At 49.8% G+C, this 72089-nt stretch overlaps 1 protein-coding gene across 1 annotated transcript; it reads left to right on the forward strand.

Annotated features, from left to right (window-relative positions):
* The first annotated feature begins 12729 nt into the window (after positions 1 to 12729).
* Positions 12730 to 53740, forward strand: LOC119973213 (E3 ubiquitin-protein ligase Hakai-like). Its single transcript, XM_038810872.1, is given in 5 exon segments — positions 12730 to 12823; positions 12913 to 12996; positions 31909 to 31982; positions 51990 to 52711; positions 52714 to 53740. Coding segments are annotated over 4 exon segments (957 nt in total). The 5' UTR covers positions 12730 to 12823; positions 12913 to 12993; the 3' UTR covers positions 52872 to 53740.
* The last annotated feature ends 18349 nt before the right edge of the window (positions 53741 to 72089 follow it).

The following is a 72089-nucleotide window of genomic DNA, read 5'->3' on the forward strand; positions in this document are numbered from 1 at the left end:
CGGGCAGGCACTGGTGTGCCTTCACATCAATGTGGCGACCTTCCGCCTGCAGCGAAAGCTCTACATTGAGTCCCCTCCACAATGGTGTTTCTTGGTAATGCATTTCTTCTGCCAGGCGCACGGCCTGAATTTTGACGTGCAGCTCATGTTCATCGATCTGCAGGGCCTTTGTCACCCTCTGTAGGCGCTGCCCATCTTTACCAGGGACTGCTCAAAGTCTGGAGCGTGGTCGCCCCATGCCGCAGCTCCACACCGGGTCAGGAGCTGGAAGACACTCCACCAGTTATCAAAACACGCAGTAGTAGCGTCTGGCTGGCGGCCAATGCCATCCGAGACCTCAAACCGGTCGTGCTCTGACCTGACGGCACTCGTGGTTTGGAGCATGCGCAGATGTGCGGTGGTATCCTGTCTGGGTGAAACCACATTGACCTGAAGCCCTGAAAACTCCCTCGGGGGCTGGTGCCCGACAGTCCTAGCCGCCCTGCGGAAATGCCCTCTGTGCCCTTTCGTACTGTACATTTCCTGTACAGGTTGCTGCTGCACACCCTTCACCTCCTTGCCCTCGCCTGTTGCCAGGACACGCCATGGCATGCCTTGCTGTCGTCCAGCGGCGGCGTCCTCTCCCTCAATCTTGGGGGCCTGGGGTGGAGGGGGTTGCACGCAGCGGTGCTGTACAATCACCGATTGCACTGGTTCATGGACTCCCAAGAAGCCTGCCATTTTTGCGGTCTTGTGGAGTCTATGGACCACGTCTATGTTATGTGTTGTAGGCTGCACTCCCATGTTAGTTTTCTGACAAATCTTTTGTTTTGTTTGCACTTCAGCCCCAAGCACCTGATCTATGGGCATCCGGTGCGCAAAGTGGCAGGGAAGGCGGAGGACCTCCTTGTGAACACCCCTGGGCCTGGCGAAGCGTGCCATTTATAGGTCCAGGTAGCGGGCGACATTGGCCGCCGGGTGTCCCTGGAAAGGGAGGATGCGGTGTCCACGGGCACCATTGAAGCCTTCCGTGCCTGGTGGGCACCGCAGGAGTTGGGGTGCTTTATTGACCCTTTAATTGCACTTTCAATTGTAGTTTTTAAGTTTCCGCTGATTTTTGTTATGTTCGGGCAGTGCCCCTAACAGGAGTGTGGCCCCTTTTTGCTTTATCCCTAAGTTTATTTCCTTTCTTCCAGTTTGTTGGTGGACCTCAAAAGAGTGGCCAATTCCCCCAACCTGCATATTATTGGACTGAGAGGAAACTGGAGCACCCGGAGGAAATCCACACACACATGGGAAGAAAGTGCAAACTCCACCCAAGGCTGGAATGTACCCGGGTCCATAGTGCTGAGAGGCAGCATTGCTAACCACTGTGCCGCCATACAATTCCTACAGATATTTTCCCATTGGCTATTTAGCCAATACCATTTGAAAACCAGAATTGAATTATTACCATTGTCCATCAAGAAGTGTATTCAAGGGCCTAACCATGCCCCCATTCCAAAGAAGTGCAGGTTAGGTGGATTGACCATGTTAATGCCAATTGACACTGGTAACACGACATAGGTAGGAAAAGGGGTGTGGATGTAATAAACGAGTTTAGGGAGTTAGACTGGAATTTAAAAGCCAGGACAGACAGGGTTGTCATCTCTGGTTTATTGCCGGTGCCACGTGATAGCGAGGCTAGGATTAGGGAGAGAGTGCAGTTGAACACGTGGCTGCAGGAATGGTGTAGAAGGGAGGGCTTCAGCTATTTGGATAATTGGAGCGCATTCTGGGAAAGGTGGGACCTGTACAAGCAGAACGGGTTGCATCCGAACCAGAGGGGCACCAATATCCTGGGAGGGAAATTTTCTAGTACTCTTCGGGAGGGTTTAAACTAATTTGGCACGGGAATGGGAACCGGATTTGTAGTCCAGCAACTAAGGTAGCCGATGTTCAGGACGTCAAAACGTGTGATGAGGCAGTGGGGAAGGTAACACTGACAAAGGAGAGTACTTGCAGGCACGGAGATGGGTTGAAGTGTGTATACTTCAACGCAAGAAGCATCAGGAATAAGGTGGGTGAACGTAAGGCATGGATCGGTACTTGGGACAACGTTGTGGTGGCCATCACAAAAACATGGATGGAAGAGGGGCAGAAATGGTTGTTGGAAATAGTTTGGATGGGGTGGTGTTTGTGCAGTGTGTCCAGGAAGCTTTTCTAACACAGTATGTAGATTGGCCTACCAGAGGGGAGGCCATATTGGATTTGGTACTTGGTAATGAACCAGGGCAAGTGATAGATTTGTTAGTGGGGGAGCATTTTGGAGATAGTGACCACAATTCTGTGACTTTCACTTTAGAAATGGAGAGGGAAAAGGTGCGTGCAACAGGGCAAGGTTTACAATTGGGGGAAGGGTAAATACGATGCTGTCAGACAAGATGCATAAGTTCGGAAAATAGGCTGTCAGGGAAGGACACAATTGAAATGTGGAACTTGTTCAAGGAACAGATACTACGTGTCCTTGATATGTACGTCCCTGTCAGGCAGGGAAGAGATGGTTGAGTGAGAGAACCATGGTTGACAAGAGAGGTTGAATGTCTTGTTAAGAGAAAGAAGGATACTTATGTAAGGTTGAGGAAACAAGGTTCAGACAGGGCGCTGGAGGGATGCAAGATAGCCAGGAGGGAACTGAAGAAAGGGATTCGGAGAGCTATGAAAGCGCATGTAAAATCTTTGGCGGGTAGGCTCAAGGAAAACCCCAAACCTTTTACACCTATGTGTGAAATATGAGAATGACTAGAGTGAGGGTAGGTCCGATCACGGACAGTAGTGGGAGATTGTGTATTGAGTCTGAAGAGTTGGAGAGGTCATGAACGAGTACTTTTCTTCAGTATTTATGAATGAGAGGGGCCATATTGTTGTAGAGCACAGTGTGAAACAGACTGGTAAGCTTGAGGCGACACTTGTTAGGAAGGAAGATGTGTTGGGCATTTTGAAAAACTTGAGGATGGACAAGTCCCCCGGGCCTGGCGGGATATATCCAGGATTCTATGAGAAGCAAGAGATGAAATTGCAGAGCCGTTGGCAATGATCTTTTCGGCCTCACTGTCAACAGGGGTGGTACCAGGGGATTGGAGAATGGTGAATGTCGTGCCCCTGTTCAAATAAGGGAATAGGGATAACCCTGGGAATTACAAGCCAGTTAGTCTTACTTCGGTGGTAGGCAAAGTAATGCAAAGGGTACGGAGGGGTAGGATTTCTGAGCGTCTGGAAAGACACTGCTTGATTAGGGATAGTCAGCACAGATTTGTGAGGGGTAGGTCTTGCCTTACAAGTCTTATTGAATTCTTTGAGGAGGTGACCAAGCACGTGGATGAAGGTAAAGCAGTGGATATAGTGTACATGTATTTTAGTAAGGCAATTTGATAAGGTTCCCCATGGTAGGCTTATGCAGAAAGTAAGGAGGCATGGGATAGTGGGAAATTTGGCCAGTTGGATAACGAACTGGCTAACCGATAGAAGTTAGAGAGTGGTGGTGGATGGCAAATATTCAGCCTGGAGCCCAGTTACCAGTCGCGTTACGCAGGGATCAGTTATGGGTCCTCTGCTGTTTGTGATTTTCATTAATGACTTGGATGAGGGAGTTGAGGGTGGGTCAGTAAATTTGCAGACGATACGAAGATTGGTGGTGTTGTGGATAGTGAGGAGGGCTGTTGTCGACTGCAAAGAGACATAGATAGGATGCAGAGCTGGGCTGAGAAGTGGCAGATGGAGTTTAACCCTGAAAAGTGAGAGGTTGTCCATTTTGGAAGGACTATATGAATGCGGAATACAGTGTTAACCGTAAGGTTCTGGGCAATGTGGAGGAGCAGAGAGATTTGGGGTCTATGTTCATAGATCTTTGAAAGTTGCCACTCAAGTGGATAGAGCTGTGAAGAAGGCCTATGCGGTGCTAGCGTTCATTAGCAGAGGGGTTGAATTTAAGAGCCGTGAGGTGATGATGCAGCTGTACAAAACCTTGGTACAGCCACATTTGGAGTACTGTGTGCAGTTCTGGTCACCTCATTTTAGGAAGGATGTGGAAGCTTTGGAAAAGGTGCAAAGGAGATTTACCAGGATGTTGCCTGGACGAGGACCCGTGGGCACAGCCTTAGAATTAGAGGGGGTAAATTCAGAACAGAAATGCGGAGACATTTCTTCAGCCAGAGAGTGGTGGGCCTGTGGAATTCATTGCCGCGGAGTGCAGTGGAGGCCGGGACGCTAAATGACTTCAAGGCAGAGATAGATAAATTCTTGATGTCGCGAGGAATTAAGGGCTACGGGGAGAATGCTGGTAGGTGGAGTTGAAATGCCCATCAGCCATGATTGAATGGCGGAGTGGACTCGATGGGCCGAATGGCCTTACTTCCACTCCTATGTCTTATGGTCTTATGGAATGGAGAGTAGATCTTGAGAGGAAAGGTTGAGGATGTATGGTGAATGTATTCACCATAGTATAAACTGCCTGTTTAGTACTGTGGCCTATAACCAGGAAATGGTAATACGATCTATCACCATGTATTGATGTATTGTACAGGAGCCCTGGTGCCCCCCCCCCCCCCCCCCCCCCCAAGGGCGTTACATAGACCTGGCCGCCTGAGGGTGGCACTCATTGTTACTGAACTCACAGGCAGGCAAGTTCTTGGTTAATAAAGCCTCTGTTCACTCGTTCTCATCGTCTTGCAATGAATTTATGGTACTACAATTTGTTAACCAAAGACATCACAATGGAAGCTGCTCTAAAGCCTGATAAACTCGGCCTCGATGCACAAGCAACAGAAGCTAAGGAGATCTTCTCCCATTGGCTCCGCTGTTTCGAGGCCTACTTCGACTCCTCTGAAACGCCTCCCTCTGATGCCCTCCAGCTGTGCCTCCTCCACGCCCGGGTGAGCCATCGAATCTCCGTGATGATTGAGAAAACCGACACGTACGATGCGGCTGTCGTGACTCTGAACGAGCGTTTCGTGAAGCCCGTAAACGAGGTGTTCGCACGGTACCTTCTCACTACCCGCTGCCAACGCGCCGGGGAATCGCTGGACGAGTACCTGGAGAACCTGACCCTACTCGCCAGAAACTGCAACTGGATGTGAAGGCCGAGGAGCACATGAAGCTGCAGATCCAGGACACCTACGTGGCTAGGGTCTGGTCTAACTACGTCAGGCAGCGACTGCTGGGAAACGGGGCTCTGACCTGCAGGACACTGTAAAACTAGCCACCAAATTAGAGGTGACCTACCAGAGCCTCACACGTTCCCCGCAGACCCAGCGAACCCCTCGTGGGCACCACTGCCGTAGCCCTCACCAGGTCCAACTAGGTCACAGGCCTGTGCCGCGTGGCTGCCCGTCCAGACCGGGGGTCCGCCGTGCTACTTCTGCGATCAGGGCCAACGGGGTGTTGCCCAGCCCGCGCCGCGACATGCAGCGACTGCAGCAAAAAGGGACATTTTGCCAGAGTCTGTCTGGCCCGATCCAAAGCCCTGAAGTCTAAAGTGTACCAGGCCCGATCCACGGACTCACAGTCCCACAGACCCCGCAATGTGGCTGCGTGCCGGTACCCGCCCCCTTCAGACACGTCATCCGCCTCGTGCAACTCGTGGGGGGTTGCCATCTTTAACTCAGCCTGACACGTGCGACTCATGGGGGCGGCCATCTTGGTCGCCATATTCAACTCAGCCCGACACGTGCGGCTCGTGGGGTCCGCCATCTTGTGACTCTGATACCTCCGACGACGCAGACTACCCGCAGCTCGGCGCAGTCACCCTCGACCAGTCGCAGCCAAAGCACCTGAAAAATTCAATGATGGTCGTCCGGGTCAACGGGCACGAGACACCCTTTTCGACTCCTCCAGGAGCACAGAGAGCTTCGTCCACCCTGACACGGTAAGGCGCTGCTCCCTCCACATCTACCCCGCGTCCCAGACAATCTCCCGTTCGGAACAGATCCGGGGATACTGTGTCGCGAACCTCACGATACAGGGCTCAGAGTACGCCCACTTTAAACTGTATGTACTCCCTTACCTCTGCGTCCCCCTATTGCTTGGACTAGACTTCCAATGCAGTCACCGAAGTCTGACCCTAAAGTTCGGCATACCCTTACCCCCCCCCCCCCCCCTTCACGGTATGTAGCCTCGCGACCTTTAAGGTCGCTCCCCCCCCCCCCCCCCGGCTCTTTGCGAACCTCACCTCCGACTGTAAACCCGTCCCCACCAGGAGCAGACAGTACGGTGCACAAGACATGACTTTTATCAAGTCAGAGGTCCAGTGTCTCTTGAGGGAAGGGGCCATCGAGGCCAGCAACAGCCCCTGGAGGGCTCAAGTGGTAGTTGTCAGGACCGGGGAAAAGAATCAGGTGGTTGTGGAAAACAGCCAAACCATAAACTAGTTCACGCAACTGGATGCGTACCCCCTCCCCTGCATTGCGGAGATGGTCAACCAAATCGCGCAATACCGGGTTTTCTCCACGGTAGATCTGAAGTCCGCCTACCACCAGCTTCCGATCCGCCCGGAAGATCACCACTGCACGGCTTTTGAAGCAGCCGCGGCCGACTCTTCCACTTCCTCAGGGTCCCTTTCGGCGTCACTAATGGGGTCTCGGTCTTCCAGAGAACAATGGACATAATGGTGGACCGGTACGGGCTGCAGGCTAAATACCCGTACTTGGACAATGTCACCATCTGCGGCCATGATCAGCATGACCACGACACCAACCTTCAGAGGTTCCTCCAAACCGCCCAATCCCTCAACCTCACATATAACAAGGGTAAGTGCGTTTTCCGCACAATCCGGCTAGCTGTGTCGTGGAAAACAGAGTCCTAGGGCCTGACCCCGACCGCATGTGCCCCTCATGGAACTTCCCCTTCCCCACAGCCTCAAGGCCCTCAAAAGATCCCTGGGGCTATTCTCGTACTATGCCCAGTGGGTCCCCAACTATGCGGACAAAGCCCGCCCACTTATTAAAGCCACGATATTCCCCCTGGCGGCTGAGGCCCGTTCGGCCTTCAGCTGCATCAAGGCCGATATCACTAAGGCCTCAAGGCCGATATCACTAAGGCCGCAATGCAAGCGGTGGACGGGTCCGTCCTCTTTCCGGTAGAAAGTGATGCGTCAGAAGTCGCCCTGGCCACCATCCTCAATCAGGCGGGCAGGCCAGTTGCTTTCTTTTCTCGAACCCTCAACACCTCCGAGATCCGACACTCCTCTGTCGAAAAGGAAGCTCAAGCCATCGTGGAAGCTGTGCGGCATTGGAGGCACTACCGAGCCGGTAGGAGGTTCACCCTCATCACCGACCAACGATCGGTAGCCTTTATGTTTGACAACGCACAACGGGTAAAAATTACAAAATCTTGAGGTGGAGTATCGAGCTCTCCACCTACAATTACGACATTGAGTATCGTCCTGGGGAGCTCAACGAGCCCTCAGATGCCCTGCACATGCGCCAGCGCGCCAGATGACCGACTTCAGGCTATCCACGATGACCTCTGTCACCCGGCTTATCCACTTTATTAAGGCCCGCAACCTGCCCTACTCCACCAAGGAGGTCAAGGCCATGACCAGGGACTGCCGCGTCTGCGCAGAGTGCAAACCGCACTTCTATCGGCCAGACAAGGCTCATCTGGTGAACGCCTCCGGGCCTTTTGAGCGCTTCAGTATTGACTTCAAAGGGCCCCTCCCATCTACCAACCGCAATACATACTTCCTGACCGTCATTGACGAGTACTCCCGCTTCCCCTTTGCTGTCCCTTGTCCCGACATGACCTCGGCCACTGTTATAAAGGCACTGCACAGCATCTTCACCCTGTTCAGTTTCCCTGCATACATCCACAGTAGTTGATGAGCGATGGGCTGCGTCAGTACCTGCTCAGTAAGGGCATCGCCTCGAGCAGGACTACGAGCTATACCCTCCAGGGAAACTGGCAGGTAGCGAGGGAGAACGCGACGGTATGGAAGGCCGTTCTTCTTGCCCTCCGGTCTAGAGGTCTCCTGATTTCCCCGCTGGCAGGAGGTCCTCCCCGACGCGCTTCACTCCATTGAGTCGCTCCTCTGCACAGCCACAAGTGAGACCCCTCACAACCGTGTGTTTGTCTTCCCTAGGAAGTCCATCTCTGGGGTCTCGCTTCCATCCTGGCTGACAACTCCGGGGCCCGACCTTCTCCGGAAGCATACAAGGAGCCATAAGACCTGGTCGAGAGGGTCCAGCTGCTGCACGCCAATCCCCGATACGCCTACGTCGCGCACCAAGACGGACGGCAAGATACGGTCTCCCTACGGGACCTGGCGCCCGCTGGTTCCCGGGCCAACGCGTCCCCCACGTCACCTACCGCCACTCCCCACGCTCCTGTACTGTCCCGCGCCAACACTGCCGCCATCCACCACCCCCTGCCTACCCTCAACCGACGCCGACACGCCGGACTGAAGCTCCAGACAACACGCTCTTGGAGTTATCAACTACAGCGCCCGTACCTGCCGCACCGCCAGAGCTGAGGAGGTCCATAGACATAGAACATAGAAAAATACAGCACAGAACAGGCCCTTCGGCCCACGATGTTGTGTCGAACTTTTGTCCGGGATTAAGAACAAATTAATCTACACCCCATCATTCTACCGTAATCAATGTACCTATCCAATCGCCGCTTGAAGCCAAAAGAACAATCCGGCCTCCAGACAGACTGAATATATGATGACCCCACTTCACCTCCACCGGACTTAATTTTTTTTTAACAGGGGGTGAATGTGGTGAATGTATTCACCATAGTATAAACTGCCTGTTTAGTACTGTGGCCGATGGCCAGGAAATGGTAATACGATCTACCACCATGTATTGTACAGGAGCCCCGGTGGGCCCCGCCTCTGGCTCTGCACCCCCCCCTCCGGTGCGGTATATAGACCTGACGACCTGTGGGCGGCACTCATTGTTACTGAACTTGCAGGCAGGCAAGTTCATGGTTAATAATGCCTCTGTTCACTCGTTCTCATCGCCTTGCAGTGAATTGATTGTACTACAGGGTGCTAGGCCTTTTCTCATTAGAACGGAGAAGGATGAGGGGTGACTTGATAGAGGTTTATAAGATGAGCAGGGGAATAGATAGACAGTCAGAGACTTTTTCCCGGGTGGAACAAACCATTACAAGGGGACATAAATTCAAGTTGAATGGTGGAAGATATAGGGGGGATGTCAGAGGGTAGGTTCTTTACCCAGAGGGTGGTGGGGGCATGGAATGCACTGCCTGTGGAAGTAGTTGAGTCGGAAATATTAGGGACCTTCAAGCGGCGATTGGATAGGTACATGCATTACGGTAGAATGATGGGGTGTAGATTAATTTGTTCTTAATCCCGGACAAACGTTCGACACAACATCGTGGGCCGAAGGGCCTGTTCTGTGCTGTATTTTTCTATGTTTATGTTTTCCATGTTTATGTTTTCTATGTTCTAAAATTGCCCCTTAGTGTCCAAAAGTTCAGGTGAGTTGACTGGGTTACGGGGTGGGGCTGGAGCAGACTCGATGGGCCGAATGGCCTCCTTCTGCACTGTAAATTTTACCATTCTATCTTTGTGCTGATCTTTTATGATTACGCACCAGGATGCCCAGGTTTCTTCGTACCACAGTATTTTGCAGGCTCCATTTAAATAGTACTCTACTTTTCTATACTTCCTGCAAAGTGGACAACCTCCAATGTTTCTATAGTAAACGCTCTACTGAATTTATGCTCACTCACTGACCTATCTCAACCCATTCGCAAACTGTTTTGTGGCCACCTCCCCACTTGCTTTTCTATATGTCTTTGTACAATCAGCAAATTTGGCTAAAATATAGTCAGTGTCTCGGCTTAGTCATTGTTAAATATTTGAGGTCCCAGCACTGTTTTACAATTTGCCAATCTGAAAATTGACCCATTTATCCTGGTTCTCTCTCCTTTTCGTTAACCAATCCTCTATCCTTGCTAATATATTGTCTCTAATACCATGAGCTCTTGTGCAGTAACCTTTTCTGTGGCTCCTTATTAGGTTGTTTTCAGAAATCCAAATGCACTACATCTACTGGTTTCCTTTCATGTACCCAGCTTGTTTTATCCTAAAAACCATCAACTTTGTCAACCAGAATTTTCTCCCCTACTTTTTCCTGAATGCCTTAGGCAAAATTTTACGTGTATTGGGCAGGTGAGTTCAGTAATGTGTCAGTGGGTGTTATCCCGGCGTCGTCACACGCTCTAAAGGTGGTGGTAAGGGGGGAGGTGATCTTGTTGAAAGCAAAGGTGGATAAGGAGGAGAGGGTGGAGCGTCTAAGAGTACTAGATGAGATGTTGGAGGTAGACAGGAGTTATGCAGAAGACGGGGATCCAGCGAAGTTGCAGGAAGTTCCAGGAAGGGGTTGCAGGCGAGTTTTGTCCGGCTGTCCACAAGGAAGGCAGTGCATCAATTGAGCCAGGCAAGGGGACCGGTTTACGAATATGGAGAGAAGGCGCATGTTGGCAGGCCAGCTTCGGAGGGAGGCAGCAGCGAGGGAAATTGTTCATGTGCGGGATAGGGCAGAGAAGTTGGTGATGGCTCCAGATCAGATTAATAGAGAGTTTGAGGAGTTATAAGAGAGATTGTATGGGTCAGAGCCACCTGGGGGGGATCGGGAGATGCAGGAATTCCTGGATGGTTTGGAATACCCGAGGTTGGGGAATGGGATCGAGACATATTGGATGTGGCATTAGCAGAGTAGGAGATAAAAGATCCGATTGGGAGGATGCAGTCGGGGAAGGTAGCAGGGCCAGTGGAGTCCGACACGAAATTTAAAGACAAGTTCGTGCAGGTGATGGTGGGGATGTTTGAGGAGGCAATAGGGGAGGGGCTGTTGCCACAGACTTTGAACAAAGAACAATACAGCACAGGAATATGCCCTTTGGCCCTCGAAGCCTGTACCGGACATGATACTAACCTTTGCCAAAACCCTGAGCACTTCCTTGTGCCGTATCCCTCTATACCAATCCTATCCATATGTGTGTCAAGATGTCTTTTGAACGCCGTTAATGTATCTACTTCCACAACCTTCCCTGGCAACGTGTTCCAGGCACTCGCCATCCTCTGCATAAAAAATCTGCCTTGCACATCTCCTCTAAACATTACCCCACGGACCTTAAACCTATGCCCCCTGGTGACTGACCCTCCATCCTGGGAAAGAGTGCCAGGCATCGATCTCCCTGTTGCTCAAGAAGGATAGGATTCAACAGAATGTGGGTCATATAAGCCCATATCACCTTTGAATGTGGACGCAAAGGTGTTGCTGAAGGTATTGGCAGGTAGGTTGAAGGAATGCCTTAAGAAGGTGATAGGAGAAGATCAGATGGGGTTTGTGAAAGGGAGGCAGCTCTTTTAGAACATTAGGAGGGTATTGAATGTGGTTACGGTACCAGTGGAGGGGAGGGAGACAGGTGGTTCTGGCATTGGACGCCGAGAAGGCGTTTGACCGAGTAGGGTGGGGGTATTTGATGGCAGTGAGCAGTTTGGGATTGGGCCACAATTTGTAGTAGATTGGGTAAGGCTGCTGTACAAGGAGCCGAGGGCGAGTGTCCGCACGAATAACCTGAATTCGGGATATTTTGGTCTGCATTGTGGAACCAGGCAAGGATGTCCTATGTCGCCTCTCCCCCCTCCCGATTCGTGCTTGTGATTGAGCAATTGGCCATTGCGTTGAGGCGTTCGGAGGTGTAGAAAAGGATAATAGGTACAGCATAGGGCATCTTTGCATGCAGACGATTTGCTCTTGTATGTATTGGCACCGAGTGGGCCGATAGGGGCCATATTGGAGTTGCTTAGAGTATTTGCGTCTTTTTTGTGTTAGAAACTTAATGTAGAGCAAAGGGAATATTTTGTGGTGTCTTGGCCAGGGTTGGGGGGGGCTACTATTCCGTAGGGCGGTGACTCACTTTAGATTATATCAGGTGCAGGTGGCACGGGATTGCGGGGGGCTCCATAGGTATAACATTACTAGTTTGGTGGGGAGGATGAAAGCAGATCTGACAAGGTGAGAATCGACCCATCGAGTCTGCACCAACTTTTGAAAGGCCACCCTTTCGCCCTATAACTTCATACTGAGGGGCAATTTAGCATGTCCAATCCACCTAATCTTCACATCTTTGCCTGTGGGAGGAAGTAACCCACGCAGACACTGGGAAAGTGCAAACTCCACGCAGTCACCCAAGGTGGGAAACGAGCCCAGGTATTTGGCTCTATGAGACAGCAATGCTAACCACTGCGCCGTCGTGCCACCCCACCATGCGTGTTGCATATGAAAGGAGCATTCTTGTCCTGGTACCAGGGATGTATGTAGAGTCCACTTGAGCCACCAACTGCTAACCCGATCAGTTTAACTTTCCATTCCTTTCTTCCTCATGGGCTAAACGGCTGGTTTGTAATGAAGAACAAGGGCAGCAGCAAGAGTTCAATTCCTGTACCAGCTTACCCGAATAGGCGCCGGAATGTGGCAACTAGGGGCTTTTCGCAGTAGCTTCATACTTGTGATAATAAAAAGGATATTAAAATGATATTATTACGTTTGCCCAACTTCCTCTGAAAAGCAGATTGAAAATTGGTGAATCAGATGGATAACTATTTAGATTTGACAACTCTCTTTAAATAATAACTTGTAGTTATTTATTTACTTGGTTATTCCAAAATGTACTTTTTAATAAATTGAAAATGTTCTATTGTGAAGCGTTTCATTACTTATATCTTATAGAAGGATTTGACTATAATGAAGATGAAAACTATGAATTGAAAGGCGGAGAGGTGTTTGGAAGCCAGCGCCGACTCCCCCTGCAGTTTTTCTGGGATTTTAAGGTAATTATGTTTACATAAATATAAATAAACTTATACTTGGATATTGAAGTACTTTTACTTTTGAAGTGCTTTTCAAACATGTTTTACAGATAAATTTGTTGGGTGAGAAAGATGACACTCCTGTTCATTTCTGTGATAAATGTGGATTGCCAATCAAGATATATGGACGCATGGTGAGTGACATCATCTTAATATTTTGGTAAATTTTTACAATGGCAGGTACGTGACTTTGTCGCTTGCCTTCTCTTTCCTTTTTGATTTTAGGTAGTTAAACTATGAACAGATATTGCTTTTTTTTAAAAATTGTGTACTCTGATTGTTTAGTTTTCCTCTGACAGACTTGCTCAGCTATTGGTTTCAATGCAGCTAGCTAGTTTTTAAGCATTTATAACACTTGCACTTACTTCCACACACAATCTAGTTTCTTGACTGGGAGATGAACCTGTAGACATTTTAATACTTGTGCCATTAAGTCTGTATTCCAACTCCCTATTGTTTCTGCCAAAATACATTATCTCACACTTCCTCACAGCGCCAGGGACCCAGGTTCAATTTGAGTCTTTGGTGATTGTGTAGAATTTGTACTTTCTCTCCATGTCTGCGTGTCCAGGGATCCAGTTTCCTCAAAGATGTGCAGGTTAGTGGGGTTACAGGGATAGGGCGGGGGAGTGGGCCTAGATAGGGTGCTCTTTCAGAGGGCCAATGCAGACTCGATGGGCCAAATGACCGCCTTTGGCACTGTCGGGATTCTATGATATTCTGTGATATTCTGCTACTTATCTTCCCATTCGCCTAGCCTATCATTGTCCTGTTGCAGTCAATTGGTAACATTCTCACCGTCCCACCTTCAGTTGTGACATTGCTAAATATTGAAATTTTGCTTGTGTGTCTATTATCCAAATCAATTAACTATTTCATAAAACAGTGGTCCTGGTACAGAACTTAAGGGAAAGCAAATAACATCATGCAATCTGAAAAGTAGCCAATAGCCAAAACTTGCTATTTCCAGTCCTTAAGCCAAATTTTTATCCTTACTCCATGACTCATTTTTTTAGCCAGTCTTTTATGTGGTTCTTTGTCAAGTACTTTCCTAAAATCTATGCGGCCGTGGTATTCAAAATACTTGCCACATCCCACAATTTTTCCATTTGTAAACTGGAGAAAGGATACATCGCTCCAGGAGTGATTCCACTGGCAATGACCGATCTTTTGTATTAAAACAAATAAGGGGGAGGTGAGAGTATACGCTTCGTGCGAGGGGCAGAGCAAGAGTGTGAGGGCGAGGCAAAAGTGTGTGCAAGAGGAGGGGCGAGGCGGGAGTGTGTGGCGAGAGGACGGGAGGGGACGAGAGTGTGTGCGCTCACGCACATACGGGAGGGGAGCCACGAGAGTGTGAGAGGGGAGGTGAGAGTATGCATGTGGAGAGAGTGGGGAGGGGCGAGAGTTGTCATGCCAGGGAGTGGGTGCTGACAGTGCGCATGCCGGGGGGGGGGGGAGGAGGAGAGGAGAAGAGTGTGCAAGAATGGGGGTGGGCGGGGCGAGAGTGTGCAGGAATGGGAGTGGGCGGGGCAAGAGTGTGCACGAATGGGGGTGGGCGGGGTGAGAGGGCACACGAATGGGGGTGGGTGGGGCAAGAGTGTGCAGGAATGGGAGTGGGCGGGGTGAGAGTGTGCACGAATGGGAGTGGGTGGGGCGAGAGTGTGCACGAATGGGGATGGGCGGGGTGAGTGCGCACGAATGGGGGTGGGTGGGGCGAGAGTGCGCACGAATGGGGGTGGGCGGGGTGAGAGGGCACACGAATGGGGGTGGGTGGGGCAAGAGTGTGCAGGAATGGGAGTGGGCGGGGTGAGAGTGTGCCCGAATGGGAGTGGGTGGGGCGAGAGTGTGCACGAATGGGGATGGGCGGGGTGAGTGCGCACAAATGGGGGTGGGTGGGGCGAGAGTGCGCACGAATGGGGGTGGGTGGGGCGAGTGCGCGCACGAATGGGGGTGGGTGGGGCGAGAGTGCGCACGAATGGGGGTGGGTGGGGCGAGTGCGCGCACGAATGGGGGTGGGTGGGGCGAGAGTGCACGAATGGGAGTGGGCGGGGCGAGAGTGCACAAATGGGGATCGGTGGGGCGAGTGTGTGTAGGAATGGGGCCGGGTGGGGCGAGAGTGTGCAGGAATGGGGGTGGGCGGGGCGAGAGTGTGCACGAATGGGGATAGGTGGGGTGAGAGTGCACGAATGGGGGTTGGGGGGGGGAAGAGTTTGCACGCGGGGGGGGGGAGGGGAAAGGGTGTGCACGGGGAGGGAGGTGAAAGAGTGTGCACGGGGGGGGAGGGGAAAGAGTGTGCACGGGGGGGAGGGGAAAGAGAGTGTGCACGGGGGGGAGGGGAAAGAGAGTGTGCACGGGGGGGGAGGGGAAAGAGAGTGTGCACGGGGGGGGGGAGGGGAAAGAGAGTGTGCACGGGGGGGGAGGGGAAAGAGAGTGTGCACGGGGGGGAGGGGAAAGAGAGTGTGCACGGGGGGGAGGGGAAAGAGAGTGTGCACGGGGGGAGGGGAAAGAGAGTGTGCACGGGGGGGAGGGGAAAGAGAGTGTGCACGGGGGGAGGGGAAAGAGAGTGTGCACGGGGGGAGGGGAAAGAGAGTGTGCACGGGGGGAGGGGAAAGAGAGTGTGCACGGGGGGGAGGGGAAAGAGAGTGTGCACGGGGGGAGGGGAAAGAGAGTGTGCACGGGGGGGAGGGGAAAGAGAGTGTGCACGGGGGGGAGGGGAAAGAGAGTGTGCACGGGGGGGAGGGGAAAGAGTGTGTGCACGGGGGGGAGGGGAAAGAGTGTGTGCACGGGGGGGAGGGGAAAGAGTGTGTGCACGGGGGGGAGGGGAAAGAGTGTGTGCACGGGGGGGGGGGGAAGAGAGTGTGCACGGGGGGGGGGGAAGAGAGTGTGCACGGGGGCGGGGGGAAAGAGAGTGTGCACGGGGGCGGGGAAGGAAAGAGAGTGGGGGCGGGGGGGAAAGTGTGTGCACGGGGGTGGGGGGGGAAGAGTGTGCACGGGGGGAGGGGAAAGAGTATGCACGGGGGGAGGGGAAAGAGTGTGCACGGGGGGAGGGGAAAGAGTGTGCACGGGGGGAGGGGAAAGAGTGTGCACGGGGGGAGGGGAAAGTGTGTGCACGGGGGGAGGGGAAAGTGTGTGCACGGGGGGAAGGGGAAAGAGTGTGCACGGGGGGGAGGGGAAAGAGTGTGCACGGGGGGAAGGGGAAAGAGTGTGCACGGGGGGAAGGGGAAAGAGTGTGCACGGGGGGGGGGGAGAAAGAGTGTGCACGGGGGGGAGGGGAAAGAGAGTGTGCACGGGGGGGAGGGGAAAGAGAGTGTGCACGGGGGAGGGGAAAGAGAGTGTGCACGGGGGGGAGGGGAAAGAGAGTGTGCACGGGGGGGAGGGGAAAGAGAGTGGGCACGGGGGCGGGGGGGGAAAGAGTGGGGGCGGGGGGGGGAAAGAGTGGGGGCGGGGGGGGAAAGAGGAAAGAGTGTACACGGGGGGGAGAGGAAAGAGTGTACACGGGGGGGAGGGGAAAGAGTGTACACGGGGGGGAGGGGAAAGAGTGCACGGGGGGAGGGGAAAGAGTGCACGGGGGAGGGGAAAGAGTGCACGGGGGGGGAGGGGAAAGAGAGTGTGCACGGGGGGGGAGGGGAAAGAGTGCACGGGGGGGAGGGGAAAGAGTGCACGGGGGGGAGGGGAAAGAGAGTGTGCACGGGGGGGGGAGGGGAAAGAGTGCACGGGGGGGGAGGGGAAAGAGAGTGGGTACGGGGGCGGGGGGGAAAGAGTGGGGGCGGGGGGGAAAGAGTGTGGGCGGGGGGAGAGAGGAAAGAGTGTACACGGGGGGGAGGGGAAAGAGTGCACGGGGGGGAGGGGAAAGAGAGTGCACGGGGGGGAGGGGAAAGAGTGCACGGGGGGGAGGGGAAAGAGAGTGTGCACGGGGGCAGGGGGGGAAAGAGTGTGTGCACGGGGGCAGGGGGGGAAAGAGTGTGTGCACGGGGGCAGGGGGGGAGAGAGTGTGTGCACGGGGGCAGGGGGGAAGAGTGTGTGCACGGGGGCAGGGGGGGAAAGAGTGTGTGCACGGGGGCAGGGGGGGAAAGAGTGTGTGCACGGGGGCAGGGGGGGAAAGAGTGTGTGCACGGGGGCAGGGGGGGAAAGAGTGTGTGCACGGGGGCAGGGGGGGAAAGAGTGTGTGCACGGGGGCAGGGGGGGAAAGAGTGTGTGCACGGGGGCAGGGGGGGAAAGAGTGTGTGCACGGGGGCAGGGGGGGAAAGAGTGTGTGCACGGGGGCAGGGGGGGAAAGAGTGTGTGCACGGGGGCAGGGGGGGAAAGAGTGTGTGCACGGGGGCAGGGGGGGAAAGAGTGTGTGCACGGGGGCAGGGGGGGAAAGAGTGTGTGCACGGGGGCAGGGGGGGAAAGAGTGTGTGCACGGGGGCAGGGGGGGAAAGAGTGTGTGCACGGGGGCAGGGGGGGAAAGAGTGTGTGCACGGGGGCAGGGGGGGAAAGAGTGTGTGCACGGGGGCAGGGGGGGAAAGAGTGTGTGCACGGGGGCAGGGGGGGAAAGAGTGTGTGCACGGGGGCAGGGGGGGAAAGAGTGTGTGCACGGGGGCAGGGGGGGAAAGAGTGTGTGCACGGGGGCAGGGGGGAAAGAGTGTGTGCACGGGGGCAGGGGGGGAAAGAGTGTGTGCACGGGGGCAGGGGGGGAAAGAGTGTGTGCACGGGGGCAGGGGGGGAAAGAGTGTGCACGGGGGCAGGGGGGGGAAAGAGTGTGCACGGGGGGGGGAAGAGGAGGAGAGAGCGTACATGCTGGGGGCGGGGGGAAAGAGTGTGCATGTGGGGGGCGGGGGGAGAAGAGAAAGAGAATGTGCACGCTGGGGGGGGGAAGAGAGAGAGTGTGCACGCTGGGGGGGAAGAGAGAGAGTGTGCACGCTGGGGGGGGAAGAGAGAGAGTGTGCACGCTGGGGGGGGGAAGAGAGAGAGTGTGCACGCTGGGGGGGGGGAAGAGAGAGAGTGGGCACGCTGGGGGGGGGGGAAGAGAGAGAGTGGGCACGCTGGGGGGGGAAGAGAGAGTGTGCACGCTGGGGGGGGAAGAGAGAGTGTGCACGCTGGGGGGGGAAGAGAGAGTGTGCACGCTGGGGGGGGGAAACAGAGAGTGTGCACGCTGGGGGGGGAGAGAGAGAGAGAGTGTGCACGTGGAGGGGGAGAGAGTGCACGCCGGGGGAGGGGGGGGAAAGAGTGTGCACGCCGGGGGGGGAAAGAGTGTGCACGCGGGGGGGGGGGGAAGAGTGTGCACGCCGGGGGGGGGGGGGAGAGAGTGTGCACGCGGGGGGGGGAGGGGGGAGAGTGTGCACGCGGGGGGGGGAGGGGGGGAGAGTGTGCACGCGGGGGGGGGAGGGGGGGAGAGTGTGCACGCGGGGGGGGGAGGGGGGGGAGAGTGTGCACGCGGGGGGGGGAGGGGGGGAGAGTGTGCACGCGGGGGGGGGGAGGGGGGGGAGAGTGTGCACGCGGGGGGGGGAGGGGGGGAGAGTGCACGCCCGGGGGGGGGGGGAGGGGGGTAGAGTGTGCACGCCCGGGGGGGGGGGAAAGAGTGTGCACGCCCGGGGGGGGGGGGGGGGGAAGAGTGTGCACGCCGGGGGGGGAGGAAAAGAGTGTGCACGCCGGGGGGGGGGGGGAAAGAGTGTGCACGCCGGGGGGGGGGGGGAGAGTGTGCACGCCGTGGGGGGGGGGGGGGGGAAGAGTGTGCACGCCCGGGGGGGGGGGGAAGGGGGGGGAGAGTGTGCACGCCGGGGGGGGGGGGGGGAGAAGAGTGTGCACGCGGGGGGGTGGGGGGAGAAGAGTGTGCACGCCGGGGGGGGGGGGGGGGGGGGGGGAAGGAAGAGTGTGCACGCCGGGGGGGGGGGGGGGGGGGAAGGAAGAGTGTGCACGCCGGGGGGGGGGGGGGGAAAGAGTGTGCACGCCGGGGGGGGGGGGGGGAAAGAGTGTGCACGCGGGGGGGGGGGGGAAAGAGTGTGCACGCCGGGGGGGGGGCGGGGAGAGAGTGTGCACGCCGGGGGGGGGGGGGGGGGAAGAGTGTGCACGCCGGGGGGGGGGGGAGGAAGAGTGTGCACGCCGGGGGGGGGGGGGGAAGAGTGTGCACGCCCGGGGGGGGGGGGGGGGAGGGGGCGGATGAGTGTGCACGCCGGGGGGGGGGGGGGGGAAGAGTGTGCACGCCGGGGGGGGGGGGGGGGGGGAGAGTGTGCACGCCGGGGGGGGGGTGGGGGGGAGAGTGTGCACGCGGGGGGGGGGGGAGGGAAAGAGTGTGCACGCCGGGGGGGGGGGGGGGGGGGGGGGGAAGAGTGTGCACGCCGGGGGGGGGGGGGGGAGAGGGAAAGAGTGTGCACGCCGGGGGGGGGGGGGAGGGAAAGAGTGTGCACGCCGGGGGGGGGGGGGGGGGTGGAGGGAAAGAGTGTGCACGCCGGGGGGGGGGGGGGGGAGAGTGTGCACGCCGGGGGGGGTGGGGGGGAGAGTGTGCACGGGGGGGGGGGGAGGGAAAGAGTGTGCACGCCGGGGGGGGGGGGGGGTGGAGGGAAAGAGTGTGCACGCCGGGGGGGGGGGGGGAAGAGAGTGTGCACGCCAGGGGGGGGGGGGGGAGAGAAGATTGTGCACGCCGGGGGGGGGGGGGGGAGAGAGAAGAGTGTGCACGCGGGGGGGAGAGAGTGTGCATGCCGGGGGGGGGGGTGTGGCTGTGACTATGTGCGCACTTGCGCGTCTGGGGGAGCCGCGAGTGTGTGCGCGTTCCCGCCGCGGGAAGGGTGAGTCGAGAGTGCACGTGCGCGCGAGAGGGTGGGCGGTAATCCGATAGTGTGTGCGTGCGTGAGAGGGGCGGGGTCGAGAGTGTGTGCTCGCGCGCGGAAACCGAACGTTACCAAACTATGTATTTGTAACGAGGTATGAGTAATTTGAGGATCTTCGCTGCTGGCGTTCGGCCTTTGTAGGCAGTGTTTCCTTCACAACGCGAGGTGTTGAATTGTCAGTTGGTTTGGATCTTCAACCTGGACCACACGGAACGAACTCTCCTCTGTGAACGCATTCTAATTTGTGTTTGGCCGAGCCTTACCCAGGGAAGATGCATTTCAGGTCAGCTGAGTTCCAGCAGACTTCATGAGCTTCAGCAGACTAACCAATAGCTTGTTTCCATTAAACAGAATATCAAAGCAGCAGTTTTCGCGAGGCCTTTGATCTATCTGGTACCTTTAAAGGGAGAGGAATCCAGAAAGGTTCCCCAAACAGAAGAGAGTCACCAGCAGGGCATTCTAGAATAATCCGGACCAATCTGCATCGCAAATCTGTCACGTCCCGGGAAATAAATGTAGCCAACTGGTTGTCAGCTAAGTCTGTCAAGACTTACCACCACTGATATCAGCATATCCTGATACTGCTTTTAAAAAAAAATTAACAGGTGCAGAAAAAACGGGAATTAAAAGGGAAACAAGTGCCTAACGTGGATTCACAAGAGGGTTCCTTACAGAAGCACTAAAAGTAAGACCCTAAATGTACAAAGTAAACATGTCCCTTCCAAAAGTAAGAGTGGCACTGCCAAATCTAGACCTTCCTGGTTGTCTGGAGGAAGACAGGGGAAGATCAAACAGAAAAAGAAAGCAGACAATAGGCACAAAGGACGAAGCAGCGCAGGTAGCCTAGATGAACATCGTAATTGCAGGGACAAAATCAAAAAGGAAATGAGGAAACAGAGAGAGGACATGAAAAAGCATTAACAAATACATAGTTAAAGAAAACCCAAAGATGTTTTACCCGTATATTAATGGCAAAGCTGAGTTAAGGAAAAATTGGGACCTGTCAGATGAAAGGAACTTGTGCGTAGATGTAGAGGCTGTGGGAAGGGTTTTAAATTAATATTTTGTCTCCATGTTTACAAAGGATATGGATGATGCAGATATAGTAATCCAGGAGAAAGACTGAGATATTGGATGGGATAATCATAGAGAGTAAGTGCTCGAAGGATTGAAGTCCTTGAAAGTTGATAAGCTGCCAGGGCCAGATGGATTGTTTCCAAGGCTACTGAAGGAGGTCAGAGAGGTAATAGCAGATGCTCTGAGGATAATTTTACAATTATCAGAGAACAGGAGAAATGCAAACATGGTAGCATTGTTTAAAAATGGATCGAAAGAAATGCCAAATGATTATAGACCAGTTTGTCTAATGTCAACAGTGGGCAAGTTCATAGTAGAATCAATCCTGAGAGATAGGATTAACTGTCACATAGAAAGGCATGGGGTGGGATTCTCCGTTTCTGAGACAAGTGCTGACGCTGACGAGGGATTTGTGGACTTTCATGACAGCAAAACTCGTGCCGAACCTGGATCGATTCAGAAACTGAAGGGGCTAACATCGGGAGACACCTATACAACTTGTGGCCTTAAGTTCACAGTGGACTGTCAGCAGCTGCGCTGCTGCCTTTGCGGTTACAGCAATGGTGTTCCGTGCGCCACCCTAACCCCACAGCCCACCTTCTGGCCATCCCACCTTCTGGCCATCCCCCACAACTCCCCACGGTCCTGGCAGAAGCCCCCCAGCCACCGGCACAACTGTCAGTGAAGTATGGCGATGTTGGACACTTTCCCAACCTCGTCTCTCCATGAGCAGCCACAATTTTAAAATTTTTTTTTAAAAATAATAATTTTTATTCAAATTTTCACATTTTCACAAAAAAGAAAACTATAACAGAACATTCTAAGAACAAAAAAAACAGAACCTCCCCCCCCCCCCCCCCCCCACCCCCCCCCCCCCCCCCCCCCCCCCCCCCCCCCCCCCCCCCCCCCCCACCCGCCGTAAATACAAAAGAGAAACAATAAATTACCGCCCGTCATTGGCAAAAAACAGATATTCAACCCAAAACAAAAACAAAGAGACCCCTCGGGTTGCTGCTGCTGCTGACGTTTTGTTTTTACCGTTCTGCCAGGAGATCTAGGAATGGTTGCCATCTCCTGAAAAACCCCTGCACTGACCCCCTTCGGGCAAATTTCACCCTCTCCAATTTAATATACCCCGCCATATCGTTGACCCAGGCCTCCACGCTTGGGGACCTCGCATCCTTCCACTGAAGAAGAATCCTCCGCCAGGCTAACAGGGACACAAAGGCCAGAACACCGGCCTCTTTCGCCTCCTGCACTCCCGGCTCCACTGCAACCCCAAATATTGCGAGTCCCCAGCCTGGATTGACCCTGGATCCTACCACCCTCGATACCGTCCTTGCTACACCCTTCCAAAATTCCCCCAGCGCTGGGCATGCCCAGAACATGTGGACATGGTTTGCTGGGCTCCCTGAGCACCTAATACACCTGTCCTCGGTCCCAAAAAACCGGCTCATCCTTGTCCCGGTCATATGAGCCCTATGCTGTACCTTAAACTGTATGAGGCACACGAAGAGGAGCAGTTCACCCTTTCTGGGGCATCCGCCCACGTCCCCTCCTCAATCTCCTCACGCAGCTCCTCCTTCCATTTATCTTTCAGCTCCTCCACCGAGGCCTCGTCTACCTCCTGCATCACCTGGTACACTTCCGAGATCCTCCCCTCTCCAACCCATACCCCCGACAGCACCCTGTCTTGGACCCCACTCGGCGGCAGCAGGGGGAACCCTGCCGCCTGACAAACCCCCTTGCATGTACCTAAAGGTGTTCCCCGGAGGGAGCCTGAACTTCCCTTCCAGCTTACCCAGGCTCGCAAACTTCCCATCTATGAACAGGACCCCCAGCCTCCTGACACCTGCCCTGTGCCAACTCAGGAACCCGCCATCAATTCTCCCCGGAACAAGCCGGTGGTTCCCCCGTATCGGGGGCGCCTCCATTGCCCCCAAATCTTGAGGGTAGCTGCCACCACCGGGCTCGTGGTATACCTCGTTGGAGGGCGCGGCAGCGGCGCCGTTGCAAGTGCTTCCAGGCTCGTACCCACACAGGATGCCATCTCCAGCCTCTTCCATGCTGCCCCCTCTCCGTCCATTACCCACTTACGCACCATCGCTGCGTTGGCAGCCCAATACGTTACGTTAGTGATGGAAAGGGATAAGTATACCCCGCAGGGCAAGAGTTATAGCTGGGGGAAGGGCAATTATGATGCCATTAGACATGACTTAGGATGTGTAGGTTGGAGAAGTAGGCTGCAAGGGTTGGGCACACTGGATATGTGGAGCTTGTTCAAGGAACAGCTATTGCATGTTCTTGATAAGTACGTACCAGTCAGGCAGGGAGGAAGGGATCGAGCGAGGGAACCGTGATTTACCAAAGAAGTGGAATCTCTTGTTAAGAGGAAGAAGGCGGCCTATGTGAAGATGAGGCATGAAGTTTCAGTTGGGGCGCTTGATAGTTACAAAGAAGCGAGGAAGGATCTAAAGAGAGAGCTAAGACGAGCAAGGAGGGGACATGAGAAGTCTTTGGCAGGTAGGATCAAGGAAAACCCAAAAGCTTTCTATAGGTATGTCAGGTATAAAAGAATGACTAGGGTAAGAGTAGGGCCAGTCAAGGACAGTGGTGGGAAGTTGTGTGTGGAGGCTGAGGAGATAAGCGAGATACTAAATGAATACTTTTCGTCAGTATTCACTCAGGAAAAAGATAATATTGTGGAGGAGAATGCTGAGACCCAGGCTATTAGAATAGATGGCATTGAGGTGCGTAGGGAAAAAGTGTTGGCAATTCTGGACAAGGTGAAAATAGATAAGTCCCCGGGGCCTGATGGGATTTATCCTAGGATTCGCTGGGAAGCCAGGGAAGAGATTGCTGAGCCTTTGGCTACATTGGCTACAGGAATAGTGCCAGAGGACTGGAGGATAGCAAATGTGGTCCCTTTGTTTAAGATGGGGAGTAGAGATAACCCCGGTAACTATAGGCCGGTGAGCCTAACGTCTGTGGTGGGTAAAGTCTTGCAGAGGATTATAAAAGATACGATTTATAATCATCTAGATAGGAATAATATGATTAGGGATAGTCAGCATGGTTTTGTGAAGGGTAGGTCATGCCTCACAAACCTTATCGAGTTCTTTGAGAAGGTGACTGAACAGGTAGACGAGGGTAGGGCAGTTGATGTGGTGTATATGGATTTCAGTAAAGCGTTTGATAAGGTTCCCCACGGTCGGCTATTGCAGAAAATACAGAGGCTGGGGATTGAGGGTGATTTAGAGATGTGGATCAGAAATTGGCTAGTTGAAAGAAGACAGAGAGTGGTAGTTGATGGGAAATGTTCAGAATGGCGTTCAGTTACGAGTGGCGTACCACAAGGATCTGTTCTGGGGCCGTTGCTGTTTGTCATTTTTATAAATGACCTAGAAGAGGGCGCAGAAGGATGGGTGAGTAAATTTGCAGACGACACTAAAGTCGGTGGAGTTGTAGACAGTGCGGAAGGATGTTGCAGGTTACAGAGGGACATAGATAAGCTGCAGAGCTGGGCTGAGAGGTGGCAAATGGAGTTTAATGTGGAGAAGTGTGAGGTGATTCACTTTGGAAAGAATAACAGGAATGCGGAATATTTGGCTAATGGTAAAATTCTTGGTAGTGTGGATGCACAGAGGGATCTCGGTGTCCATGTACATAGATCCCTGAAAGTTGCCACCCAGGTTGATAGGGTTGTGAAGAAGGCCTATGGTGTGTTGGCCTTTATTGGTAGAGGGATTGAGTTCCGGAGCCATGAGGTCATGTTGCAGTTGTACAAAACTCTAGTACGGCCGCATTTGGAGTATTGCGTACAGTTCTGGTCGCCTCATTATAGGAAGGATGTGGAAGCTTTGCAACGGGTGCAGAGGAGATTTACCAGGATGTTGCCTGGTATGGAGGGAAAATCTCATGAGGAAAGGCTGATGGACTTGAGGTTGTTTTCGTTAGAGAGAAGAAGGTTAAGAGGTGACTTAATAGAGGCATACAAAATGATCAGAAGGTTAGATAGGGTGGACAGCGAGAGCCTTCTCCCGCGGATGGAGGTGGCTAGCACGAGGGGACATAGCCTTAAATTGAGGGGTAATAGATATAGGACAGAGGTCAGAGGTGGGTTTTTTACGCAAAGAGTGGTGAGGCCGTGGAATGCCCTACCTGCAACAGTAGTGAATTCGCCAACATTGAGGGCATTTAAAAGTTTATTGGATAAGCATATGGATGATAAGGGCATAGTGTAGGTTAGATGGCCTTTAGTTTTTTTCCATGTCGGTGCAGCATCGTGGGCCGAAGGGCCTGTACTGCGCTGTATCATTCTATGTTCTAATAATACCCACAGAAGTTGGGCAACGCCAGTCCCCCCCCATCCCTGCCCCGCTCCAAGAACACCCGTCTCACCCTTGGTGTCCCGTGTGCCCACCCTTGGTGTCCTGTTAACCCGCCTGAAAAAGCCTTCGGGATAAGGGTGGGGAGGCACTGGAACAGGAACAGAAACCTCGGGAGCACCGTCACCTTGACTGACTGCACACTACCCGCCAAAGACAGCGGCAGCACGTCCCACCTCTTAAACTCCTCCTCCATTTGCTCCACCAGCCTTGTGAGGTTTAGCTTATGCAAGGCCCCCCAGCTCCTGGCCACCTGAACCCCCAAGTACCTGAAGCTCCTCTCCGCCCTTTTCAGTGGGAGCCTCCCAATCCCCCCCTCCTGGTCCCCCGGGTGTACCACAAACAGCTCGCTTTTCCCAAAGTTAAGCTTATACCCTGAGAAATTCCTGGAGAATCCCCATCGGCATTCCCCCCACCGGGTCCGCCACATACAACAAAGATCATCCGCATAGAGCGACACTCGGTGCTCCTCCCCACCCCGGACCAGCCCCCTCCAATCCCCCGACTCCCACAGCGCCATAGCCAGGGGTTCAATTGCCAGTGCAAAAAGTAGGGGGGGCAGGGGACACCCCTTCTGTGTCCCTCGGTATAGTCGAACTCCGACCTCCTCTTATTCGTGGCCACACTCGCCATCGGGGAAGCAGCCGCAATTTTTAAAAGCACGCGTGAACCACCACGTCGGGCCCTCAGCCCATCGGAGGCAGAACATCATGGAGGCCCCAAAGAATACCTGGTGAACCCCGCTAATGATATACAAACAATGTTTACTGTACATGAGCTCCGGACCGCATTGACGCCATTGTCGAGGTGACAGAGAATAGCGATTTGATATCAAATCGGCGCCTCCTGCGATTTTAGAGTCAGAACTTATTGTCCGCCCAATCCGTTTCGCGATTTCGGCGTCAGCCAACGGATAATTTCGCCCAACATCTAGTCAAGGTTGGCCAGCATGGATTTTTTTTTTAAACAAAAGTCTTCCTCACAAACTTGATTAAATTGTTATTTTGGGGCGGCACGGTGGCAGAATACTGCTGCCTCACAGCACCAGTGACCCAGGTTCAATTCCAGCCTTGGGTGACTGTCGGTGTGGAGTTTGCACGTTCTCCCGTGTCTGCATGCATTTCCTCTGGGTGCTCCGCTTTCCTCCCACAGTCCAAAGATGTGCAGTGAACTGGCCATGCTAAATTGTTCATTCGTGTCCAAAAGGTTAGGTGGGGTTATTGGGTTAAGGGAATGGGTGTGGGTGTGGACCTAGGTAGGATGCTCTTTCGGAGGGTCGATATAGATTCGATGGCCGAAATGGACTGTAGGGGTTCTATGATTCTCATTCTTTGAGGAAGTGACGAGAAGGGTTGATGAAGGTCGCGCAGTGGATGTTTACATGATTTTTAATAATAATCTTTAATTGCCACAAGTATGAAGTTACTGTAAGAGAAACTCCATGGGATACAGGGCAATGTGGCAAGCTGGATAAAAAGTTGTCTTAGTAACAAAGGGTAATAGTTGATGGCTGCCCATGCAATTGGAAAGTTATTTCAAGTGGTGTTCCATAGGGCTCGGTGTTGGGACCTTTACAGTTTCTGTTGTATGTTGATGATTTTGACGTGCACATGGGGGGCACGATTGGGAAATTTGCAGACAACACAAGATTGGCCGAGTGTTGGACGTTGTGAGGGTAGCTATAATGTCCAGAATGATATAGATGGGTTGGTGGAGCAGGCATCACGGTTGCACAGTTCCTTCATAGTGCCAGGATACCAGGTTCGATTCCTGGCTTGGGTCACTGTCTGTGTGGAGTCTGCACGCTCTCCCCGTGTGTGCGTGGGTTTCCTCCAGGTAGTCCGGTTTCCTCCCACAGTCCAAAGATGTGCAGGTTATGTGGATTGGCCGTGATAAATTGCCCTTGGTGTCCAAAAGGGTTAGGTGGGGTTACTGGGTTACGGGGATAGGTTGGAGGAGTGGGCTTAAGTGGGCTGCAGACTTGATGGGCCGAGTGGCCTCCTTCTGCGCTGTAAATTCTGTGATTCTGTGAAGTGGCAGATGGAAATTAACAGTGTGAGGACACGCATTTAGGGAGATTAAAGAGTTATAGGGAGTACACAATAAATGGGAATATACTAAGAGGGGTAGATTAAATGAGATATTTTGGTGTGCAAGTAGACAGGTCCCTAAAAGCAGCAGTTGAAGTAGACAAGGTTGTAAAGAAAGCATATGGAATGCTGTCCTTCAGTGGCAGAGGTATAGAATATAAAAGTAAAGATATAATATTGGAATTATATAAAACACTGGTGAGACCCTAACCTCTTTTAAAAAGTACCTGGACTCGCATCTTAAGTGCTGTTAGCTATATGGCTATGGACCGGGTGCAGAAAGGTGGGATTAAAACGGGCACCTGAGTGTCCTTGGGCTGGCATGGACGAGATAGCAAAATGGCCTCCTTCTGTGCTGTAACTTTGCTATGATAAAAGCAAATTACTGTGGATGCTGGAATCTGAAACGAAAGAGAAAATGCTGGAAAATCTCAGCAGGTCTGACAGCATCTGTAGGGAGAGAAAAGAGCTAACATTTTGAGTCCAATGACTCTTTGTTGAAGTAACAGACAGAGAAAGTGGGAAATATTGATGAAGTGAGAATGAAAGATGAGTCATAGTCACAGAAACCCAGGGAAACTGGGTGCCAATAGCCATAGAAACCAAGGGAAAAGAGTTCTAATGGCAGTCCCCAGAGAGAACACAAGGTGTGAGAGGACAAACAGCAGAGAAACAAACATCAGAGGGTAAACGGTGACAGATGTAGATCTGGGGAAGGGGAAAGCAAAGGGGAGAGGGGGTAAGGAAAGGTGGATAAGATTGGGGGGGGGGGGGGGGGGGGGGGGTTATATATTAAGAAAGACAAGAAATGGTAAAAGACAGTTAAAATGAAATGGGATGAAAACAAATGGGTCGAGGTGGGGTCAAGCTAATCATCTGAAGATGTTAAGACCGGAAGGCTGTAGCGTGCCTAACTGGAAGATGAGATGTTGTTCCACCAGTTTGCGTTGAGCGTCACTGGAACATTGCAGCAGACCAAGGACAGACATGTGGGCATGAGAGCAAGATCTTTTGTTAAAGTGGCAAGCAAAGGGAAGGTCAGGGTCCTGAATGCGCACAGACCGAAGATGCTCAGCAAAGCAATCACCCAGTCTGCGTTTGGTCTCTCCAATATAGAGGAGACCACATTGGGAGCAACGAATGCAGGAGACCAGATTGAAAGAGGTGCAAGTGAAACGCTGCTTAACCTGGAATGAGTGTTTTGAGCCTAGGATGTTAAGCATAGTAAGAAGTCTTACATCACCAGGTTAAAGTCCAACAGGTTTGTTTCAAACACGAGCTTTCGGAGCGCAGCTCCTTCCACATCATGTTAAGCATGGAAGAGGTAAAGGGGCAGGTGTTACACCTTCTGCGATTGCATGGTAAGGTGCCATGGGTGATGGGAGAGGTACTGGGTATGTTGGAAGAGTGGACTAGATTATCTCAGAGGGAACGATCTCTGTGGAATGCTGACAGAGGGAGTGAAGGGAAGATGTATTTGGTGGTGGCATCACGCTGGAGTTGGCGAAAATGGCGGAGGATTATGCTTTGCATACGGGGGCTGGTGGGATGAAATGTGAGAACGAGGAGGACTATCCTTGTTCTGGGAGGGGGTGGAGGGGGCGAGGGTAGTGGTGCGGGAGATGGACTGCACACTGCTGAGGGCTCTGTTAACAACTGTAGGTGGGAAATCACTGTTGAGGAAGAAGGAACACATTTTCGAAGCACCATTTTGGAAAGTGGCATCATCAGAGCAAATGCGACGGAGGCCAAGGAGCTGAGAGAAAGGGGTGGTGTCCTTACAAGGTGTAGGGTGCGAAGAGCTGTAGTCTAGATAGCTGGGGGAGTCAGTGGGCTTGTGGTGTGTGGAAAGGAAATTAATGAGTTGCCAACTTAGAAGCCTGCTGGGAAATGCTTGACAGTTCAACACTGCTTTTGAATGAAAATAAGTAGGTCAGATAACATAAATGAAATACTGCTTAATATTCTGGTCTCCGCCTTATTATGAAAACACATTGTCCTCTGAAAGATAACAAAATGTGTACTCGAGTTGTTTTTATTCAAGGGCAAGAAAATACGTACTACGTATTTCATCTTGTGTACTTTGCAAAGTATATTTGATATAAACATGTCTGTTTACTTCAAGCTGTTATTTCAGACCACAAAAATATGCATTCTTCAATCGAATGAGAGTGCTGGCTTTGCAGCTAGAACACCCTCCGCAAATATATTTGTGTAAACTAATTTCCTTAAATCAAACCTCGAGGAATTTGTCTTTATTATGATTTCCACGACATAGTGGACATTAGTAGATAGTCTATTGCCGGAAATGGAGACAGAAAGATTAAGGAAGGGAAGGGAAGTGTCTGCGATGGACCAGGTGAAAGTGATGGAGAGGTGGAAACTGTAAGCGAAGTTGATGAATTTTTCCGGGTCCAGACGAGAGCATGAAGTGGCACCAAAATAGTCATCAATGTATCGGTAAAGGAGTTGTGGGACAGGACCCGGGTAAGCCTGGAACAAAGAATGTTCCACATACCCCATAAAAAGGCAAGCGTAGCTAGGACCCATGCAGGTACCCATTGCTACACCTTTCATTTGGAGAAAATGGGATGAGTTAAAGGAGAAGTTGTTGAGAGATAGAACGAGTTCAGCCAGACGGAGGAGAGTGCTGATGGATGGGAATTGTCCGGGCCTCTTTTTGAGAAAGAAGCAAAGAGCGCTCAGGCCATCCTGGTGTGGAATGGAGGTGTAAAGAGATTGCACATCCATGGTGAATAGAATGCAGTTATGGCCCGCGAACTGGAAGCTGTCAATAAGACGCAGTGTATCAGAGGCATCCCGGATGTAGGTGGGGAGGGAATGGACCAGAGGAGTGAGGATGGAGTCAAGATGAGAGGAAATAAATTTGGTGGGGCAGGAGCATGCTGACACAATGGGCCTGCCGGGACAGTCCTTTTTGTGGATTTGGGGAAGTAGATAAAAGCAGGCTGGGAGACTGAGGGCGGAAGCTGTAGGGGGAAGGCATCCGGAGGAAACGAGGTCGCTAACGGTGTTGGAGATAGGCTTGAATCCCTGGTTCTGGACACCTATCAGTGGTAACATCTTCCCTGCATCTACCCTGTCTAGTCCTGTTATAATTGTCTAAGTCTCTATGAGATCCCCCTTCATTCTAATGAACTCCAGCTTGAACAATCCCAACCTAGTCAATCTCTCCTCGTATGACAGTCACGCCATCCCTGGAATCAGTCTGGTAAACCTTCTCTGCACTCCCTCGAGAGCAGGAACATCCTCCGAGAAGGAGACCAAAACTGCACTCGATACTCCAGGTGTGGCCTCACCAAGGCCCCCTGTATAATTGCAGCAACCTATCCCTGCTTCTATACTGGAAAACTCTCGCAATGAAGGCCAACATACCATTAGTCTTCTTTACCGCCTGCTGCACCTGCATACTTGCCTTCAGCGAATGGTGCACAAGGACACCCAGGTCCCGCTGCATACTCCCTCTCCCAATTTACAACCATTCAGGTAGTAATCGGCCTTGCTGTTTTTGCTTCCAAAGTGAATAACTTATGTTATTAAGTGAATTAATCCTAATTATGTTTGCTCTAGAATCGCCATGTATCTTTCGATACCGCCACAAGGTTCAAACACGAATACTGATCAAAGAACCAATGCAACAGTTAGTTCAAAGTCAATACTATTTATTTACACACACAGTAATATCTACTCGTGCACAAAATACTACAAACAAAACTATCTCTAACGCTAACGCCTATACTTAACTTTGGGTGCCCACTCAGTCAGAGGAACAATGGCCGTTGTTCGGATCTGAGGCTGTTGGGTTCGAAGAGGCGACAGGAGAACAGCTAAGGCCGTCCGTCTGATAGTGAGCGTTGACCTTGGACTCATTGCTTCTGGTGCAGCTGGTGGACGGGTCTCTCCGCTTCGAGAGCCGAGTCCAAGAGAGTGATTCTCTCTCGGGACCTTCTTCCTATACCTGAAGGGGCTTTGTGCGCTTTTGGACGGGCCTTGAACTTTGCTTCGCTTAATTGGGCCGCATCTTGATCACTGGTATTGATCTTGACCAATAAAGGGGTGGGTGCCCTGATGGCTGGGCGTGTCCTAGGTGGCCGTTGGCCTTGCTTTGTTTACGCTTTCGGTTTGGGGAACTGGCGCCGGGGTGTCTGAGGCTGGATCGGTTGCTTGAGTGTCTTTCCTTTGTTCCCGGAGATGGGCAATCAATATGTTAATTGACCTACAGTTTCAGTCTCGTCTGGGAGTTGCCTTCTCAATACGCATACAGGCTCTGTGCCTGCTTGCTTTCCTAACGTTGTCCATATTTCCCTACAGTCATTACGATCATCCATTTTGTATTCTGGAAATGGCCATCCCAGATGGCTACAGAAGCTACTAGCGTATACAAACCAGGAAAGGAAACGCTCGTGTTACCTGATGCTCCAATGACTTCAGCTGCCTCTCAAGCTCTTACAAGTCATTGTGTATTTAAAATAAATCTTACAGAAAACCTAAAGTAGTTGACTCAGTGCATAATTTCTTTCTCCCCAAAAAATATATTTTGCAGCCTGGGATGGAGTTGAAACCCTGTAGCCAGGATTGACTTTGCTATAAATTTTGCATTTTTGTCTGATGTACATGGCAAGCGGGTTCTTAATTTACTGCCTTAAATATGCATTTATTCTCAGATTCCGTGCAAACATGTATTTTGTTTCAACTGTGCAAGTTTGCAAGAGAAAAAGAGTGACAAGATGTGTCCTGGGTAAGTTGTGTTCTATTTGAGATTAGCACTGTAACTTAACACTGCCTATAATAGTTTTAGATTTTATTTTCACTTTGTAACATTTGTTTATATGCAGCACAAGACTCAACCCAGTTGATTAACGTTTCCTTGTTCATTTCATACTTTTATCCTGCTAGACTACCTGAGCACTATACAAATGGCAGTGTACCAACACGCACACACACAAATAAATACTTGTATTTTTACACTACTTTTCATGACCACAGATGTCTCAAAGCACTGTACAGCTAATTAAGTACTTTTTGAAATGTAGTCACTGTTGTGATATAGGAAAGGCAGCAGTAGGAAAGTTGCAGTCTGTAAACTCCTACAAACAGCAATGTGATAATCGGCAGATAATTTGTTTTGTGAATTTGAGGGATAAAAATTGGTCAGGACACGGAGAATAATTCCCCTGCTCCTCTTCGAAACAGTACCATGGGATCTTTTGCAACCACCCGAGCAGGAAGATGGGACGTGTCAGTCACTTCAAGCTACTTTGGGGGGGTTGCAGGTGGGTGGGGGGGGGTCAACTCGGGCCAGTTTAAAAAGAGCAACTTGTAACTCACTCCCAGTGAGTTCTCCCAGTGAGCCAAAGAAGACACAGCCAGAGTGAGACACAGCGAAGCGTGAGCTTGGGAATTTGAAGTTGGGTGGGGAGGAGGTGCTTTTTATCCCTGCTAAGTGGTTTTTCTTTTCATTTGTCTGTTTATTTATTTTTTTCTTTCGTTTTTTGGAAATGTAGTTCAAGGTTTAAGACACGGCAGGAGATCCCCGACCCGTGTCATGCTCCTCATGCGCGATGTGGGAGCTCAGGGACACGTCCACTGACCCTGGCTCCTTCACGTGCAAGAAGTGTGTCCAGCTGCAGCCCCTGATAGACCGCTTGACGGCTTTGGAGCTGTGGATGGACTCACTTTGGAGCATCAGCGATGCTGAGGGCGTTGTTTAGCGAGTTGGTCACACCGCAGGTGAAAATTACTCAAGGAGATAGAAAATGGGTGATCAAAAGACAGAGCAAGTGTAGGAAGGCAGTGCAGGTGTCCCCTGCGGTCATCTCCCTGCAAAACAGATATACCGCTTTGGATACTGTTGAGGGAGTTGGCTCACCAGGGGAAGGCAGCAGCAGCCAGGTTCATGGCATCGTGGCTGGCTCTGCTGCGCAGGAGAGCAGGAAGAAGAAGGCAGGGCAATAGTGATAGGGGGCTCGATGGTCAGTGGAATAAACAGGCGGTTCTGCGGACGCAATCGAGACTCCAGGATGGTATGTTGCCTCCCTGGTGCAAGGGTTAAGGATGTCTTGGGACGGCAGCAGGACTTTCTGGGGGAGGGAGGGTGAACAGCCAGCTGTCGTGGTGCACATAGGCACCAACAATATAGGTAAAAAATGGGATAAGGTTCTACAAGCTGAATTCAGGGAGTTAGGAGTTAAACTAAAAAGTAGGACCTCAAAGGTAGTAATCTCAGGATTGCTACCAGTGCCACGAGCTAGTCAGAGTAGGAATGTCAGGATAGATAGGATGAAGGTGTGGCTCGAGAGATGGTGCAAGAGGGAGGGATTCAAATTCCTGGGGCATTGGAACCGGTTCTGGGTGAGGTGGAACCAGTACAAACCGGATGGTCTGCACCTGGGCATGACTGGAAGCGATGTCCTGGGGGGGGGGGGGGGGGGGGGGGGGGTTGCTAGTGCTGTTGGGGAGGGTTTAAACTAATGGGGCTGGGGGATGGAAACGGATGCAGGAAGTCGGAGGGAAGTAAAACGGGGCCAGAAACAAAAAGCAGTGAGGGGAAAGTGTAAGGCAGAGAAGCCATAGTCAAAAATCAAAAAGGGCCACAGTACAGGGTACAGTGACTGAGGAGAGTATGAAAAGGGAGGTGGCGAATGCAGGATTGAGGGTGTTGTACCTAAATGCGCGCAGTATACGGAACAAGGTAAATGAGCTTGTTGCGCGCATTGAAATTGGCCGGTATGATGTTATGGGCATCACAGAAACTTGGCTGCAAGGTATCAGGGCTGGGATCCAAATATCCAAGGATACATGTCCTATTGAAAGGACAGGCAGATGGGCAAAGGGTTGCATTGTTCGTAAGAAATGTAGTTAAATCGAGATCAAGGAGCAATATAGGATCAGAAGGCATAGAATCACTGGGGGTAGAGTTGAGGAATCGCAAAGGTAAAAAGACCCTGATGGGAATTATGTACAGGCCCCCTAGCAGTAGTCAGGATGTGGGGCAGAAAACAAATCAGAAAATGCATGTAAAAAAGGCAACATTACAATAATCATGGCGGACTTCAATATGCAGGTGGACTGGGAAAAATCAGGTTGGTCGTGGATCCCAAGAAAAGGAATTTGTAAAATGTCGAAGAGATGGTTTTTTTCAGCAGCTTGTGATAGAGCCTACTAGGGAACAGGCAATTCTGGATTTGGTGATGTGTAATGAGGCAGACTTGATTCGGGAACTTAAGATGAAGGAACCCTTGGGGAGCAGTGACCATAATATGATGGAATTTACCCTGCAGTTTGAGAGGGAGAAGCTGCAATCAGATGAAACGGTATTACAATTAAATAAGGGTAACTACAAAGACATAAGGAAGGAGCTGGCCAGAGTTGATTGGAAAAGGATCCTAGCAGGGAAGACAGTGGAACAGCAATGGCAGGAGTTCTGGGGGTTATTAGGGAGGCACAACAGAAATTCATCCCAAGGAGGAGGAAACATGCTAAGGGAAGGACAAGGCTGACGAGGGATGTCAAGGACCGCATAAAAGCTAAAGAAAAAGCAGACAAAGTGGCGAGGATTAGTGGGAAACTAGACGATTGGGAAGTCTTTAAAAGCGACCCGAGGGCAACTAAAAAAGCAATAAGGGGGGAGAAGATGAAGTGTGAGCGCAAGCTAGCTAGTAATATAAAGGAAGACAGTAAGAAGTCTTACAACGCCAGGTTAAAGTCCAACATGTTTGTTTCAAACACTAGCTTTCGGAGCACTGCTACTTTCTCAGGTGAATGTGAATTCAGGTGAATTCCTCAGGTGAGGAAGGAGCAAACATGTTGGACTTTAACCTGGTGTAAGACTTCTTACTGTGCTCACCCCAGTCCAGCGCCAGCATCTCCAAATAAAGGAAGATAGGAAGAGTTGCTTCAATATATAAAAGGTAAGAGAGAGGCAAAAATAGACATTGGAACACTGGAAAATGTGACTGGAGAAGTAATAATAGGAAACAAAGAAATGGCAGATGAACTGAATAGTTACTTTGCACCAGTCTTCATGGTGGAATTCACCAGTGGGATGCCAGAGCTCCAGGGGGCAGAGGTGAGTGCAGTGACCATTACTAAGGAGAAGTTCTGGGGAAACAAAGGTCTGAAGGTGGATGGACCGGATGGACTACACCCCAAGGTCCTAAAAGAGATAGCTGAGGAAATTGTGGAGGCATTAGTGATGAACTTTCAGGAATCACTGGAGGCAGGAATGGTCCCAGAAGACTGGAAAGTGGCTACTGTAACACCACTGTTTTAAGAAGGGAGGGAGGCATAAGACGGGAAATTATAGGCTGGTTAGCCTGACTTTGGTCATTGGTAAGATTTTAGAATCTGTTATTAAAGATGCGATCGCAAAGCACTTTGAAGTGCAAGGTAAAATAGGACCTGAGTCAGCACGGCTTTGCCAAAGAGAGGTTGTGTCTGAAAAATCTGTTCTTTGAGGAGGTAACAAGAAAGTTAGACAAAGGAGAACCAGTGGACGTGATTTATTTAGATTTCCAGAAGGCATATGACAAGGTGCCGCATAGGAGACTGTTATACATGTTAAAAGCCCATGGTGTTGAGGGTAAGATCCTGGCATAGATAGAGGATTGGCTGACTGGCAAAAGGCAGAGAGTGGGGATAAAGTGGTCTTTTTCAAGATGGCAGTCGGTGACTAGTGGTGTGCCGCAGGGGTCTGTGCTGGGACCACAACTTTTCACAATATACATTAATGATCAGAAAGAAGGAACTGAAGGCACTGTTGCTAAGTTTGCAGATGTACAAATATCTGCAGTGGGACAGGTAGTATTGAGGAAGCAAGGGGCTGCAGAAGGATTTTGACAAGCTAGGAGATTGGGCAATGAAGTGGCAAATGAAATACAATGTGGAAAATGTGAGGTTATGCACTTTGGAAGGAGGACTTTAGATCATAGAATTTACAGTGCAGAAGGAGGCCATTCGGCCCATCGAGTCTGCACCGGCTCTTGGAAAGAGCACCCTACCCAAGGTCAACACCTCCACCCTATCCCCATAACCCAGTAACCCCACCCAACACTAAGGGCAATTTTGGACACTAAGGGCAATTTATCATGGCCAATCCACCTAACCTGCACATCTTTGGACTGTGGGAGGAAACCGGAGCACCCGGAGGAAACCCACGCACACACGGGGAGGATGTGCAGACTCCGCACAGACAGTGACCCAAGCCGGAATCGAACCTGGGACCCTGGAGCTGTGAAGCCATTGTGCTATTCACAATGCTACCGTGCTGCCCTTCAATTTAGGCATAGAGTATTTTCTAAATGGGGAAATGCTTAGTAAATCAGAAGCACAAAGGGACTTGGGAGTCCTTGTTCACGATTCTCTTAAGGTTAATGTGCAGATTCAGTCGGCAGTTAAGGCATATGCAATATGAGCATTTATGTCAAGAGGGCTAGAATACAGGACCAGGGATGTACTTCTGAGGCTGTATAAGTTTCTGGTCAGACCCCATTTGGTGTTTTATGAGCAATTTTGGGCCCCGTATCTGAGGAAGGATGTGCTGGCCTTGGAAAGGGTCCAGAGGAGGTTCACAAAAATTATCCCTGGAATGAACAACTTGTCATGAGGAACGGTTGAGGACTCTGGGTCTGTACTTGTTGGAATTTAGAAGGATGAGGGGGGATCTTATTGAAACTTACAGAATACTGCGGGGGCCCTGGATAGAGTGGACGTGGAGAGGATGTTTCTACTTGTAAGTAAAAACTAGAACCAGAGAACACTATCTCAGATTAAAGGGACAATACTTTAAAACTGAGATGAGGAATTTCTTCAGCCAGACAGTGGTGAATCTGTTGAACTCTTTACCGCAGAAGGCTATGGAGGCCAAATCATTGAGTGTCTTTCAGACAGAGTTAGATAGGTTCTTAATTAATAAGGGGATCAGGGCTTATGAGGAGAAGGCAGGAGAATGGGGATGAGAAAATATCAGCCATGATTAAATAGTGGAGAAGACTCGATGGGCCGAGTGGCCTAATTCTGCTCCTATGTCTTATGGTCTTATGGATTTCTCTTCCAAAAGACACTGCCTCCAACTGTGAATGCTCCCTCAGTATTGCACTGGAGTGTCTTTGATTTTTCTGCTCAAACCCTAAACTGGGAGTAGAAGCCGAAACATTGTGATTTGGCCAGATGTGCTACCAACTGTGCCATGGCTGACATTCAGAATTTGGCACAGCTGTTGCCTGTTGTCCGGGGCATCCAACAAAAAATATGGGTGCAACAATATGCAGAGTCCAGTGTTGCAGTGAATTCAATAGCTTTCTTATCACAGTCATTCTAAGGGTAGGAGTGGTGGGGCTATTATAGCAGAACAATGCCAGCAGCGCGGGGGGGCGGGTTCAATTCCCGTACCAGCCTCCCCAAACAGGCGCCGGAATGTGGCGACTAGGGGCTTTTCACCGTAACTTAATTGAAGCCTCATTGTAACAATAAGCGATTATTATTCTTGTATCACTAACTCTGATTCATGTTCCCATCTTGTGAGGCTCCAAGGATTTACTTAATTTGCTTCTGCAATCTGCAGTATTTTTTAAATTGTAAATTGGAATTGTTTTATACTTCTGCCAATTGTGCAATTAATGAAAAGTGCCACAAATGTTGGAGCATTTCTGATTTTAGGGCATAGAAATCATCCATCTGATCTATTGTGCCAACTCTAGACCAGAACTATCCAAAAGCCATCCCACTGTCTCATTTTCTAAATGGCTTGGTTTCAATCCAAAATTATTTCCAGCGTCCTGTGATCTCTTCACAGCCCTGTATCTTCCTTTGCTTTTAAATATTTATCCAACTTTTCCTTTAAATTGCAGTGATCTTCGCTTTAAACATTCTCTGATGCAAAACATTTCACTTTCCAGTCATCTACTGTGCAAATAAATTTCTCCCAAACTCTCCATTTTCTTGTTGATAGATTTTAAATTGATGCCCCTCTGTCAACGAATACCGCACCAGAGATTATCATCTATACTAGGCCCCATGAGTTCCCTTCATAAGTTTACACCCCTCTGTTAAATCTCCTCTTGGTCTTCTCTGCAACTGGATCCTGCTTTACTGAAAGTTCAGCCTTGGTATTTTCATCTGAATCCTGTATCATACAAGCAAAGGGCTGGAATAGATAGTTGATCGGGAAAATTTGTCTCGTACAGTGATGCTGCAACTTGGACAAATCATGACCCTGACATGGGATAAAAGAACAAAGAAAATTACAGCACAGGAACAAGCCCTTCGGCCCTCCCAGCTTGCGCCGATCCAGATCCTTTATCTAAACCTGTCGCCTATTTTCTAAGGATCTACTTCCTTCTGTTCCCCGTCCGTTCATATGTCTAGATGCATCTTAAATGATGCTATCGTGCCCGCCTCTACCACCTCCGCTGGCAAAGCGTTCCAGGCACCCACCACCCTCTGCGTAAAAAAACTTTCCACGCGCATCGCCCTTAAACTTTCTCCCCCTCACCTTGAAATCGTCAACCCTTGTAATTGACATCCCCACTCTTGGAAAAAGCTTGTTGCTATCCACCCTGTCCATACCTCTCATAATTTTGTAGACCTCAATCAGGTCCCCCCTCAACCTCCGTCTTTCCAACGAAAACAATCCTAATCTACTCAACCTTTCTCCATAGCTAGCATCCTCCATACCAGGCAACATCCTGGTGAACCTCCTCTGCACCCTCTCCAAAGCATCCACATCCTTCTGGTAATGTGGCGACCAGAATTGCACCAGTATTCCAAATGTAGCCTAACCAAAGTCCTATACAACTGTAACACGACCTGCCAACTCTTGTACTCAATATCCCATCCGATGAAGGCAAGCATGCTGTATGCCTTCTCGACCACTCTATCCACCTGCGTTGCCACCTTCAGGGTACAATGGACCTGAACTCCCAGATCTCTCTCAACATCAATTTTCCCCAGGACTCTTCCATTGACAGTATAGTTCGCTCTTGAATTGGATCTTCCAAAATGCATCACCTCATATTTGCCTGGATTGAACTCCATCTGCCATTTCTTTGCCCAACTCTCCAATCTATCTATATTTTGCTGTATTCTCTGACAGTCTCCCTCGCTATCTGCAACTCCACCAATCTTAGTATCATCTGCAGACTTGCTAATCCGACCACCCTATACCTTCGTCCAGATAATTTATGTATATCACAAACAACAGTGGTCCGAGCACGGATCCCTGTGGAACACCACGAGTCACCTTTCTGCATTTTGAGACACTCCCTTCCACCACTACTCTCTGTCTCCTGTTGCCCAGCCAGTTCTTTATCCATCTAGCTAGTACATCGTGAACCCCATGCAACTTTACTTTTTCCAGCAACCTGCCATGGGAAACTTTATCAAACGCCTTACTGAAGTCCATGTATATGACATCTACAGCCCCTCCCTCATCACTTTGTCACTTCCTCAAAGAATTCTATTAGGTTTGTAAGACATGACCTTTCCTGCACAAAATCATGCTGCCGATCACTGATAAGTCTATTTTCTTCCAAATGTGAATAGATCCTATCCCTCAGTATTTTCTCTAACAGTTTGCCTACCACTTACATCAAGCTCACAGGCCTGTAATTCCCTGGATTATCCCTGCTACCCTTCTTAAACAAAGGGACAACATTAGCAATTCTCCAGTCCTTTGGGACCTTGAGCACCCATGCTAAAGGATGCTGCAAAGATATCTGTTAAGGCCCCAGCTATTTCGTCTCTCGCTTCCTTCAGAAACCTGGGATATAGCACATCCGCACCTGGGCACTTGTCCACCTTAATGCCTTTTAGAATACCCAAAACTTCCCCCTTCCTTATGCCGACTAGAGTATTTAAACAGCCATCCCTAACCTCAACATATGTCATGTCCCTCTCCTTGGTGAATACCGATGCAAAGTACTCATTAAGAATATCACCCATTTCCTCTGACTCCACGCATAAATTCCCTCTTTTGTCTTTGAGTGGGCCAATCCTTTCTCTAGTTACCCTCTTGCTCCTTATATACAAATAAAAGGCTTTGGAATTTTCCTTAACCCTGTTAGCCAAAGATATTTCATGACCCCTTTTTGCCCTCTTTATTGCGCGTTTGAGATTTGTCCTACTTTCCCCATATTCCTCCAAAGCGTCATCAGTTTTAAGTCGCCTAGATCTTATGTATGCTTCCTTTTTCATCTTAGCTAGTCTCACAATTCCACCCATCATCCATGGTTCCCTAATCTTGCCATTTCTATCCCTCATTTTCACAGGGACATGTCTGTCCTGTACTCTAATCAACCTTTCCTTAAAAGACTCCCACATTTCAATTGTGGATCTTAAAAAGCTGCTCCCAATCCACATTTATTGGCCCCTGCCGAATTTTACTATTTAGCACTCTTCCTTTAGGACCACTCTCGTCTTTGTCCATGAGTATTCTAAAACTTATGGAATTGTGATTGCTATTCCCAAAGTAATCACCGACTGAAACTTCAACCACCTGGCCGGGATCATTCCCCAATACCAGGTCCAGTATGGCCCCTTCCCGAGTTGGACTAATTACATACTGCTCCATCTACGCCTCCAACACTACATATGAGTCCCATTCAATGTTGGGGAAGTTAAAATTTCCCATCACGACCACCCTATTGCTCCTACATTTTTCTATAATCTGTCTACATATTTGTACCCCTACTTCACGCTCGCTTTTGGGAGGCCTGTAGTAAAAAAAAAAAGCAGACCATTATATAATTGAGAACTCTGTGAAATTCCTCTTTTCACAGACAATTAAACAATTCACGAGACACCACTGTAACTGGGGATAAACTTATGACATAGTGTCATGTTGGTCATACTGGGGAACTTTACTTTATAATGTGCCGCAAGCCCCACTCATTAAACAACTTGTTCCATTTACTCTGGAAGGAATTACTTTGCAGCATCTAACCCAGTGTTCTTCAAACTTTTTTTCCGGGGACCCATTTGTACCAACCAGCCAACCTTGGGGACCCAACCCGGCTGACCTTCGCGACCCACGCCGACCGACCTGCGCGACCCACAATTTTCTCTTACCTTGTTGGCTGCTGACAAAAATAGAGGAAATGGTTTTGGATCCCTTTGGCCCTCGTACACGCTCAACAAATGGAACCTGTTGGATGAAGGTGAAGCCTTCCTGTGTCGGAAAGTATGGAGTCTTCATCTGTTCAAAGTTCTGAATTTTTCCTGTAAAATTTTATCAAATAATCCCCCCCTCCCCGAACTTGTAAAAAATAATAAAAAATAAAATGAGTAAAATAAATGAAAAAAATAAAATGAGTAAAACCCCCCCTGAACTTTTATTTAAAAAAATAAAATTAATAAAATTAATTTTATAAATGAATAAAATATATGAAAAAAATAAAAATTAAATGAATAAAAATAAATGAATAAAAACCACTGCAGAACTTGTAAAACAAAAAGCTGCAACCATTTTTTTAAAAAATAGCGGCCGCATTGCGCATGCGCGCAGGCCGTGCGTGCATGCGCAATGCGGCACTTTTTTTTTTGACATGTTCGCGGCCACTTGCAGCCAGCGTTATTAAAAGCCGGCTGCTGCGCGGGGATTTGTGCGTTCGGGAGCGCCGCGGCAACGGCTCAGCGACCCTCCCGACACCTGCCCACGACCCACCCACGGGTCGCGACCCCGACTTTGAAGAACACTGATCTAACCTTAACCTAGTTCTATGCTTACATAAGATATAAGCTTGTCCCCTGATCTCGCTAACCAATCAACAGATATGATCTTCTCATTCTTTTGAAGATGTGAATCAAGGATCCCCAAAATCCTTTTCTCAAATGAAACGCGCAAATGACTGATGAAGGGGATGAATGTATGGCTGCTAAATTTGCTTAGACACAAACATAGGTAACAAAGTAAGTTGTGAAAAAGATGCAGCAAAGGGAAAAAGATGAGTTAATTGAGTGGGCAAACATTTGGCAAATGGAATGTAATGTGGGAAAATGTGAACTTGTCTACTTTGACAGGAAGAATCGAAAAGCAGCAGATTAATTAAATGGAACGACATTGCAAAACTCTGAGGTACAGAGGAATCTGGGTGTTCTGGTTCACAAATCACAGGCAGTTAGTACAGGTACAGCAAGTGATTAGGAAGGAAAATATAATGCTGGTGTTTATTGCAAGGGGAATGGAATAAAAAGGAAGGATGTTTTGCTACATTTGTACATGGTGTTGTTGAGACCACATCTAGAGCAGTGTGTATAGTTTTGGTCTCCTTATTTTAAAAAGGATATAAATGCGTTGGAAACAATTTGAAGCAGGTTCACTCAGTTGCGAGCTGGGATGGAGCGTTATCTTGCATAGAAAGGTTAGACAGATTGAGCCTTTATGCATTACAATTTAGACGAATGAGAAGTGGTCTTATTTGGTGAGGTGGGATGCTATTTCACCCTGTGGGAGAAACTGGAACTGGTGGGCACTTTTTAAATAAAAAGTTGTCTGCCATTTAAGAGGGAGATTTTCTCTGAAGATTGTGAGCCCTTGGAACTTTGGAGAGCCGTGCAGCCAGAAGTGGGTAGATTCTTGACGAACAAGGGAGTCAAATATTATTGGAGGTAGGCGGCATGTGGACTTGTGGCTGCAGTTAGATCAACCATGATTTTATTGAATGGTGGGGCAGGCCTGGGGACCAAATGTCGTATTCCTAATTTGTATGTTTGTATGTAGTTCTTTAAACTTCTCAATTTGGGATTAATCTGCTGGGTTTTGCCTGAGCCTTTTCTGTTATTATTAATAATCACCTGGGGATGAGGAGGTGGAGAGGAGACGGGTCAGGCCTTGGGGTGTGGGGAATAATTGGGCCAAGTCTTGATGGGAAGGAGGGTCAGTTGGGTCAAAGCAAATTACTGTGGATGCTGGAATCTGAAACGAAAGAGAAAATGCTGGAAAATCTCAGCAGGTCCGGCAACATCTGTAGGGAGAGAAAAGAGCTAACGTTTCGAGTCCGATGACACTTTGTCAAAGAGTAATCGGACTCGAAACGTTAGCTCTTTTCTCTCCTTACAGATGCTGCTAGACCTGCTGAGATTTTCCAGCATTTTCTCTTTCAGGTCAGTTGTTTACCATGGGGGCATGGGGGGGCGGGGCTTTGTTGAGATACGGTTGGGTTATGTCGCGGGGAGTTGGGGGGGGGGGGGGGGGGGGGGGGGGTGGAGTTGGATCAGGTCTCCAGGTCGGCCCATTCGCTGGTCAAAATAGAGGGGGGAAAAATAGGCGCTCATTTTATTCCTACTTAACAGCACCTGCCCCATAGTCTTGCAGGTTGCATCACCTTTGGTGCAGATCCATGTACCTAATGAGTTGAGCATGCCTCAATCGCCAACTTAGGCAGTGAATTCCAGACATTCACCACCCTCTGGGTGAAAAAGATTTTCTTCATGTCATAGGAGTTTTACAGCACGGAACGAGGCCCTTCGGCCCATCACGTCCACGCCAACCATCAAGCAGATAATTATTCTAATCTTGTTTTCCAGCACTTGTTCGGTAACCTTATGTTCTTCCTGTAATGTGAGGAATAGTATATAAATTCCAGCTGTGACCGAACCAGCATTTTATACAGTTTCAGCATTCCATGCCTGCTTTTCCAATAAAGAAAACCATTCCAAATTCTTTCTTTGCCGCCTAATCATCTGTCTTGCCACCTTTAAGGACCTATGGACATTGAATCTTCCCTTGTTTTGTTCGCCCTCCCCAAACGCATTATTTCTCACTTTTCCAGATTGAATTTCATTTGCCACTTCTTTGCCCATTCAACCAAACCAAACCAACCAAACAAGAGTCAATAGCTATCCTCTTCTCTATGGTTACGATGCCCTGGACAAGTGTGCGATTAATTTCAGCTCCATTAGCCCCAGAGTAACAACACAAGCAATTATTAACCAATATTTTTTTTTAAATACTCAAAATCCTTGACCCTTGGCTTCCAATAGCTACATTCACTAGGTTTGTAAGTTTAAACACAGTTTATAACAAGAACAAATATGAAATAAGCAGTAAATACAACAGCTAATACCTGAATCCCCCTTTAACTGCCCCACCCTCAACCCACAAACACAAGACAGAACAGTACAGAAGAGGGCTGGAAAGGATAAAAATAATAATCTTTCCTTCAAATGATGGTTCACAGCATGCTTTCTTCATAGTATGCTTGTGGATGAAAGTCTCTTGGGCGCAGCCTGTAATGATCTTAATGAATAATTTAACAATATTGTTCACAGCTTCTCCTGGAGAGGCCCCTTGCTTTGAATCAAACTTTGCTTTCCAGCCTTTCTGGAGAAGCCGTTTCTGCCGAGAGAGTTGGTTCTCACAGAGGCTATTTGGTGAGAGTTAGCTGGACATTTCTGGAGAGTTATCAGATTCTGAAACTTTCCTGCACATCCTGTCATGGTTCTCCTGTGAACCGATTCATGCAGGCTTTATGCCAGGTCAGAGACACAGTTTTTCTTGAGAAAGTAGAGTAAGTCTTCTCTCTTAGCTTCAAAATGAAACTGAAAAAAAACCCTTAAGCCTCTGAACCGTTTCAATGGGATCAGATCCAATCACCACCTGTCACCAGGCAGAATACCGCCTTTTCGGCCAATTCATTGCCCATCGGCCAAATCAATCGCGCAAGTCATCACTGACCTCTCCTGCTGCTGAATTCCTCTGCTTGAATTAAAGGCACAGGCCAATGCTTTAAAGACACGTGTCCATTCATTATCCATGAATCAAAAATGCAACGGCAAAATAAAACAAATGAGAAATAAGGGAATAAACAAGAACATAATGGACCCTTAACACTATTAACTACACAGCTAATTGTTGTCATCTGCAAGCTTTCCAATCATGGGACCAACCTAAGTCCAAATCATTAATATATACAACAAACAGCAAGGGCCCCAACACTGAGCCCTGTGGAACACCACTGGAAATTGTTTCCATTTGCAGAAACATTGATTTAATATTACCCGTTGTTTCCTGCCACTGAGCCACTTTTGGATTCAACCTGCCACCTTCCCCTGTATCCTACGAGGTCTCACTTTTCTAACTCGTCTGCCACGTGGATCCTTGTCAGATGCCTTACTGGAATACATGTTGATAATATTCATTGCACTGCCCTCATCAATCCTCCTCGTTACTTGCTCAAAAAATGTAATTGTTAGTAAGACACAATTTTTCTTTAACAAAACCATGCTGACTATCCCTGATCAATCCGTGCCTTTTTAAGAGACAGTTTATTTTGTCTCGCAGAACAATTGCAATAGTTCCCCAACACTGAAGTCTGGCCTCTAATTTTCTGGCCTCTCCTGTCGCACTATTCTTTAAATAACCTCTGCAGGACCCCAGTCATCCAGTACCTCACTTGTGTGTAGTATGGATTGGAAAATGATCCTCTGAGCATCTGCTATTTCCTCTGGCTCCCTTTAACAGCCTGGGATAAAGTCCATCCAGCCCTGGTGACTTATCTACCTTCAGGGATGCCAGTCCCTCCAGTACTTCCTCTCACTTTGCTTATTGTATCTAATTTTTGACATTCCTTTACCTTAACTGCTATTTAATTTTCCTATTCTTCCTGCCATTCTTGTTTTCTTCACTTCCTTTTTCGTATTATGGTATTTGGCCTAATTCTTGCTTGAAAAATTTGCCTAACATGCATTGTCACAAGTAGGCTTTCAATGAAGTTACTGTGAAAAGCCCCTCGTCGCTGCATTCCGGCACCTGTTCGGGTACACAGAGGGAGAATTCAGAATGTCCAAATTATACGCCCTCTTTTTATCCCTTGTCATCTAAGGAGTCTTGGCTTTGACTCTCTGACCTTGCGCCCTTGTTGGAGTATCCTGTACCCAAGAAACATCTCCTTCAAGATTACCCATTGACCCATTATTAATTTTCTGTCAGTCTTTGGTTACATTTTACCTTTGCTAGTTTCTCATCACATTGAAGCCAATGTTCTAATATAATCACCTGGGGGGGTGGGGAAGGGGGGGGTTGCGATACTTACCTTGCCGCTCCCTGGGGAACCCCTCGAATGATTCATGTCTTTATATACCAGTTGTAGTCAGGTGAGGGAGGGCAGAATCCTGTGGTGGGGGAGTGGTTAATTAATTAAAATGTGTTCTAATGTGGTTTACATGATTAAATTACAATGTGGTTCTTGCCCTTTGGGTGGGAACCTTACTACATCACTGTGAGGGGCATGGGAAGACGAAAAATGAGGTGAGAATCTCATCTCCCAACACTAGTGAAACTTTGTGCTACATTGCCCTTTGTGCTCGCAGCGGGCACAAAATACCCGGATTACGGATATCTGGTAAACTCTCAACAGTAGTTAAGAGACTGGATGAGGTGTCATAACTTTAAGTTTTAATGCAGTGAGGAAAGATCAATTCATTCCAGGAGTGATACTGTGAGAATTAGGGCTTGGATATTTTAGAAACAAACTTTATATTACAACAACTGACAGGCCAAGGCAATACTTGCATTTACGAAGCAATTTTCCTTTTATTAGGGTCATTGGATCAGCACCCTTTCCAAGCCTGCCTCAGTGGCAACTTTCATGACCTCTCAGGTTGATTTCCACAGCCATCTCTCTGTAACTAGTCAAACAGCATTTCCCCTCCTTCGCTCTCTTTCTCTCCCCCCCCCCCCCCCCCCCCCCGCTCCTTCGCCCCTCAAATAAAGGTTCTCCCCTGAGGCGGCCAGACCTGAATCCATTGTCGTTACCTTGGTTGTCTGATTTCCCCTCTACCAAAGGACAGAGCTATGCCATTCATATGCAACTAACCTTCCATTGACAGAGAAATAGGTCATCAGACTTTGAGATGGGCTAATGGCTGGTCAAACAAGGCTGCCCCAAATGACAATGGATCTTGAGTAGATCACCCTGGCTGACCCGTGGAATCGTGAGATTTCCCACTCACGAGGTTAAGTCTGAATGGGACATGTAACTCGGGCTTTGGGAGTATCCCTATGACTCTGCTTTAAGCGGTCTTTTCTCTCAGTCAGTTTAGCTCCTAAATTGCCTGCTGCATCTTGGACCCCATTTCTGGACCCAAGTTTCTAATATCTCCCTATCATAACATTAGTCTGTAGGTACTATTCCCTTGGGCCTGGTTAAGCACACGGCTAAAGAGCTGGCTTTTAAATCAGACCCAGGCAGGCCAGCAGCACGGTTCAATTCCCGTACCAGCCTCCCCGAACAGGCGCCGGAATGTGGCGACTAGGGCCTTTTCACAGTAACTTCATTTGAAGCCTACTTGTGACAATAAGCGATTTTCATTTCGTTTCTCCAGTACTGCATTATATTAGCACTGTCACTTTTTGCACCTTATTCCACCTTTCTACTTCTGTTTGCTGGTTCCAATTCCCCTGTAGATTTAGTTTAAACCCTCCACAATTCCGACAAGATGATTGGTCCCAGTTCTGTCCACCTGCACCTTTTGAATTGGTGTCCAATATCCCACGTGACTCAAGCCCTCCTTCCTGCACCGTCAAGCCATACATTCTCCCTATCCTTCCTCATTCTCATCAGTGTGTAACCCTGGGATTCGTCCAGAGATTTCTACCTTAAAAGTTCTACTTTTTAAAGTTCCTTCCTAGCTAATGAAATTCTGACTGTAGGACCTCAATATCTGCTCTCTGTATGTCAGTACCCGCTTGTTACCATAACTTGACTTATTCCCATTCCTCCTGCAAAATATATTGAGTCTTCTCTGTGATGTCCTTTACCATGGCACCAGGGTGCTAATGCACCAGGCGAGACTAATAGTCCCTAATAACAATTATTTCTATCCTCCGCTGTTCCTTTCACAGTCTCTTGTCGATTGGCAAGATCTAATTCGCACTTTCTGCATATGTGGTTCTTGAAGTCTCCAGGAATTGCAAACTCTCATCTGCTCATCCATGATCTAAAGAAAATTCTCTTCCCTCTTTTAGAATCTAGTTCATGCTTTATTTCAACTTAAACTGGCTTTGTTCTAATACTCTTATAATTCACTTCATGCTGTACTTGAGCAATTGAATTTTTTAATCTCCTATTCCTAGTTTAAACTGCCTAAAGAGAGTAAAAGATAAATTTTCAGCAAGCAATCACTTACCTTCCACCCTATCACATCACACTCTTGTTTCATTTTCTCTCTTTTAAAGCTCTCATTCTGACTCTTCATGACTTTCCACTAGCACTGTTCTCTCAAGCTCACTCTCTGGCTGATTAAAGAACAAAGAAAAGTACAGCACAAGAACAGGCCCTTCGGCCCTCCAAGCCTGTGCCGACCATGCTGCCGTCTAAACTAAAATCTTCTACACTTCCTGGGTCCATATCCCTTTATTCCCATCCTATTCATGTATTTGTCAAGTTGCTCCTTAAATGTCACTATCGTCTCTACTTCCACCACCTCCTCCGGCAGCAAGTTCCAGGCACCCATTACCCTCTGTGTAAAAGAAACTTGGCTCGTACATCTCCTCTAAACCTTGCCCCTTGCACCTTAAACCTATGCCCCCCTAGTAGGTAGACCCCTCTACCTTGGAAAAAGTCTCTTACTATACACTCTGTCTATGCCCGTCATAATTTTGTAGACCTCTATCAGGTCGCCCCTCAACCTCCGTCATTCCAGTGAGAACAAACCGAGTTTATTCAACCGCTCCTCATAGCTAATGCCCTCCATACCAGGCAACAGCCAGGTAAATCTCTTCTGCACCCTCTCTAAAGCCTCTACATTCTTCTGGTAGTGTGGCGACCAGAATTGAACACTATACTCCAAGTGTGGCCTAACTAAGGTTCTACACAGCTGCAACATGACTTGCCAATTCTCATACTCAATGTCCCGGCCAATGAAGGCAAGCATGCCGTATATGTCTTCTTGACTACTTTCTCCACCTGTGTTGCCCCTTTCAGTGACCTGTGGACCTGTACACCAAGATCTCTCTGACTGTCAATACTCTTGAGGGTTCTACCATTCACTGTATATTCCCTACCTGCATTAGACCTTCCAAATTGCATTACCTCACATTTGTGAACATTAAACTCCACCTGCCATCTCTCCGCCCAAGTCTCCAAACAATCTAAATCCTGCTGTATCCTCTGACGGTCCTCATCGCTATCTGTAATTTCACCAACCTTTATGTCGTCTACAAACTTACTAATCAGACCAGTAACATTTTCCTCTAAATCTTTATATATACCACGAACAGCAAAGGTCCCAGCGCTGATCCCTGCGGAACACCACTAGTCACAGCCCTCCAATTACAAAAGCACCCTTCCATTGCTACTCTACCTTCCATGACCTAGCCAGTTCTTAATACATCTTGCCAGCTCACCCCTGATCCCGTGTGACTTCACCTTTTTGTACAAGTCTGCCGTGAGGGACCTTGTCAAAGGCATTACTGAAGTCCATATAGACAACATCCACTGCCCTACCTGCATCAATCATCTTTAGAACATAGAACATAGAACGATACAGCGCAGTACAGGCCCTTCGGCCCTCAATGTTGCACCGACATGGAAAAAAAAAACTAAAGGCCATCTAACCTACACTATGCCCTTATCATCCATATGTTTATCCAATAAACTTTTAAACTTTAAACTTTAATCTTTGTGACCTCTTCGAAAAATTCAAGTTAATGGGACACGACCTCTCCTTCACAAAACCGTGCGCCTCTCGCTAATACGTCCATTTGCTTCCAAATGTGAGTAGATCCTGTCTAACAGACACTGACCATACAGTGCAGAAGGAGGCCATGCGGCCCATCGAGTCTGCACCGACCCACTGAAGCTCTCACTTCCACCCTATCCCCGTAACCCAATAACCCCTCCTACCCTTTTTGGACACGAAGGGCAATTTCGCATGGCCAATCCACCTAACCTGCACGTATTTGGACTGTGGGAGGAAACCAGAGCACCCTGAGGAAACCCACGCAGACACGGGGAGAACGTGCAGACTCCGCACAGACAGTGACCCAGCAGGGAATCGAACCTGAGACCCTGGCGCTGTGAAGCCAAAGTGCTATCCACTTGTGCTACCGTACTGCCCAAAGAATTCTCTCGGAGAATTCTCTCCAGTAATTTCCCTACCACTGACATAAGGCCCACCGGCCTGTAGTTCCCTGGATTATCCTTGCTACCCTTCTTAAACAAAGGAACAACATTGACTATTCTCCAGTCCTCCGGGTCATCACCTGAAGACAGTGAGGATTCAAAGATTTCTGTCAAGGTCTGAGCAATTTCCTCTCTAGCCTCCTTCAGTATTCTGCGGTAGATCCCATCAGGCCCTGGGGACTTACCCTTTCAGCCCTCCTGACTTAATATTTTTCAAGACGCCCAACACCTTGTCTTTTTGGATCTCAATGTGACCCAAGCTATCTACACACCCTTCTGCAGACTCAACATCCACCAATTCCTTCTGTTTGGTGAATACTGATGCAAAGTATTCATTTAGTACCTCGCCCATTTCCTCTGGCTCCACACATAGATTCCCTTGCCTGTCCTTCAGTTGGCCAACCCTTTCCCTGGCTACCCTCTTGCTTTTTATGTACGTGTAAAAAGCCTTGGGATTTTCCTTAACCCTATTTGCCAATGACTTTTCGTGAACCCTTTTACCCCTCCTGACTCATTCCTTAAGTTCCTTCCTACTTTCCTTATATTCCACAGGCTTCGTCTGTTCCCAACCTTCTAGCCCTGACAAATGCTTCCTTTTTCTTTTTGTCGAGGCCTACAATATCTCTCATTGTCCAAGGGTCCTGAAACTTGCCGTATTTATCCTTCTTCCGCATAGGAACATGCCTGTCCTGAATTCCTTTCAACTGACATTTGAAAGCCTCCCACATGTCAGATGTTGATTTACCCTCAAACATCCGCTCCCAATCTAGGTTCTTCAGTTCCTGCCTAATATTGTTACAATTAGCCTTCCCCCAATTTAGCACGTTCACCTTAGGACCACTCTTAGCCTTGTCCACAAGCACTTTAAAACTTACTGAATTGTAGTCACTGTTCCCAAAATGCTCCCCTACTGAAACTTCTACCACCTGGCCGGGCTCATTCCCCAATACCAGGTCCAGTACAGCCCCTTCCCTAGTTGGACTATCTACATATTGTTTTAAGAAGCCCTCCTGGATGCTCCTTACAAACTGCCCCGAGCACTAAGTGAGTCCCAGTCAATATTGGGGAAGTTGAAGTCTCCCATCGCAACAACCCTGTTGCTTTTACTCCTTTCCAAAATCTGTCTGCCTATCTGCTCCTCTATCTCCTGCTGGCTGTTGGGAGGCCTGTAGTTAAACCCCTCCATTGTGACTGCAGCCTTCTTATTCCTGATCTCTACCCATATAGCCTCGCTGCCCTCTGAGGTGTCCTCCCGTAGTACAGCTGTGATATTCTCCCTAACCAGTAGCACAACTCCTCTACCCCTTTTACATCCCCCTCTATCCCACCTGAAACGTCTAAATCATGGAACGTTTAGCTGCCAATCCTGTCCTTCCCTCAACCAGGTCTCTAATGGCAACAAAATCATAGTTCCAAGTACTAATCCAAGCTCTTAAGTTCATCTGCCTTACCCGTTTTACTTCTTGCATTGAAACATATGCACTTCAGGCCACCAGTCCCGCTGTATGATTATGTATAACAAGTTGAGTATTCTGGCATAAATGATTAATAGCACAAATGGTTTGAGTTTTGGAATGAAACACAATATAGGAATTGACCAACCCTGTTTCTTTTTTATTCTTTAGGTGTAGTGACCCGGTTCAACGCATTGAGCAGTGCTTGCGGGGTTCACTCTTCATGTGTAGCATTGTCCAAGGCTGCAAACGGACCTACCTTTCCCAGAGAGACTTGCAGGCTCACATCAATCACCGGCACATGAGAACTGGTAAGGCTGTCATTAGGTCACAGCCAGAACCAATCCATTCTGCAATGGCACCACCAGCAGAAATTGCTGAGCGTTTTCTGATGCCACAAGAGAAGCACCATATTACGCATCTGCCTCCGAAGCAACATGCCATCTTGATGCCACCACCCCCTCTACAGCATGTGTCACACGATCACTACAGCCAGACACATGAGGATATTCGTCCACCGCCATCTGAGATGTCTCTTCCTCCACCACCTAGGTCAGTGAGTCAGGAAACGTTTCGTATTTCAACAGTGACCACAAGGAAACACAGTAATCTGATCACCGTTCCTATTCAAGATGACTCTTCAAGCACAGGCAATCGCGAGCCCCCAACTGCTGCACCTCATCATCATCCTGAATACCAGAACAATCCAGTAGTTTCTCACCCGCACCACATGCTGCCTCCACAGCAGCACTATGCTCCACCTCCTCCCCCACCCCCACCAATAAACCATCCCATGCAGCACCCAGCACAGACACCTGGCAACCCCCACATGGTGTACAATCAGGCTCCGCCTCCTCCTCTGTCAGCAGCTCCACCACCAATCAACCCACCGCCAGGGCACATCTTGGCTCAAATGCCACCGTATATGAACCACCCTCCCCATGGGCCACCCCCTCCACAGCACAGTGGTCCACCTGTCAACACTCCTCCGCCTCCCCACCATTACTCTGCCTCCTCAATGCCGCAGTATACAGAAGACCAGGGAACTCTTAGTCCTCCTTTTACTCAGCCAGGAGGGCATAGTCCAGGTATTGGTGTTTGGCCTGCTCCCAGAGGCCCCCCTCCACCGAGGATTCAAGTTCCGCCTCCACAGGCTCCACTGCCTGGGCCACATCACCCTGACCAGACACGCTATAGGCCATATTATCAGTAAGTTGTGGGATGGATTGTAGGGAAATATATTATAACCATATGGTGTAACTTTGCTTCTTCAGATGTAAATTTTTGGGGCAAGCCTGCTGAAAGGAATTGCAATGACAAAAGGTTAATTGAGATGGTTATGATGCAATAAATTATTAATACAGCTCAAACGGTTTGTTTATAAATAAAACTTGCCAATTGAGTTTTCATGCACAATTTATGCCTTTAAAGACTAATTGCCCCCCCCCCCCCCCCCCCCCCACCACTTTCATAATCTATATTGTACAATTTGCTCCTTGTGTGAGGAAGATCTCTGACTATGGGAGACAATCCTGTGAAGATTCAGCTGTGACTAAGAGTTAACCTATCCAACTGCTCTCAAGGTAGAGAAACAGGTGACTACAACTGTTTTACCATTTAGAGAGCATATAGTTACAATATATTATATTATAAACTTACTGACCTTTAACTTGTTTGTACTTAACACTGTGATTAACATCTACAAAATGTTCTGTAAATAAGTCCAGAAATGTAAGCAATTCAGTGCTGCAAAGTTATGTTCAGCTGACTGTAAACCTTTAAAAGTTGACAACAGTGGGAGGCAGTAAGATGAGTGCCACGTAACAAGTGATCAGGTTTGGTCAACAATTGTTTGTTTATTTCTGTTTGAAATGTATAATCTCCATGCATTAGAATATTAAAGTGATTGCTGGCTTTTCAGGGGTTTGCATTCTCTGTGTTGTGTAATATTGTGGCCTAAACCATTAATTTGCTTACTGCCCCCCCCCCCCCCCCCCCCCCCCCCCCCCGGCAGCTTCTTTCAATTTTGAAAACATTTTTTAATTTACATGAAAAGGTTAGAATAAATGTCAGAACAAGGTTACTGGCAATTATTTTATTCTGTCCTCTTTTCAAATAAAATGATATATATGAAATGATATCAGGAGTGAAAAAGGAAGGAAGTTTGTATCTACTTCATTGTGTTATTTTTGGAAAGTACCAAAAGATAAATGAGGTACAGGAACAGTGATCTCTGTTTGAATGACGTCTTAATCAAATCCATCAAATGAATCAACAGCCCATTGGTTAATTGGGAAACATTTAACCATAATCCTGGTCTTTCACTACACATTTAATGCAGGAACTTACATGGTATCTTGTGTGTGTGGGTGGAAAGTTTAACATTTCATAGACAAAATTTATATTTTGGATGTAATTTACAATTATATATTGCCTGACCATGTATTATTTCCATTGTAAATATTGGAAAGCTCTTGAACTTACCATGGCTAGAATGAAGAGCTTTTAATCATTTGGTTGATGCTCAGAAACTCAGACCATGGCTGGAAATCTCCAACCCCAGTCTGAGAAATCCAGCAATATTGGGTTGCGTAGTGCCTATTTCTTCAACACTACAGGTGTTGCATCCAAAGCACACTCTGATGTCTTCTTAGGAAGGAACAGGGAGCATGTCGCACAAGAGTGCAAACTCATAGATCATGATGCAAATAAGCTGTGCTGTTTTGGACTCAAATGTTCCACTAACAGCCTCTCTTAACCTCACACAACTGAACTATGTTCAGCAGGAAGAATACCCCATCACCATTTAAAGGCATCAGCAGCTGCTTTCAGGTTAGTTTCTGACTTATTCCTTGGCCTGTTGTTGATTTTGAAGATGTTCTGCACAAAATGCTTGCCCCCAGACATGGATACTGCAATTTGCAATCCCTGAGACTAAGTCATGACGGAGAGAATAATCAAGGGTAACATGCAGGACAATACAAGTTGCTGGTAGGAGGAGAAGAGGACAAAGGGCTCTGTGATGGTGGATACATTGGTTGCAACCTTACAATTCCTCAGATTTTGCAAATGTCCCAATGCATTGTAAAGCTACAAATCTAACATTTCTATTCCAGAAAGTGGGAGATATTTTGGGGGGCATTTTTCACACCCCATGTCTCTCTGCGGCGGGAGGCGGCCTACCATTAGTCAGCAATATTGGGTTGCGTAGTGTCTATTGGCACAGTGACACAGTGGTTAAAACTGCTGCCTCAGCTCCAGGGACCTGGGTTCAATTCCCGGCTTGGGTCACTGTCTGTGTGGAGTTTGCACTATTCTCCCCGTGTCTGCGTGGGATTCCTCCAGGTGCCAATTAGGTGGATTGGCCATGCTAAATTGCCCCTTAGTTTCCAAAAAAAGGTTAGGTTAGGTTACGGTCGAGGCGTGAGCTTAAGTAGGGTGCTCTTTCCAAGGACCAGTGCAGACCCGATGAGCCGAATGGCCTCCTGCACTGTAAATTGTGGCCTCCCGCCCTGTAAATTGTATGCTTCAGCGGCGACATTTTCTGGTCCCACCACTGTCAATGGAATTTTCCATTGAATGCATCCCCAGCTACAAGGAAACCCATTTCATTGGTGGGACCAGGAGATGCTGCTGGTGAGAACAGCCGGAGACCCCCCCCCCCCCCCCCCCCCCCCCCCAAAAAAGGATGAAATAGCTCAAATTCATTATTTAAGAAATGGAAGCAGGATGTTTAGAATATCATAGTACAATCTGGCCAAGAGAATTAGGAGCATAGAACTATACAGCACAGTACAGGCCCTTTGGCCCACGATGTTGTGCCGAACTAGTTTGAATCTAAGATCAAATCAACCTACTCCCAATCATTCTAGTGCACTCCATATGCCTATCCAATAACCGCTTGAAAGTTCCTAAAGTGTCCGACTCCACTACCATAGCTGGGAGTGCGGTCCATGCCCCAACCACTCTGAGTAAAGAACCTACCTCTAACATCCCTCCATATCTTCCACCATGAACCTTATAGTTATGCCCCCGTGTAACAGCTACATCCACCCGAGGAAAAAGTTGCTGAATGTCCACTCTATCTATCCCTCTCATCATCTTACACACCTCAATTAAGTCACCTCTCATCCTCCTTCGCTCCAATGAGAAAAGCCCTAGCTCCCTCAACCTTTCCTCATAAGACCTACCCTCCAATCCGGGCAGCATCCTGGTAAATCTCCTTTGCACCCTTTCCAATGCTTCCACATCCTTACTATAATGAGGTGACCAGAACTGCACACAATACTCCAAATGTTGCAGCATAACCTCACGGCTCTTCAACTCAATCCCCCTGATAATAAATGCTAATACACTATAGGCTTTCTTCACTACTCTATCCACTTGCGTGGCAACTTTCAGAGATCTATGGACATGAACACTGAGATCTCTGCTCCTCCACATTCTTCAGAACCCTGTAACCTTTGTCCGATCAAAATGAATCACCTCACACTGAGGGTTAAACTCCATCTGCCACTTCAGCCCAGCTCTGCATCCTATCAATATCTCTTTGCAGCCTACAGCGGCTCCCCACATTATCCACTACTCCACCAATCTTGGTGTCATCAGCAAATTTACTAACCCAACCTTCAACACCATCATCCAAGTCATTGATAAAAATCGCAAATAGCAGAGGATCCAGCACTGATCCCTGTGGTACACCGCTTGTGAGGCAAGACTTACCCTTCACAAATCCGTGCTGACTATCCTGGATTAAGCAGTATCTTTCCAAATGATCATAAATCCTATCCCTCCGGACTCTTTCCAATAATTTACCTATGACCAAGTGAGACTAACTAGCCTATAATTCCCAGGGTTATACCTATTCCCTTTCTTGAACAAGGGGACAACATTTGCCTCTCTCCAGTCTTCTGGCATTATTCCTGTAGACAGTGAGGACGTAAAGATGAGGCCAAAGGCTCTGCAATCATCCCTCGCCTCCCAAAGAATCCCAGGGTATATCCCATCAGGCCCAGGGTTATCTATCCTCGGGCTTCTCAAAGTTTCTAACACATCTTCCTTCCGAAGGAGCAGGAGTAGGCCATTTGATCCCTTGCGAATGGTCTGCCATTTGATAGTCCCCTTATTTTTAAACCGTCCCCATATTCCCTCAGAATCTTGTATATTTCAGTAAGGTCACCTCTCATTCTTCTAATCTCCAATGGATACAGGGCAAACTTGCCCAATCTTTTCTCGTAAGATAATCCTTTCATCCTAGAAATGCCAAGGAACCTTCTCTGAATTGCTTTTAAAACAATATTCTTCCTTGCAAAAAGAGACCAAAACTATACACCGTGCTCAATGTGTTCTCATCAATTTCCTTTACAACAGTAGCAACGCTACTTTGACATTACATTGGCGGCGTGGTAGTACATTACAGGGGTGGCACGGTAGCACCGTGGTTTGCACTGTTGCTTCACAGCACCTGGGTCGCAGGTTCGATTCCCGGCTTGGTCACTGTCTGTGCGGAATCTGCACGTTCTCCCTGTGTCTGCGTGGGTTTCCTCCCACAAGTCCCGAAAAACATGCTGTCTGGCGTAATTCGGACATTCTGAATTCTTTCTGTGTACCCGAACAGGCACTGCAGTGTGACGACTGGGGACTTTTTACATTAACTTCATTGCAGTGTTAATGTAAGCTTACTTGTGACAATAAAGATTATTATTTTTTTTAAATTAAAACAGTCCCCTTGCAATAAATTACAACATTCTATTTGCTTTCCTACTCACTTTGTACTTGCATACCTAAATTTGTGATACTTGTACCAGGGCACCCAGATCCCTCTGCTGCAGCATTCTGCAGTCTCTCTGTATTTAAATAATATGCTGCTTTTTTTCTTCCTGTTAAAAGTGGACAAGTTCACGTTCCCACATTATATACTCTCTGCCATTTTTTTGACTATTTACATAACTTGTCTACAACCCTTTGCATACTCCTCGGGTGCGATACTCGGGCCTTGTTGCGCTCTCGCTCAAGAGATACGAAGCCAGTGAATAGTGGCCAAGGCGAAAAACGAGAACCGCATCCAGGTGCCAAACAGAAAGCAACCAGCCCGCTCCCATTGGCAAAATCAGGCTTTTTCCTTAGCAAGGCGACAAATCAATTATTACCACTTATGACCAATTTTCATACAATTAACAAGAGCCACCCCATATCCAACGGCCTCCTGTCATTCAGCGGCACCCCAGCAAGTGGTCACGCTGGCATTGATTGGTCCTCCTTTTGAAAAACATGAACCTGGCTTTGGTGTGGAGCCCACAGGCAAAGTGACTAGGGGTGCTAGGATTGCCACTCCAGTGCTCAGCTGGGGCTGGGGTCCCTCGGCTGCAGTTGACGGATCTTCTGCAAGGGTGGGCTGCCACAGGAAAGTGGATGGGGGAGGCGCTGGGGGAGAACCGCTTGTGGCACCACCATGCCAACCTCTGGATTGTGTTTACCCGTTTCTGGGGCAACCCTTGCCTCTGCTTTTCTGCCCCAATGACCACCCATTTCCTCCGCCAACTGTCGAGAACACTGGCCATGCAGCTGAAGGCTATCGCTAATAGGGAATTGGCAATCATACTTAAGTAGGCACAACGCACACCCCAAGTGGATTCCCGTGAGTCGGTGGGTAGCATATGGGAGTCATGCCTAGCATCCCAATCACACCTTGATGCCTGGATACTGTGCCTGAACACTGGGAGGCAATGCAACAGTCAACATCCGAACACCCAGGGGGTGGGACACAGCTCCGGGGCATGTCCATGGCCAAAGGGTGGTGGGTGCCACAGGGAGTGGCCGATGCCTGGAGAGATGAGCCATTGCGGAAGAAAGTGACAAGCTGGTTGTGCACAAGGACGTTTAATGTGTAATTTAAGGCCCCACTCTGCGATGATGCAGCCCCCATCCCACTTCTCCCCCCACTGCTCTCAGAGATCCTCAACATTATTGACGCTCCTAGCTCTGCCGCTACATCTGTGTCTCCTCAGGATGCACATCTAAGGTGGAGGCAGCCAGCTGCTTGCCTCATCCCATGGCCTTCGATGCCACTGGCGGCCATCCTCTGAGGCCCAAGCGCCCGACTCACTTGTCGGTGGCACATGCACAGCCGTGCTGCCTGTCCTGTGTGCTGACATCAAGACACGGCCTCATCAGAGGGATGGAACCTGTGGGAGCTGGTGGCAACTTTCGGCAATCAATTAGACAGGTCCAGGTTGGCACTCACCCTCTCCCCCAGCTTGGTGCCCATAGGGTCCTGGGGTTCACTTTGGGACTGAGGGGCAGCTGGTTTGAGCCTCAGCTGCCCCTGCATCATCTGGCTCTGCCAACCCTGTCGATTCCCCATGGTCTGCACCATCCTGTCGACGCCCTCGGTGATGCCCCTCAGTGACTGGGACATGCTCTGCACCTTGGCAATGCTCACCTGCAACTGGGACAAGCTGCGCAGCACCTCGGCCATTCCCAGCTGAGTGCAGGATATGTCCCGCAAAACCTCATCAAGGTCAGCATGGTACTGGGTGACATCCCTCAGCGAGGCAGGCATTCTGCTGAGACCCTCAGCCATGGCCGTCACCGACTGCGCGATGCCTTGGATACCTTCACTCATGGTGCCGACCTTGTAGCCAGGCTCTCCAGTGTGGTCACCACGCTAGAAGTGTTGTCCTCGGTGCCACAAACTGCCAGCAACATCTCCTGCACCCGTAGCCTCTGGGACTCTTTCAATCGGCTATGGATCTGCTGGAGTGACGCTGACATCACCCTCTGAATGTCCCAGCTGCTCCCTATCAACTCCAGGAACCTACTTCTACAAGCTCAGCAGCAGGCTGGGACCCATCTGGGTCCTGGGATCCAGCAGACTACTGTGTCGCCTGGAGGTTCCTGCCTCCACCTGGTGTGCATCAGCAGCTGTGTGGCGCTCACCAGATTGTGCCCCTGAAGCCTGCCCACTAATATGTCCCACCAAGGTGTGTGTATCTGCATTGGTGGAGAGTGGGGATGACAGCTGTGCCGCAACTAAAACGGTGGCATCCTCGGAGCTCTGCTCCAAGGTGGCGTCCTGGGAGGCAGGAGAGGATGCTGCCCAGGATGGGCTGTGGGCATCGGCTGGAGGACCTGTGGGAGAAAGGATATGTGGTTAGTGGGAGGGATCAGTCAGTAAGCCAATAACAACTCACTTTTGATAGGTTCAGCAGGTGGAGCCTGGAGGTTCCTTACCTCTGTGGCATCCGCCAACCTCCGCGTGGGTGATTGATTTATAAGTGTGAGGTTATGCACTTTGGAAGCAAAAACAGGAAAGCAGATTACTACCTGAATGGTTGTAAATTGGGAGAGGGAGTGTGCAGTGGGACCTGGGTGTCCTTGTGCACCATTCTCTGAAGGTAAGCATGCAGGTGCAGCAGGGGGTAAAGAAGGCTAATGGTATGTTGGCCTTCATTGCAAGAGGTTTCCAGTATAGAAGCAGGGATGCGTTGCTGCAATTGTACAGGGCCTTGGTGAGGCCACACTTTGTGTATTGTGTGCAGTTTTGGTCTCCTTCCCTGAGGAAGGATGTTCTTGCTCTTGAGGGAATGCAGCGAAGGTTTACCAGACTGATTCCAGGGATGGCAGGACTGTCGTATGAGGAGAGATTGATTAGGTTGGGATTGTTCTCACTGGAGTTCAGAAGAATGAGGGGGGATCTCATAGAGACTTATAAAATTCTAACCATTTCGGACAGAGATAAGGAGACATTTCTTCACACAAAGCGTGGTGAGCCTGTGGACTTCATTACCACAGGAAGTAGTTGATGCTAAAACTTTGAATATATTCAAGAGGTAGCTGGATATAGCACTTGGGGAAAATGGGATCAAAGGCTATGGGGAGAAAGCAGGATTAGGCTATTGAGTTGGATGATCAGCCATGATCATGATGAATGGCGGAGCAGGCTCGAAGGGTGTGGTCCCAGCAATTCAGCCGGTGAGCCTTCATTTGCAGCGAGAAGCCATGAGGCCTCATTACGTGGACCAATTAACATTGAATGGTGTTGCCGTCCAAACGCCGGGAAGCTCGTGGCAATTCCCGCTTGCTACCACACTTAGAAATCTTTCTGGAGAATCGTACCCCTTATGTCCTCATCAGAACATAGAGTGCAGAAGGAGGCCATTCGGCCCATCGAGTCTGCACCGACCCACTTAAGCCCTCACTTCCACCCTATCCCCATAATCCAATAACCCCCCCCCCCCAACCTTTTTGGACACTAAGGGCTATTTAGCATGGCCAATCCACCTAACCTGCATGTCTTTGGACTGTGGGAGGAAACTGGACTGTGGGAGGAAACTGGAGCACCCGGAGGAAACCCACGCAGACACGGGGAGAAAGTGCAGACTCCACACAGACAGTGACTCAACGGAGAATCGAACCTGGGACCCTGGCGCTGTGAAGCCACATTGCTAGCCACTTGTGCTACTGTGCTGTCCAACTCACTCATGCCTACCCTACCTTAAGACGTAGGAGCCGAAGTTGGGCATTCAGCCCATTAAAGAAGAAAAGAACAAAGAACATTACAGCATATGAACAGGCCCTTCGACCCACCAAGCCTGTGCCTATCCAGATTCCTTATTTGACTTACTACTTATTTGCCAATCTATCCCTCCATTCCCCGCCCGTGTTGCTATCGTGCCTGCTCCAACACCTCCACTGGCAACGCGTTTCAGGCACTCACCATCCTCTGCGTAAAAGACTTTCCCCAAGCATCTCCGCTCTAACTTTGAACCTGTGCCCCTTGTAATTAAGTCTTTCAACCTGTGAAAAGGATGACTATTCATCCTTTCTATACCTCTCGTAATTTTGTAGACCCCTCAGCCTCTGTCTTTCCAACAGAAACAATCTTGAGATTGAAATCAATCTTGATTCAACCTCTCTTCACAGCTAACACCCTCCGGAACGGGCAACATCCTGGTAAATCAAGTCTGCTCCACCATTAAGTGAGATCATGGCTTATCTGATGTGATAATCCTCAACTCCATTTCCCAACTTATCCCCATAACCTTTGATTCACTTACTGATTTGGCCCGCTGGTTATAGACTCTCCCACAAGAGGAAACATCCTCTCAGCATCTACTCTGCCAAGCTGCCTGAGAATCCTATATGTCTCATAGAAAACATAGAAAAAGTAGGAGCAGAAGGAGGCCAGTCAGCCCTTCAGGTCTGCTCAACCATTCATCATGATCATGGCTGATCATACAACTCAATAGCCTAATCCTGCTTTCCCCCATATCCTTTGATCCTCTTCGCCCTTAGTGCTATGTCTAACTGCTTCTTGAAACCATTCAATGTTTTGGACTCAACTATATACTGTGGTAATGAATTCCACAAGCTCACCAATTTCTGCATGAAGAAATTTCTCCTCATCTCTGACCCCAAATCCTCAGACTGTGACCCCTGATTCTGGACATACTCACCATCGGGAGCATCCTTCCAGTATCTCCCCTGTTCAGTCCTGTGTTATGGGCCAGTGTTTAGAGAACCCCAAAGTGTATCATGGAGTTCACCTGACCCACAACTTTTACTAGATTGTGGTAGGGGGAGCACACGGCCCACTCTACAGGTGTGGTACAGCAGAAATGGAAAAGTTTTTTTTTAAAGCAAAACAATGCTTATTCTATGAACTCAAGTTAACCTTTTTAAAACATACAGTGAACATCTTAGCAACCATTAATTCAAATACAACCCCCAAAGAATACAACACTAAGTAATCCTTAATAAATTCCCAAACAACATTCAGAAGACAACAGACCCTTTTAACAGAAAGATCAGGTTTAAATTCACTATTGAGAGCAGTTACCACTTTGAAAATCCCAAATGAACATTCATAAGCTTGCAGAGATTCATACACATCGTGCTGTGATTTCAGATTCTCCAAAACTAAAATGAAACCAAACCCACCCTGCAGCAAAAAGCCAAAGCGAAAGTAAAAAGCTGACAGGCAGCCCAGCTCCACCCACTCTGACACCACTGCAGTAATAAACACCTATTTCTTAAAGGTACTCTTACAACAGATATTTATACACACACCCATTTATAAACACACATTTCTTAAAGGTACTCTCACATGACACCTCCCACAAGAAGAAAAAAATAAACCATCAACTTCAAGGTGGTTTCATTTTTCACCTTTTCACCATTCTTTAAGAAATGCACACAGTAAATATACTTTATCGTTACAAAAAACACACGCAACCAGGTATAATATCATCCATTTTTTTTTGTTCTTCCTCCAACTGGACCTGCTTCTCTTCATCACATTCGTGACAAAGCATCGGCTATCACGTTTTCTCGCCCTGCCGCATGTACTATCTTTTTAAAAAAATAATTTTTATTAAAGTTTTCACAAAATATCAACAACAAAAATATAAAGTACAAAATGCAAAAAATGTAAAAGAAACTCAGTAACAAAAATAATAAATTAACACCCGCCCAAACACATAGCAAATATATACACCCAGACAAAACCTCCAATATATAGAAACAAAACTGAAAGACACCCCCCCCCCCCCCCCCCCCCCCCCCCACCCCGCGTTGCTGCTGCCACTGATTGTGTCTACTCTTCTGCCAGGAAGTCTAGGAACAGTTGCCACCACTTGAAAAACCCCTGTACCGACCCCCTCAAAGCAAATTTCACCCTTTCCAATTTGATAAACCCCGCCATGTCATTGATGCACGCCTCAACGTTTGGGGGCCTCGCATCCCTCCACTGAAGAAGAATCCTCTGCCGGGCTACCAGGGACGCAAAGGCCAGAATACCGGCCTCTTTCCCCTCCTGCACTCCCGGCTCCTCTGTAACCCCAAATATTGCGAACCCCCAGACCGGTTTGACCCTGGACCCTACCACCCTCGACACCGTCCTCACTACGCCCTTCCAAAATTCCTCCAGTGCTGGGCATATGCCCAGAACACATGGGTGTGGTTTGCTGGGCTCCCTGAGCACCTAACACACCTGTCCTCACTCCCAAAAAACCGGCTCAACCTTGTCCCGGTCATGTGTGCCCTATGCAACACCTTGAACTGTATGAAGCTTAATAACTCCCCTTCGCACACGAAGAGGAAAAGTTGACTCTCCCTAGGGCAACTGCCCAAGTCCCCTGCTCGATCACCACCCCTAGCTCCTCCTCCCACTTACCTTTCAGCTCCTCCACCGAGGCCTCCTCCTCCTCCTGCATCACCTGGTATATTGCCGAAATCTTCCCCTCTCCAATCCACACCCCCGAGAGCACCCGATCCTGTACCGTGCATGGCGGCAGCAGCGGAAATCCCACCACTTGCCGCTTAACAAACGCCCTTACCTGTAGGTACCTAAAGGCGTTTCCCAGGGGGAGCCCGTACCTCTCCTCCAGCTCGCCCAGGCTCGCAAACTTCCCATCCCACATGTACGATTTTTAAATGAAATGGCTGTAACAATAAACTCCAGCGAAACAGCCTTGCATTGTTATTCTGGAATCGCTTCAAAAACGTCAACGGATTATGATCAGTATATATAATGATGTCAGACGGATTGCTGGTCACATAAATGTGAAAATGTTGCAAAGCCAGCACCAAACTCAAAGTCTCCTTCTCAATCACAGAACACAGAAAATACAGCATAGAACAGGCCCTTCGGCCCACGATGTTGTGCCAAACTTTTGTCCTAGATTAAGAACAAATTGATCTACACCCCATCATTCTACCGTAATCCATGTATGTATCCAATAGCCACTTGAAGGTCCCTAATGTTTCCAACTCAACTACTTCCACAGGCAATGCATTCCATGCCCCCACTACTCTCTTTGTAAAGAACCTACCTCTGACATCCCCCTTATATCTTCCACCTTTCACCTTAAATTTATGTCCCCTTGTAATGGTTTGTTCCACCCGAGGAAATAGTCTCTGACTGTCTACTCTATCTATTCCCCTGATCATCTTATAAACCTCTATCAAGTCACCCCTCATCCTTCTCCGTTCTAATGAGAAAAGGCCGAGCACCCAATTGTAAATTGTAAACCTTGCCCTGTTGCACGGACCTATCCCTCCCCATTACCAAAGTGAAAGTCACAGAATTGTGGTCACAATCTCCAAAATGCTCCCCCACTAACAAATCTATCACTTGCCCTGGTTCATTACCAAGTACCAAATCCAATATGGCCTCCCCTCTGGTAGGCCAATCTACATACTGTGTTAGAAAAGCTTCCTGGACACACTGCACAAACATTACCCCATCCAAACTATTTGATCTAAAGAGTTTTCACTCAATATTTGGGAAGTTGGAGTGGGACTGTGACTTCTGCATCTTTCCAAAATCTGTTTCCCAATCTGTTCCTCCACATCTCTGCTGCTATTGGGGGGGCATATAGAAAACTCCCAACAAGGACTTCCGGTTGTGGCTATGCAGAGCTAAGACGCACGTTCGGCAGCTCCCGCTTTAAAAGGACTTGTGGGCTCTTTTAAGGGCCCCAAACGGCGCTGATTCAACGATTCCCGGTGGATAAAGGGGTCTGGAGTAAAACCCCCCGGGATTTATGGTTTGGACTCGAAGTGGGGCGAGGAGAAAAACGGCAGCAGCTCCCCTGGAAAAGCGGGGGAAGGTGGACAAAATGGCGGCCGGTGGAGCCACTGAGGAGTGGAGGCAGTGGGCTGAGGAGCAGCAGGCGGCCCTACTGCGCTATTTCACGGAGCTGAAAGGGGAGTTGTTGGAATCCCTGAAGGTGACGACGAGTAAGCTGCTGGAGACCCAGACAACCCAGGGTGCAGCGATACTCGAGTTGCAGCAGCAGGCCTCTGAGCGCGAGGAGGAGGTTTCAGCCCTCGTGGGGAAGGTGGAGATACACTAGGCACTTCATAAAAAGTGGCAAGATCGGTTTGAGGAGATGGAGCTTCGGTCACGGAGGAAGAACCTGCGGATCCTGGGCCTCGAGGAGGGGCTGGAGGGGTCGGACCTGCCGGCCTATGTGGCCGTGATGTTGAACTCACTGGTGGGGGCAGGATCCTTCCATCCTGCCCCTGGAGCTGGAGGGGGCCCATAGAGTGCTGGCCAGGCGGCCTAAGGCGAATGAACCCCCGCGGGCGGTGCTGGTGCGGTTCCATCGGTTCAGCGACCGGGAGTGTGTTCTCCGATGGGCCAAGAAGGTGAGGAGCAGTAAGTGGGAGAATTCGGTAGTGCATATCTACCAGGACTGGAGTGCAGAGGTGGCCAAGCGGAGGGCCGGGTTTAACTGGATGAAGGCGGTGCTCCATGGAAAGCAGGTGAAGTTCGGCATGTTGCCGCCTGCATGCCTGTGGGTCACCTACAAGGACCGGCATCACTACTTTGAGTCCCCGGAGGAAGCGTGGGCCTTTGTGCAGGCTGAAAAGCTGGACTTGAACTAGAGATTGGGGGCTGTGGGAGTTTTTCTATTCTATTCATGTATCATTGTTTATGCTGTAACGGGTTATTCTGTTTGTTTTTGTTTTCTCTCTCGCTTTCGGACGATGTGAGTTATGGTTTTGTGTTCTAAGGGGGGTACTGGGGTTTGTGGTTGATCTGTGTCTTTGTTTGTATGGAGTTGGTGGTTGGGTTGGGACTGCGGTTTGGGAGCTGCGTTGGTGGGGTGGGGCAGTGTGAAAGCGCGGGCTTTTCTCTGGTTTCCCACGCTGCTGGTGGCAAGGGGTGTGGCTATTAGACTGGGTTTCCCGCGCTGAAGCGGTGCCCAGGAGCTGATGCAGGGGAGGAGGGGGGACCTCATATCGGGAGGGGTTGGAGTTAGAGCGGGAGCTGCCGGGGTCAGCAGAAGTCAGCTGGCTCACGGGACTACAGTGGAGGGAGAGTCGCGGCTAGGAGGGGTCCTAGCCTTGGGGCGGGGGGGGGGGGGGGGGGAATACCGGGTTGCTGCTGGATTGGCCAGGGAGGAGTTCGGGGGGGGTCGGGGTGAGGTTCTATCGCCGTGGGAAACGGGCCGAATGGGTGATGGCCAGGGGCGAGCAGTCGATGGGTTATGGCTAGTCGAGGGGGACGGGGTGCCCCCTGATCCGGCTGATTACGTGGAACGTGAGGGGGTTGAATGGGCCGGTTAAGCGGGCCCGGGTGTTTGCGCATCTGAAGGGGCTGAAGGCGGACGTGGCCATGCTCCAGGAGATCCACCTGAAGGTGGCGGACCAGGTCCGTCTGAGGAAGGGGTGGATGGGGCAGGTTTTCCACTCAGGGCTCGACTCGAAGAACCGGGGGGGGTGGCGATCCTGGTGGGGAAGAGGGTGGCGTTTGAGGCATCTGAGGTTGTGGCTGACAGTGGCGGCAGATATGTGATGGTGAGCGGTAAGCTGCAGGGGGAGAGGGTGGTGTTGGTTAATGTGTACGCCCCAAATTGGGATGATGCTGGTTTCATGAGGCGTATGTTGGGCCGCATTCCTGGCCTGGAGGTGGGGGGCTTGATCATGGGGGGGGACTTCAATACGGTGCTGGATCCCCTACTGGATCATTCTAGTTCAAGGACAGGCAGGAGGCCAGCGGCGGCCAAGGTATTGATGGGGTTTATGGACCAGATGGGAGGAGCGGATCCCTGGGGGTTCGGGAGACCGAGGACTCGGGAGTACTCCTTTTTCTCCCATGTGCACAGGGTTTATTCCCGCATTGATTTCTTTGTTCTGAGCAGGGGACTGGTCCCGAGGGTGGAGGAGGCCGAATATTCGGCTATCGCGCTTTCGGACCATGCTCCGCATTGGGTGGATCTGGAGATGGGGACCAGCGCCCGCTTTGGCGTCTGGACGTGGGGTTGTTGGCTGATGAGGAGGTGTGTAGGAGGGTTCGGGGATGTATCGAGAGGTACCTCGAGGTCAATGATACTGGGGAGGTCCAGGTGAGGATGGTGTGGGAGGCTCTGAAGGCAGTGATATGGGGGGAGCTGATCTCCATCCGAGCCCATAGGGAGAGAGGGGAGAGGAGAGGAGGGAGAGGGAGAGACTGGTGGAGGAGCTGTTGAGTGTGGATAGGAGGTACGCGGAGGCCCCGGAGGAGGGATTGCTGGGGGAACGGCGGAGCTTGCAGGCCAAGTTTGATTTATTGACCACCAGAAAGGCGGAGACACAGTGGAGGAAGGCGCGGGGAGCGGTCTATGAGTATGGAGAGAAGGCGAGCAGGATGCTGGCGCACCAGCTGCGTAAGCGGGACGCGGCTAGAGAGATTGGTGGAGTGAAGGATAGAGATGGGAATGTGGTGCGGCAGGGGGCAGAGGTCAATGAGGTCTTTAGGGACTTCTATAGGGAACTGTACCGGTCGGAGCCGCCGGCGGTGGGAGGGGGAATGGAGAATTTTTTGGACAGGCTCCGATTTCCAAGGGTGCAGGAGGAGCAGGTGGAGGGACTGGGGGCGCCGATCGAGTTGGAGGAGCTGGTCAGTGGGATTGGCCACATGCAGTCGGGGAAGGCGCCGGGACCGGATGGGTTCCTGGTTGAAGTTTATAAGAAATATGCGGACCTGCTGGGCCCCCTGTTGGTCAGGGCCTTTAACAAGGCATGGGAGGGGGATGTTCTGCCCACGACGATGTCTTGGGCACTAATCTCTCTGATCCTGAAGCGTGATAAGGACCCCTTGCAGTGCGGTTCATACAGGCCAATTTCACTGCTGAATGTAGACGCCAAGTTGCTGGCGAAGATCTTGGCCACTAGAATAGAGGACTGTGTGCCGGGGGTGATACATGACGATCAGACGGGTTTTGTGAAGGGGAGGCAGCTGAACACTAACGTGCGAAGGCTGCTAAATGTGATAATGATGCCGGCAGCAGCAGGAGAGGCGGAGATTGTGGTGGCATTGGATGCGGAGAAGGCCTTTGACAGGGTTGAGTGGGGGTACTTGTGGGAGGTGTTGGAAAGGTTTGGGTTTGGGGTGGGGTTTATTAAATGGGTGAGGTTGCTGTACGAGGCCCCGATGGCGAGTGTAGTGACAAATGGGAGGAGCTCCGAGTACTTCAGGCTCCACCGTGGGACGAGGCGGGGTGCCCCCTGTCCCCCTTGCTTTTTGCGCTGGCAATAGAGCATCTTGCCATGGCTCTCAGGGAGTCGAGGAGGTGGAGGGGTTTGGTGCGAGGGGGGGAGGCGCACCGAGTGTCGCTGTATGCGGACGACTTGCTGTTGCATGTAGCAGACCCGGTGGGGGGAATGCCGGAGGTGATGGAGATTCTTGCTGAGTTCGGGAGTTTCTTGGGATATAAATTGAACCTGGGCAAGAGTGAACTGTTTGTCGTGCACCCGGGAGATCAGGAGGAGGGGATTGGTAGGCTCCCGCTAAAGAGGGCAGTGAGGAGTTTTAGGTACCTGGGGGTTCAGGTGACTAGGAGCTGGGGGACTCTGCACAAGCTCAATTTTACTAGGTTGGTGGAGCAGATGGAGGAGGAATTTAAAAGGTGGGACATGCTGTCGTTGGCGGGTAGAGTACAGTCCGTTAAAATGACGGTGCTCCCGAGGTTTTTGTTTTTGTGCCTCCCCATTTTCGTTCCGAGGGCCTTTTTTAGGAGGGTGAACAGCAGCATTCTGGGATTTGTTTGGGCGCATGGGACTCCGAGGGTAAGGACGGTCTTTTTGGAGCGGGGCAGGGATAGAAGGAGGCTGGCGCTGCCCAACCTCTCTGGGTACTATTGGGCGGCTAATATCTCGATGGTACGCAAGTGGGTAATGGAGGGGGAGGGGGCAGCATGGAAAAGGATGGAGATGGCGTCCTGCGGAGGCACGAGCCTGAAGGCACTGGTAACGGCTCCCTCCAACGAGGTACACCACGAGCCCGGTGGTGGCGGCCACCCTCAAAATTTGGGGGCAGTGGAGGCGACACAGGGGGGAAGTGGCGGGCTCGGTGGAGGCCCCGCTGCGGGGGAACCACCGGTTTGTCCCAGGGAACATGGATGGCGGGTTCCTGGGGTGGCACAGGGCGGGCATTAGGAAGTTGGGAGACCTGTTTAGTGACGGGAGGTTAGCGAGCCTTGGTGAACTGGAGGAGAAGTTTGAGCTCCCCCCTTCGGGGAATATGTTCAGGTACCTTCAGGTCAAGGCGTTTGCTAGGCGACAGGTGGAGGGGTTCCCTTTGTTGCCCCCGCGGGGGGTAAGGGATAGGGTGCTTTCGGGGGTGTGGGTTGGGGATGGGAAGGTGTCTGACATCTATCAGGTAATGCAGGAGGTGGGGGACGCATCGGTAGAGGAGCTGAAGGCTAAGTGGGAGGTGGAGCTGGGGAAGCAGATTGAGGAGGGGACATGGGCGGACGCCCTGGAGAGGGTGAACTCCTCCTCTTCATGTGCGAGGCTTAGTCTCAACCAGTTCAAGGTGCTGCACCGGGCCCACATGTCCGGATCTAGGATGAGTAGGTTCTTTGGGGGCGAAGACAGATGCGTCAGGTGTTCGGGGAGTCCAGCGAACCATGCCCATATGTTCTGGGCATGCCCGGCACTGGAGGAGTTCTGGAAGGGGGTGGCAGGGACGGTGTCGAGGATGGTGGGATCCAGTGTCAAGCCAGGTTGGGGACTCGCGATATTTGGGGTTGGGGTGGAGCCGGGAGTGCAGGAGGCGAAAGAGGCCGATGTCTTGGCCTTTGCGTCCCTCGTAGCCCGGCGGAGGATCTTGCTGCAGTGGAAAGATGCGAGACCTCCGAGTGTGGAGACCTGGATTAATGACATGGCGGGATTCATTAAGTTGGAAAGGGTCAAGTTCGCCCTGGGGGGGTCAATACAAGGGTTCTTTAGGAGGTGGCAGCCTTTCCTTGACTTTCTGGCTCAACGATAAGGTACTAGGTCAGCAGCAACAGCAACCCGGGGGGGGAGGGGGGGTGGTTTAGGGGGATAGTGTTTAAGTTAATTTGCTTATTGTTAATTTATTCTGTTGTTTATTGGGGTTGGGGGGGTGGGGGGTTTGTTATATGCGTTGTTACGGGTGCCGAGGGGTGTTTATTATTATTATTGTTATTGTTATTATTGTATTGTTTTGTTGATATATATTTTTCAAAAAATTTCAATAAAAATTATTTTAAAAAAAAGAAAACTCCCAACAAGGTGACTGCTCCTTTCCTATTTCTGACTTCAATCCATACTACTTAAGTAGGCAGATCCTCCTCGAACTGCCTTTCTGCAGCTGTTATACTATCTCTAATTAACAATGTCACCCCCCCCCCCCCCCCACCTCTTTTGCCACCCTCCCTAATCTTATTGAAACATCTATAACCAGGAACCTCCAACAACCATTTCTGCCCCTCTTCTATCCAAGTTTCCGTGATGGCCACCCCATCATAGTCCCAAGTAACGATCCATGCCTTAAGTTCACCCACCTTATTCCTGATGCTCCTTGCGTTGAAGTATACACGCTTCAACCCATCTCTGTGCCTACAAGTACTCTCCTTTGTCAGTGTTACCTTCTCCACTGCCTCACTACATGCTTTGGCGTCCTGAACATCGGCAATCTTAGTTGCTGGACTACAAATTCGTTTCCCATTAGTTTAAACCCTCCCGAAGAGTACTAGAAAACCTCCCTCCCAGGATATTGGTGCCCCTCTGGTTCAGATGCAACCCATCCTGCTTGTACAGATCCCACCTTCCCCAGAATGCACTCCAATTATCCAAATACCTGAAGCCCTCCCTCCTACACCATTCCTGCAGCCACGTGTTCAACTGCACTCTCTCCCTATTCCTAGACTCGCTATCACGTGGCAGCGACAACAAACCAGAGATAACTCTGTCTGTCCTGTCTTTTAACTTCCACCCTAACTCCCTAAACTCATTTATTCCATCCACACCCCTTTTTCTACCTACGTCATTGATACCAATGACTTCTGGTGGCTCCCCCTCCCCCTTAAGGATCCTGAAGACACGATCCGAGACGTCATGGACCCTGGCATCCATCATTGAGGCAACAAACCATCCGAGAGTCTCGCTCGTGCCCACAGAACCGCCTGTCTGTAGCTCTAACTATTGAGTCCCCTATAACTAGTGCTCTCCTCATCTCCCCCCTTCCCTTCTGAGCCCCAGAGCCGGACCTCGTGCCAGAGGCCTGGTCACTGCAGCCTACCCCTGCTAGGTAATCCCCCCCCAACAGTATCCAAAGCGGTGTACTTATTGTTGAGAGGAACAACCAAGGGGATCCCTGCACTGACTGCTTCCTCCTCTTCCCACCTCTAACTGTTACCCAGCTACCTTTGTTCTCAAGTGTAACTATGTTCCTGTAGCTTCTATCTATCACCCCCTCAGTTTCCCAGATTATCCTCAGTTCATCCAGCTCCAGCTCCAGTTCCCTAACACAGT

Source organism: Scyliorhinus canicula, chromosome 11 (genome assembly GCF_902713615.1).
Source record: "Scyliorhinus canicula chromosome 11, sScyCan1.1, whole genome shotgun sequence".
Taxonomy (NCBI): Eukaryota; Metazoa; Chordata; class Chondrichthyes; order Carcharhiniformes; family Scyliorhinidae; genus Scyliorhinus; species Scyliorhinus canicula.